Source organism: Quercus suber, unplaced genomic scaffold (genome assembly GCF_002906115.3).
Source record: "Quercus suber isolate HL8 unplaced genomic scaffold, Cork oak 2.0 scaffold_73, whole genome shotgun sequence".
Lineage (NCBI taxonomy): Eukaryota > Viridiplantae > Streptophyta > Magnoliopsida > Fagales > Fagaceae > Quercus > Quercus suber.
Genome location: NW_027069538.1, coordinates 1,180,143 through 1,251,682, shown reverse-complemented (window position 1 = coordinate 1,251,682; position 71,540 = coordinate 1,180,143). Strand labels below are relative to the sequence as shown.

The window sequence follows — 71,540 nt, the reverse complement described above, 5'->3', positions numbered from 1 at the left end:
GATTTGGTCAAGTTTCTAAATTGGAAAGAGATTTGGTGATTTGGTCAAGTTTTCAAATTGGAAAATTCATATTACATTTCCTATATGAGTTGGGCCTTATCATTACAGAATTTGATGCCAAAAGATTTTCTCTTAAAAGTTAAATTTTTGAAGTTGAATAAAATTTGGCAAGTGATAATAGTGTCGTAAATATAGTTGTCAAAATGTGAATCGTATTGTGAATCAATTTTTTATTTTTCTGTATCGTGTATCATATGATATCGTATATTGTAAAATACACAAACACTTAATAAAATTTATAAAATATTATAGATATACATATATAAGTGGTATATTTATTATAAATATTAAATATATTCAACTAATGACTAATTTATTCATCACTTATGTAATATTTAACAAGCTAACTAAGTATATCAAACTAGCATGTGATTATAACATACACATTCAAATTGCTTAAATTCAAAAGTGATAATAATATATTACAAATGACCCAAAAATAATACTCCATCATATTGCCAAATAAACCCCATCTAAGTCAATGCTATCATCATGTTTATCATTTTGCAAACTTATTTCTTCATTAAAATTTTCTTTAACGTCATTAACATTTACAATTTCTTTTTGTTCTTTTTATTTTAGTAATTAAAAAAAAAAAATCTTCTTGGCATTTTAGTTTCTTGGACTTATAACAACAACAACAACAAAATAATAATAACAATTATATTGTCAATTGATACCTTATTCATAGTATAGAAAATAAATTTGCAAATATTAAAGTGAAGTGTAAGTGTGTATTATGTAGTCCAAATTTTATAAGAGAAAGAGGGGGGAAAAAACTTATGAATATGTTATTTTATTAGGCCAAATTAAGTAACTTAATAATTTTGTGTTAAAAACAAATCTAACAACTTGTTAGATTCAAATAAAAGTACAAATTTTAACAAAAAAATCTCATTTTAAAGCATTTGTCTAATATTGTACGATACATACGATTTTACGATACGATACGATACGATTCATACAATACGCATACTATATAATATTATTCATGAGCACTTATAATACACCGATACGATATAGAACTTTTTACACAAGAATACATGAAACCATACGTACGGTATGAGTGATTTGGTCAAGTTTTCAAATTGGAAACATATTTGGTATCAATGCCAACGTTAAAGAAAATAACTCAAAAATAACAAAAGACCCAAAAATAGCAAAAGACCCAACGGCCAAAGAAAACAAAGAAACCCAACCCGAAATTTCAGCAACCTTTTGGGTGGATCAATAAGATTCAGGTGAAGGAACCTCAGATTGATGTTGGCTGGACTGGTCCTCACACTCCTTGTCTTAAAATAAACATGGATGGTGCCGTTTTTGCAAGGCAGGGGCCGGTGGGAATTGGGGTGGTTGTTAGGGACCATCTTGGAGTGGCTCGTGCTGCATTGAGTATGAAGGTTCCTGGTTTGTTGGGACCTCTTGAAACTGAAGCCAAAGCAATGGAGGTGGAGTTGCGGTTTGCTTCGGAACAGGGTGTCAGTGCTGCTATCTTTGAAAGTGACTCCACAGTGGTTTTTAACTCCCTCACAGGTTCTATCAGTCCTCCTTCTTGCATCTGCAATTTGATTTCAGGTTCTTTGCATCTAGCATCACGGTTTGGGGAGTGTAAATTTTCTGTAGTGCCACGGTGTGGTAACAGAGTGGCTGATGGGTTAGCCCATTTTGCTAAAAATCTTTCTGGCTCTTGTACTTGGTTAGGAGATATGCCTCCTTTCCTAGAGCAGCTAGTATCCCAGGATGTATTGTCTTCTTCCTTTTCGTAATTAATTGAAGTAGTTTGCATCAAAAAAAAAAAAAAAAACAACCATGCAGGCTGGTGTGTGTTTTATCGGGTTGGGTCGCGGGTGACTCCAAACCTGACCCAGCTTGCAATTTGCTCAACCCTAGTCTTTCCCTCTTTCACAAGACAAATTTTTGCTCCTAACTGATCACACACAACAAAGCTACACCTTGAATAAGGGATGTCACACCTCCTGGTTACTTATTTTCTTTTCAATATGAAACTAACTCTTAGAATCAGACCATCCTTATCATTCTTCTAACCAATGAGTGGGATTTCAAAACCAATAAAGAATTCTCTAATCTTCTCTTCTCATGGGCTGAACTCAAATAAGAGAAATCATCATAATATGGAGCAAAAATCAAAGCGCCGAAATGGGGATTCTATGGGTTGATTGACACCTTACCGTTTGGTCAAAGTATTAGTCTGCATTTTCGTTCCACAGTTTTTTTAGACATGATGGCATTTCTCAATATAAGAAAAAGAAGCTAGCTTCTCACCTACTTTCAAAGAAATAAGTCGAAAACACAGAAGGGAGAACCAAAAGTTGCAGATACTAGCATGACTAATTGGATCAAAATGATTCAAAAGCAATTACATCAACAGCAAATTGTCCTTTTTCCCACTTCAAATTTTCATTTACATAGATTGGATCTCGCTTAGAGGGACAACCCGGACTCCTCGTCCTCTTCTAGAGTGGAAGTGTAGATAAAATAGAATGCCCAAGTTAAACCAAACATACCAAATAGTATCCACCCTAGAATGTTGTTGCTCAATCCAAAGGGAAGTCCTGTTCCTTCTGTGGTCAGTCTCTCATCCACCAAAGCCATGGCTGGGCCTGCGGTTGCAGTCACAACCGATGCTGCAGCCATCAATGATGCAACCATGCTAGTGTTTGAGATTGAGCCTTTGCCACTTGCTGATGATGTCTTCTCCACCATGCTGCACCTAACCCCTCCTCTTGTAACCATTCTTGGCAACCCTGTTAAACAATCAACCACTGTGACCAACATCCAAAAAATTAAAATATATATACTTCAATTTGCTTCTGTTTCTTTGCCTTGGGTATACACATGCAAGTAAAAGTTCTACGTGGATAAAAAGTAAGAGATTTCAAAAACATAGTTGGAAATTAAAAACCCATAAACTTTAAGTTTTTGGCTTAAATGAAAGTATGAAACTCATTATATGTTATATTAAAACTCTAATAGGAGGCTAACACCTCACCAACACCTTCATCCTAAAAAAAAAAATCTCCAAAATATTTTTTCGGGAGAGTTAATGAATCCTGTATCCTTGGCCATTATTCACGCAACTCTAACATGTTTTTCTTATCAATTAAAACATCAATTGTTAAAGTTACTATGAAATTAATTATGAAAGATTTCATTGCAACCAGGACCATGATAATAAATATATACTACAATGACTTCTAACTATCTTATAATTCCAGTACAATAGTTAATGCTCCACATAGTAGTAACCAAAATCATTTTAGCTACTCAGGAAGCATTTTTGACCTTGTCTCTATCTGAACTGTGATTGCACTTACTGAAGCAAGTAAAATTATGAGGGAAAATTCAAAAAATATATATAGATGGTACTGCAATAATGTATAGTGACCTATGAACCAAGAAATCTCACCAACGACAGGGCTTGACAGAACCCCACTTGACCCTTTGAGCACAAGACCAGTACCAGGTGACAACTTTGCAAAGTTAGCTGCTGTTATTGAAGCCATTTTTTTCAGAACAAACAAGAGAAATGAAGAAACTGGTTCAGACAAGAGAAGAAAATTATTCTGTCACATAAATTGGGAAAGCTTGGGGAATTATTGTTAGTGGCATATAGCTAGTGTGTGTATGCTACACATGAACCACTCAATATGGATGAAAGGATATCCTTGCTTTTTATATCCATGATCTTGAGGCACCAATCAGTGCTCTCCATGTGTCACTTTCCTAGTGGTAGGCTACCACGATTAATAATTGAAAATTTTCATTTTAAGTCAGAATTGTTAGGCTAAATATATATAGGTAAATTATAGAATCTGTTTGTACATGGGTTTGTTAATTCCTACTTTAGGACAGGAATGCCCAATCCATATATAGGGCGGCGGTGGCATAACCTGTGGCAAAGCATGATTTTTCTCCAATGAGTGCGAACTCTTCACTAATAAATAAACAAATAAATGGACTTGATGTTGATTTATAAATGAAAAAAAAAAAAAAAAAGTATTTGTTATAGTATATTACAATTAATATTTTACTCATTATCCTGAGCACCATTCAACTTACTTGAAAAGTATCTAATATTTCTTTGTGGAAAATAGTGATTATTATAAGATTGACTAGAACCATTTGATACTTTTCTAATATTATTATGATCATTTAAAATTTTGATGGTAATTTAATCGATCTGTAGTCCAAGACTAGTGGGGAAATTCTCGAAGTCAGCTTCAACATGGTTTTGATTTAAATAATTTTGTGCTGTACTATTACTAATAGTTTGTTGGATAAAGGGGTGTAGCTCTAATTTAGTTTTGTCTTGAGAAATTCATCAAAATCTGGTTTAAAAATGATAATTTAATCGATTTCAACGTCCTTTTTCTTTAACCAATTAAACACTTTTAATAACATAATTTCATATTTTTATTAATATATTAACAACTTACATGAATTTTATACAAACTAATAAAGAATTCAACTAAACTTACCAAAAGTTGAACCAATATGATATTAAATTAAGAAATTCATTATACAAAAACTATATATTAAACACCCTAATATAATCAATATCAATTCAAACAATCAAATAATTACAATATGTTAGAGCATAAAAGTGACGGGTGATCAGTGATCACACAATAATATGGTACACCCTCACTCATGCAATAACCTTTCACTTAGTAGAAGCCAGTGGTGTTCCACTAACATTTCAATAAAAGATTAATTTAAACATTTAAGTTAGTTGTTTACCATGTTTGATAGATAAGACACAACTATTAGTGAACAAACAAGCAAAAGAAGAAGAAGAAGCATATTTTCATTCTTTTTATATATTAATAATATCCCTAAAAAATTTATAGGATTTTTCAAAAACTTTCTCAGAATTGACCTAAGTTTTTTTTTTCTTTCGGTGAATGCAATTGTTAAGAAAAGAGAAGTGTCAAAACTCATTTATACTTACATATAACTTTTTATTTTTATTTTTACTTTTATCAAATTTCAGTGAATGCATGAAGTAAATGTGGGGCTCAGGCAGAACAGTTCATCTGTATCTGGGCTTATTATGGCAACATTGTTGGCGCTTTCTTCAAGCATGCCAATTGCCATATATAGGCTAGAATCAGCGAATTTAGCTGAGGGAAGCTGTAACAACCCGTTGAAGGAAATTGATTGCTGGTTTTTCTACCGTTAACAAAATAGAAAGATTCCCCCATGGAGATGCATTTGAATTAATGTGAAAATTCTTGAAAAAAGTATATGAAAATCCATATGATGACCACCGGCAAAGGTCATAACAAATCAAAATGTTGGGCGGATGCTTTATATTAAGAAAAGTAATAATTAAGTACAATAATTAAATCCTATTTTTTAGGTTCCATTTTTAAGATTCTACCATGTAGATTTTTTTCTCATGAAATGGAAGTATATGTTTTAATTAACTAGACACATGACTGAATTTTAAAAGGAAAACCTAAAGAATAGTACTTAAAGTACTGTACTTAAGTTTTGTCTTATTAAGAAATAGCAATTTCGTGTGTTCCGATTAGTTTAACTAATAAAATCTCTAATGGTTGAATAAGAGTTTAGGATTTAATTCCTACCTACACTAAAATCGATTAATGTCTTAATATGATGATAAATAGTATAATTATCAAAACTGAATGTTATAAGTTGAAACTCTATTATAAAAAATAAAAATCCAGAGAATAAGCAATCTAATTGTGGACTTTCAGATTGGTGGACAGTCACAATATGGGGATTACAACAAAGATATATTTAAATCTAATCTGTTCAATTTCAGGGGATTAATTCTAATAATAATCCATGAATTGATTCAGTATATATCTCATGAACAAGTTCTTCTTGAAATAGTAGGTAAATCCAACAGTTAATATTAAGTAGATAAAGTATCTCCAAAACAGACAAAGAGGCCCAATAATAGGCTTTCTTAAAGCTGGACTAATTACTAGGCCAAATTTTGAATATTTTAAGGCCTGCGGTGTTTTGTTCATAAAGAATTGTAAACTATTATACAAATTTAGTATAGAAAATTATATGGCGTAAAGTATCCTAACCTTATGTAACAGTTCTCAAGATGTTGTCTTGATTCAGGAGTCAGGGTTTAAAGAATACAGAAAGACTAGTCAACACTGCAGCCTACATTTCTATTTGATTAAAAGAAATACCCTCCCTTTTTTTCCCTACAAGGAATTAAGGAAAATTGACAAGTTTTATAAGGACCAAAATATCAAAAATGTACCACCACACATCCTTAGTACAATGGTCACTCCACAAGCATAAATGCTTGTAGGATATGGAAGGTAAAGACTGAGGTTTTGAGCTAATTAAAACAAATTGTAAATTACTTAAATTATTTTTTAGAAAAAATAAAATAAAGAAAAAATTATCAAGGAATATGATTCACATGCATGCATAAGATGTTTATTATGCTCTATTTCTAAAATAATTAAAAGCATATGTTCTTCAATATGTTCTATTATTGCATGACATTGAAGGCTTGTGGTGGGCCAAGTTGGCCGAAAGGGTTAATGTAGGACATCTTTCTTCGGTTTGACTTTGCAGCCCAGGCATTATGTGGTCTTTTGCTCAGGTGAGATTCTTTCAATACAGGCCTGCCTTGACATAATAACCAACCAACCCAGTTTAATCATTAATGACTACATGCTTGGGCAGATAGCTAATTGTCCTCGTGTTTTTTTTAAACCAATGTTGAATTGAATGTAATAAGTGTGACAAAAAAAGTCTTTATCATTGACACGGTCACACAGAAATCAAAATCACCCTGTTTTTGAAGTTTCTGAGTGCATTTGGTGTAGCATATTTTCATTTTAAATTATTTTGTTAAATTTTAAAATAACGAGGTAGAGCAAAATATAGGTATATAAGTTAGTAATTGTGTTTATCTTTGAGACCCACAAAAAAAATATATAACTGTACCCATTTAAAAAAAAATACAACTTTTAAAAAACTGTACTGTAAATAAGCCAGAGAAGTAATAACAAACAGCTTTTTAGTCATACAACCTATATGTTTAAAAGGAACCACACAAAAAAATAATAATAATAATTTGAGAACAAAATTTAAAAGAGTTTTGTTCGTTTCACCCTGTCCATGCTTCACTGCTCAATAAAAAGGACAAAAATTCAAATCCTTCTTCACGTGAAAAATACTTGTTACAGTTTTAAAGTCCCAAATTGTCTAGGAAGACGACCTTTGGCTGCATTTCAAGTCATTTCCAAATGACTATCAAATCCAAAAATTTCAATCCCTTTTGAGCAGTAACAAAATTTGGCATTCATTTTTAGATCGTTGAGAGAGTTACCGATGCTTTTTGTCTATCATGTTTAAAGATAAATCATGATGACGTTTTGTGTAATACTAATGAATTTATTTTTTATTTTGTTTCTCATAAAGCTAACTAAAGAGTAGGTTTTTTTTTTTTTTTTTTTTTTTTTTTTTTTTTTTTTTTTTTTTTTTTTCAACTTATGATGTCCGTATCTATGATTTTTACTCTTTATCATCAAACCAAAACATTAATCGGTTTTTAGTGTAAGCGGAAATTGTACCTTAGATCTCTTATTCAATCATAATAAATTTTACTAGTTGAACTAACTAGAATTCACGATTAAAGAGTTGTTTAAGTCTTTAAGGTTGAAATATTCTGAAAATAGCAAACTGTCATGAATTTTTTTAATAAAAAAAATCGATAATTACAATGGGGGAGAGGGGGATTTGAAAATTGAATACCTCTGTTGAAAATACTAATAAATTTCTATTCAGCTACAAGGTTATTTGCTATATATGTCATGAAATTTGTTTGATTAACTCAAAAATGTTTATTAGTATGATTATTTATTTACACTACCACTCCCATAGCCCATCTCAACTTTTCTTTATCTATAATTCTCTCTCTTTTGGTAAAGTTTTTTCGTTCTTGCATTGAATAAGAGATCTGGAGTTCAAACCCATCTACAATAAAAACTAATTAGTATTTTAACCTGATGATAATGAGCAAATTGAAATACTATTATAATAATTATTCCTCCTCTTAAAAAATAACTACCGCTTTTTTTTTCTTTTCTTTTTTTGAAAGAATATAAAAAGAAGCCTTTCAATATCGATTTTGATTTTAAGTCGCATGAATAAAGTATGAAAAATATAAATTTTATATATTAAAATATAAAAGGAAACATTTCAATATCAATTTTTATTTTAGTAAAATTTATGAACGGATTGAATCCATGTTATGGTATTGATTTAAAAATGATTATGTATAAAATGTTATTTCCATTCATAACACAAATTTTTGTTAGATTAAATTACCCTATTGTTAAATGGGTTATGTGAATTGTATCATGTCAACTTGTTTAAAAAATATGTCGTGTTAAGATCGAGCCTTGACACGATTAGTAAATGTGTCATGTTTTTGTCAATGTATATGGTTAAATACTCATGAGTCGACACAACACATAAATACGAATTGCCACTCCTACCTCTAACCCAACATAGTGCCCCTAAACATAAAAAGCAAGTTATAGTAGATAATTTGAAAGCTCCTTCCTTTGAGAACCTCAACACTCCACTAAATTTCATTTTTGTAACAGTAATTAGGATTGTGTACCATCTCATGACCACCTTCCACCCCTTCTTAGGAACAGTCAAAATATTAGATAATCTCTGCTCTTTATATTTTTGATGTGGTAAATACATTGGATTTAGCTCCATTTTTATCAACTTGTCTTGAGTTGCTAACGTATTTCTCACATTTAGGATTTAGCCAACCTAGGAAAGAATTTTTGGGTATTGCAAAAGAGAACCACATTAATCTCCACCAATAATCAATAGGATAAATGGATTCTGACCTCATCCTTAGCTGATACGCAAGAAAAGTCCCCTAACTTTAATTGAAGCCATTGAATTGAGTCCTTTGATTCTATCTTCACCTTATAAATTTTGCTTTAGATCCTAACTAGATCATTTGATTTGGCCAGTACCGACTGCCACAGACTTTTTTTTTTTTTTTTTTTTTGGGGGTACAAAATAGTTGATAACTTTGCAGTCAACGGCCTGGCATCATCATATATGACTTCAAAACCATAGTATATGCATCATCTAGATGCCAATTATCTTACCATTGAAATATACTGTTGCATTTCCCAGGCTTATGCTTTGTGAGAGGCCTAATTTTACTCAGCTTTAGCAGCCTCTTCCATCCTCAAGAGCTATTATTAGAAATTGGGTCGTGTTAACGGCTCCATGACTCAATTTAAGAAAAGTTATCTTAATGGATACCCTTAAAAAAAAATTTTAATACCACTTTTATGAAAAATATAAAAAAATTGTCAAAAAAGTCAATTGTTTTTTCTTTTCCCTAAAAAATTTCTCAAAATATTTTTAAATCAGTGTTCTTAGGACATTCGTTAACATTTCCCTTAAAACATTTTACTAACAAAAGCTCCTCCCTTTTAACAAGTACTCATGCACCCAAGCTACTCAAATGGAGCATGCTAGAGTAAATAAATTGTAGATATGTTCAGTTGCAACTTTATTCCCACCACAAATCTCTTTTTAAATATAAACCCCATTCCTTAGGAGCACATACCCAAGCTACCTTGGCTTGTCATTCATCTCTCTTATATAGAAAATTCAAAATTATTACTCCTGCTCAATTATTTTGATAGCCTTCTTTGGAAGGATAGAAGTATGAACACAAATCTTCTATCATAGGGATAATAATGCTCCCCGTCCATGTCACCGGGTCCTAATTAAGCCACTTGTCCTTTTTAAATTTTACATTAAAGATTTGTAGTTTGTTACTTTTTTGCCATTATGCAAATCAAATTATTGCTTGTATTATACAAAATAGACCGGCTCATCTTTTAGCTAAACATACTAAGGGCATAGTTGATTTTTCTACTTGGTTGGAAGAGAGTCATTGTTTCTTAAAACAAGTTCTTTCAAATGATGTGCTTTCTTTTGCTAGTACTTAATAAAGTTATTGGTTTCACATCAAAAAAAAAAAAAAAATTATTGCTTGTATTATACAAAATTATTTTTATGCCACCAGACTTGCTTCCAAAACAATTGAAACTTAAATTGGCTAAAAGTCTTGTAATTTAAATAGTTAGCACCTTTTAATATTTCTAATGTAAAAATCTAAATTTAAATTCCTTTATTTCTTTTTTTTTGAAACTAAATTCCTTTATTTCCTGTTGTAAGTATCGAATTAAAAAATAAAAACTAAGAGCGCATAAAGGGCAATGTGTCAAACTATGGACCCGCTATGAGCCTATGACAGAGTAGTCTCAAATTTTCAATGCTGTCGACATATAAGACTTTGGTTCAAAAATTTTGGTCCAATACACATTATATTTCTATAAAGTATTGCGTATAGAAACTAAACATTTATTCAAGAAAAGTGCTACCTTTATAATATTTTCACAACAAATCATAAATGGTAAGTTATTAGTAGTTCTAATTTGAATCAATAACTTAAATTATTTTTTGGTCCACCTATAACAACTAATGACAACATACTACTTAGAATTTGTTATAAAAATGTTGTAAACATAACATTTCTTTTTATTCTAGCTAAAATCTTATTTATCAGAAGTTTACGTTAACCATTAGTCCATTACCCTTCAAATTTTTTGATTTTAAATCCTCCATGTTTAAATAAAAGCTTGACAATAAACAGTTAAAAATATTGTTTTCATTTCAGCGTGTGAGATACGAATATACAATAATGCATCATTATCTCATTTCTACGTCAGCGTGTGCAATACGAAAGAAAAGGTAAAAAAACACAAAAAGACAAACAAGCAGAAAAAACGAAGGAACAGAAAAATGTAAAAAAAAAAACGCGGAATAAGGTAAGGTTTGAAGATTTAAAACACCAGTTTGCTTGGATATTGTTTATTATTGAAAATTAAAAATTTATTATTAAAAATATTGTAGTAAAATAATTTTTAAATGTGTGAATAGTATTGTAGGACTCAAATTTACTTAAAAATATATATTTTGCTGAGTTTGGTGGTCTATGAACAGTGCCATTGGACCCCAAAAAAAAAGGCAAAACACAACTTAAGTATAATTTCAGTCTTAGGCAAACACACACTGAGTGTTTGTTTGGCCAAAATTATTTTTACTAACTTATTTTACTATTTAGTTTATTTTTGCTACTATTCATAAGTCTTATTGTACTTTTTGGTGCTATTCATAGGTCTCATTGTACTATTTCATCTAACTTTTACCTTTATTTACAGTACTTTCAGCAAAAAAATTTCAATTTCAGCAAAATAAACAGATTCTAAACAGACTCTAAACTAGAACATGTGGGTTCCAAATTTTTTATCATCAAAAAAGAAATTTGAGATTCAAATCCGTCTACACAAAAAATTATAGTAAATTATAACTTACCCACCTATGGAAGGTTAGCTCAGTTAAATTTATGTAACTCACATCGGTTAAAAATATGGCTAAATATGTAATTTTGCTCAACTTTTATATCTCTCTCTTCCAAAAACACAAAAAACATTTAAATACAAGATCAAATAAGATTAAAAACAATCCAGCATAACATTTACATCATGGGATTTCAAACTTATGTAACTCACATCGGTTAAAAATATGGCTAAATATGTAATTTTGCTCAACTTTTATATCTCTCTCTTCCAAAAACACAAAAAACATTTAAATACAAGATCAAATAAGATTAAAAACAATCCAGCATAACATTTACATCATGGGATTTCAAACTACAAGTAGACAACTTAAATTTTAGTCAAACATCAAGTAAGTAAAGTGTTAGATTTTAAACCATAGGTAGACAATTTAAATTTCAGCCAAATCACAGGTGAGTAAGTTATAATGTTTCCTCAAAAAATTAATTAGTGTTTTATTTTTTTATAAAAAGAATAAGAATTTTATTTAATACTAGAAACTGTAATTACATTCCCTGAAGTATATTTTGCTAACAAATAAGAATTTCTGTTACTTTATCTTCGAACATAAAAAAACTCAACTTTACGAAAATCATGGATGAAAGACAACACACTATAGAAAATCAGTACTACGGAAGAAGGAAGTGGGATTTATTCAGTTATAGCCTGAGAGATAATCCATGAATCGCCCTCTAGGATCAATTCACTTATAAGAGTTTGAAATTCGAACTTGCTTATACTAATAATTAATTAGTTTTTTAACTTGATGAGTTTAAGATTTTAACCTTTTTACCCAAAATAAAAAAACAAAAAAAACGGAACAGTGTGTGAACGGCGCAGTTTATCCACAACATTGTAGTATGGAGTAAATTTCAAGTTTAAACTTTAAACTCCCAACTCTCCAACTCAAAGACTCACAACACACTTCACGCAACACACGCACTCAAAAGTCGTCTTTTTATTACACACATACGCACTTCTTCTTCATAGTACCATTGTATATTTTATGCATTTTCTTACATGCTCTTTCATCCAAACTCAAAGCCAACAAAAAAACTAAAAAGACAACAAACCTTAAACAAACGCCTCCAAAATCCCAACAAACCAAACCTCCCCCAACGTAATTTTGCCGCAAAACAATGAAAAAATCCAAACCCCATCTCGTAATCTAACCCCAAAAACCCGTCACTTTGTTCACACACACCCAGATCCACAAAACTCCTTACACGTCCAGTTATTCAATGACACCAAAACTTCTTCTTCTTCTTCTTCTTCTTCTTCTAGAGAGAGAGAGAAAGAGAGAGAAAGAGAAAGAGAGGGCGTGTGATGGCGAGTCAGGTGGTGAAAGTGAAGAGGGAGACCGTAGAGGCATGCATGACGTGCCCTCTTTGTAACAAGCTCTTGAAGGAAGCTACAACCATATCTTTGTGCCTTCACACGTGTGAGTATCTTTGGTCTGTCTGTGTTTTGGGCTTAAATTTGTTCAATTTTTGATCTGGGTTTGTGCTTGTATTGCATATTTGTGATCTGGGTTCTTCATGCTTTGTGTCAATTCTTGAAATATCCTGTGGGGAAATGGGTTTTTTTCTGTTCTTGATTAGTGATTTGCATATTATGGATTTTGCTCTTAGTACGTCAAGTTTGTGTGGCTGTGGCTATTTGTGGATTTTGCAATTACATAATTGCAATTTCAAATTTCTTACGTGTGGATTTTTCAATTGCGTTCTAATGTTATTCACTCTTTTCCAAAAAAAAAATTCTTGATTTGGTTCGGGATATTCTTGTATTGCAATTTGTGAACTTTATTTGTCATACAGGTATTGTTGTTTATTTGTTTACTTTCTCTGCCTTGCTAGTTTAGATTTCTTAAATAATTGGTATACTTATTGATTAAAATCATAAATCCTGGTCGAAATGTTGTGAATTAATAATGAATACGGCTTCTCTGGCCTGTCTAGAAAAACATGCATTGTTGTTTATTTGTTTACTTTTCTGCCTAGCTTGTTTAAAATTGTGATCTAGATCTTGTTTACTTGATAGGGTATGGGCTAAAGTCATAATCCTGGGTGAAATATGGTGAATTAATGACTACGGTTTCCCTACCCTGACTAAAAAACTATATGTTGTTAACTTGTTTACTTTCTCGAGGTGGTTTAAAATTATGATTTAGGTCTTATTTATTTGGTATATTATTGATTAACATAATCCTGGTTGAAATTTCCCGAATTAATAGTGACTATGGTTTCCATAGCCTGACTAGAAAACTTTACGTTGTTTATTTGCTTACTTTCTCTGCCTAGGAGATTCTAGGTCCTATTTATTTGGTATATTATTGACTAAAATCATAGTCTTGGTTTAAATTCTGCCAATTAATAATGATTTATATGTTTAATTTTCTTCCGAGCTAGTTTAAACGTATGATCTACGACTTATTTATTTGGTATGTTATTGATTAAAATCATATTCCTTGTTGGAATTCCATGACCATCTTTGGGGAAGGTCATTTATGTGAAATATGGAGAAGAATGTGGGATGGATGATTAAGAGGATTAAAGGTTTCATAGAGTTTTTTTTTTGGAGAAAATTATAAGTGAGGGATTTTGGAATCCTTCTATAATTACTTAAAGTTCGATTTAAGAGAAACTAGAGTGAGGTCTTGGACAAATATATGTTGTGGTGATCATTCTTTTAAAGCTTTCTTTATGGATTTCTATGCTTTATCTTTGGATAGGACGCTTCAGTGGCCTCTTATCTAGTCAACCTATCTAAAGGTGGGGTTAGGCTTTGGAACCCTCAGTTCATTCATTCTTTCCAAGATTGAGAGTCGGAGTCAGTGGGAAATCTATTTGAGCTGCTCTATAAAACATTCCCTTGTATTTGGGTGGGGAACGATGTTTGTGGAAGTTAACAAAGAATGGGATATTTGACGTTTGTTCATATTATAATGCCCTCATGGATTCCACAGCTTACTCTTATCCTTAGAAGAGCATATGGGGTGCTAAGGTCCCATGAAAGGTTGCATTTTTACTTGAACAACAGCTTTGGGAAAAATCTTGACAGTTGAAATCTTTGTAAGAGGCATTTATTGATAGTTGATTGGTTTTGTATGTATAGAAGGAATGGAGCATCTATTAACCATCTGTTGTTTCATTGCTCAATCACTACAAATATTTGATCATTTTTTTTTTTTTGGCTTTGTTTGGGATAGTTTTGGTGATGCCAAAATCTGTGATTGATTTCCTAGAATGTTGGCAAGGACACTTCCGTCATCATAAGGTTGCTAAAGTTTGACAAGTTATTCTATTATGTATATTGTGGACGCTTTGGCACAAAAGTTGTAGGTGGAAATTTGATGGTGTTGAGCGACCAACTTTTGAAATCGAAGAGTTTCTGTTGAGGTCCTTGTATGATTGGATGGCTGCCTTGGGTAGCATCCCCTTGATGTCATGTTTTGATTTTATGCATTTTGACTTTGTGTATATATGATTGTATTCTTTACGATGGGGTAGACACACACCTCTTGTATGTGATTTTCCGTTCTTTTTAAATAAATACTTATATAAAATTTCATGAATTACTAGTGAATATGGTGATCTTATATTTACATGTTTTCCCTTGCTCGACTAGAATATTATATGTTGAAAAATTTTAGAATGTACTACACAATAACTAATACAAGATCAATGTTTAATATGGATCCCTTCTCAATCAAAGTTTTTGGGGTTGATTAGTTGAGCCCTTGGACAGGCTTCTAAGTTCTTTTTTGGGTCTGAAAACTCAAGTCTGAAGTCATATTTATTCATCTCCTGTTTGAGGAATATCTGACTGCAATAATTGTGTCTGCAAATTGACGATGATATGTCTTTGTAATTTCTTTGAGGCTTTTATTTTCTCTTTCTCATCAGAGCTGTTATACTACCCAATCTATGTAGTGCTTATTTACATGTAAAACGATGTATCAATCCATTGCTTCATGTCTTGATGAGAGTTATCATTCTAAATAGGATTGTGTTATCTTCTCATCAACTGAGAGTTCAGAAGTCCTACTTTTTTTTCTTTTAAATTATAGAAAAGGTCATTATTAATTGTAAGTTTGATACTCTTATGAATCCTTTGACAATTAGATAGAGATTCAGATATGATGCACCCTTTCACTAGACTTGATAATTTGATATATTCTTGCACGTTGTCTATTTTTTGGTCAATCTTGTTAGTTGATTCAGGATACATCCCAATCAGTACTTGTGGAGTCAATTCTTATGCATAATGATATTTCTTATTCTACAAAGCTCCAGTGGATGTGACTTTGCCCATTAAGAGGTCAACTACAATGATCTTGATTATAGGTCTAGGATTGCTACTGGATTGTTGTATCATTCACTAGGATCAGTTTTTTTTATGGTTGTTGTACTCTGTTATCTGTTTAATATGTTACCCTTAATTTTAGTGATCCACTGTTGGCCATCCATACTACATTCCTGTCTTTGTAATGAGTTATTGATCTGATTTGCCTGGCTCAGTTCATTTGTTTTTTTGCTTATGAAAACCATGGTGTAAGGCCCATCCATAGGACATATGAGGATCTTAAGCTTATGCTATATGTCTGGGAATCTATAGCTCATCCTCAATATGTATGTCTAAAGTTTAAAGATACTAACCAAGGCTGTTCAAGGCCATCCTTTTCAAACATGAGAACGTTAAAGTGACGTAGGATCTTTAGAAATTCAGAACAAACTTAGGATTCTTGATTATATCTCAAAGGGTTCTTGAATAGGGTTTGATATAAAGGGTTTAGGTAGGATTAAGTAATAAAAGGATTGGATCTTGAATGAATTTGATGGCTATTTGGTGTTAAAAATGGTGAATAGAACAAGAAACAAAGAGAGATAAGCCCTAGGCAATCACACCTAGGTTTCCTAAATAATCACACTTAGGAAGAAGACAATCACACCCTCAAAACATAAAATAAGTTGCTGGAATTTTTTTAAATTTAATCTCTCTATGAATGTTATTGACTACAATCAAACTTTTATATAGGCTTTTGCTAGAGATTGTCATAGAAAGAATAGGACTCCTATATAGTCTATTCCTATAAAGACTAGGACTCTTAGTAAAAATGAAAAGTAATGAAGAACTTATAAACTAAACACTAAAGGGACTCAGAACATACAATAAGACTGATGGGCCTCAAGTACAGCCTATCACAGCCCAGTCTTGAAAACATGGAAATTAAAATAGTAGTCAATAACAATGTAAAGAAGCTTAAAATGTAATTAAAACTGAACCAGCAACTTTCTTACCTAAAGAAACTTAATGCTAGGATTCAATAATAACTAAAGTTATCTATGAAAGGTGCCAGGGAGGCCCCACATCGAAACTAGACCACAATTCTTGAATCTTTTGGTATTTAATCCTGTTCTTCCTCAAACTCTTTGCTGGCTGCACTGTAAAGTTCCCAATGCCAGCTTTTGTGAATATTTCAGTAAAATTGTTATGGTTTGTAGCAGGGACTGCCTGCTATGGCAGTCATCACCACCAATGTTAGAACTTAGAAGGAAGTCATCATTTTCTCCAATCATTATGCATTGGCTGTGAGCTATATGGTTCTGTTGTAACTGTTAAGCTGCTTTTGAAAATTATAAAGATATCTTTCATAGGATAATTATGTTCTTATGAATTGCTTGTACATAAGAGATTATTTTCTGATTAGAAAGGATAATCTTATCTCTACTTATCAAAAAATTAAAAATAAAAACAAGCTCATCATTCATCTCAACATGGTCTTTCTATTCTGGTTGGCTTGACAGTGTTGAAGTACTTTTTATTTCTTCTTCATTTTCTTAGTATGTGTTAGATTAAATTCAACACTATACATTGTCACAGTATTGAAAAAATTAAATGCTAAAATTTTTTATCTCCTGGAATGTTTTTGGCTCTGTCTACAATCATTTCTGACACTTATAATTTCAAACTTCAAACCAGTTTGCAGGAAGTGCATATATGAGAAGCTCTCAGATGAGGAGATGGATTGCTGTCCTGTATGCAACATTGATCTGGGTTGTCTTCCGGTGGAGAAACTCAGGTTAGTCCTTTTGTATATTTTATGATCCCTCTCTCTCTCTCTCTCTCTCTCTCTTTTTTTTTTTTTTTTTTTTTTTTGGCTTTGTTTGGGATAGTTTTGGTGATGCTAAAATCTGTGATTGATTTCCTAGAATGTTGGCAAGGACACTTCCGTCATCATAAGGTTGCTAAAGTTTGACAAGTTATTCCATTATGTATATTGTGGACGCTTTGGCACAAAAGTTGTAGGAGGAAATTTGATGGTGTTGAGCGACCAACTTTTGTAATCAAAGAGTTTCTGTTGAGGTCCTTGTATGATTGGATGGCTGCCTTGGGTAGCATCCCCTTGATGTCATGTTTTTATTTTATACATTTTGACTTTGTGTATATATGATTGTATTCTTTACGATGGGGTAGACACACACCTCTTGTATGTGATTTTCCGTTCTTTTTAAATAAAATACTTACATAAAATTTCATGAATTTCTAGTGAATATGGTGATCTTATACTTACATGTTTTCCCTAGCTCAACTAGAATATTATATGTTGAAAAATTTTAGAATGTACTACACAATAACTAATACAAGATCAATGATTAATATGGATCCCTTCTCAATCAAAGTTTTTGGGGTTGATTAGTTGAGCCCTTGGACAGGCTTCTAAGTTCTTTTTTGGGTCTGAAAACTCAAGTCTGAAGTCATATTTATTCATCTCCTGTTTGAGGAATATCTGACTGCAATAATTGTGTCTGCAAATTGACGATGATATGTCTTTGTAATTTCTTTGAGGCTTTTATCTTCTCTTTCTCATCAGAGCTGTTATACTACCCAGTCTATGTAGTGTTTATTTACATGTAAAATGATGTATCAATCCATTGCTTCATATCTTGATCAGAGTTATCATTCTAAATAGGATTGTGTTATCTTCTCATCAACCGAGAGTTCAGAAGTCCTACTTTTTTTTTCTTTTAAATTATAGAAAAGGTCATTATTAATTGTAAGTTTGATACTCTTATGAATCCTTTGACAATTAGATAGAGATTCAGATATGATGCACCCTTTCACTAGACTTGATAATTTGATATATTCTTGCACGTTGTCTATTTTTTGGTCAATCTTGTTAGTTGATTCAGGATACATCCCAATCAGTACTTGTGGAGTCAATTCTTATGCATAATGATATTTCTTATTCTACAAAGCTCCAGTGGATGTGACTTTGCCCTTTAAGAGGTCAACTACAATGATCTTGCTTATAGGTCTAGGATTGCTACTGGATTGTTGTATCATTCACTAGGATCAGTTTTTTTTATGGTTGTTGTACTCTGTTATCTGTTTAATATGTTACCCTTAAATTTTAGTGATCCACTGTTGGCCATCCATACTACGTTCCTGTCTTTGTAATGAGTTATTGATCTGATTTGCCTGGCTCAGTTCATTTGTTTTTTTGCTTATGAAAACCATGGTGTAAGGCCCATCCATAGGACATATGAGGATCTTAAGCTTATGCTATATGTCTGGGAATCTATAGCTCATCCTCAATATGTATGTCTAAAGTTTAAAGATACTAACCAAGGCTGTTCAAGGCCATCCTTTTCAAACATGAGAATGTTAAAGTGATGTAGGATCTTTAGAAATTCAGAACAAACTTAGGATTCTTGATTATATCTCAAAGGGTTCTTGAATAGGGTTTGATATAAAGGGTTTAGGTAGGATTAAGTAATAAAAGGATTGGATCTTGAATGAATTTGATGGCTATTTGGTGTTAAAAATGGTGAATAGAACAAGAAACAAAGAGAGATAAGCCCTAGGCAATCACACCTAGGTTTCCTAAATAATCACACTTAGGAAGAAGACAATCACACCCTCAAAACATAAAATAAGTTGCTGGAATTTTTTTAAATTTAATCTCTCTATGAATGTTATTGACTACAATCAAACTTTTATATAGGCTTTTGCTAGAGATTGTCATAGAAAGAATAGGACTCCTATATAGTCTATTCCTATAAAGACTAGGACTCTTAGTAACAATGAAAAGTAATGAAGAACTTATAAACTAAACACTAAAGGGACTCAGAACATACGATAAGACTGATGGGCCTCTAGTACAGCCTATCACAGCCCAGTCTTGAAAACATGGAAATTAAAATAGTAGTCAATAACAATGTAAAGAAGCTTAAAATGTAATTAAACCTGAACCAGCAACTTTCTTACCTAAAGAAACTTAATGCTAGGATTCAATAATAACTAAAGTTATCTATGAAAGGTGCCAGGGAGGCCCCACATCGAAACTAGACCACAATTCTTGATTCTTTTGGTATTTAATCCTGTTCTTCCTCAAACTGTTTGCTGGCTGCACTGTAAAGTTCCCAATGCCAGCTTTTGTGAATATTTCAGTAAAATTGTTATGGTTTGTGGCGGGGACTGCCTGCTATGGCAGTCATCACCACCAATGTTAGAACTTAGAAGGAAGTCGTCATTTTCTCCAATCATTATGCATTGGCTGTGAGCTATATGGTTCTGTTGTAACTGTTAAGCTGCTTTTGAAAATTATAAAGATATCTTTCATAGGATAATTATGTTCTTATGAATTGCTTGTACATAAGAGATTATTTTCTGATTAGAAAGGATAATCTTATCTCTACTTATCAAAAAATTAAAAATAAAAACAAGCTCATCATTCATCTCAACATGGTCTTTGTATTCTGGTTGGCTTGACCGTGTTGAATTACTTTTTATTTCTTCTTCATTTTCTTAGTATGTGTTAGATTAAATTCAACACTATACATTGTCACAGTATTGAAAAAATTAAATGCTAAAATTTTTTATCTCCTGGAATGTTTTTGGCTCTGTCTACAATCATTTCTGACACTTATAATTTCAAACTTCAAACCAGTTTGCAGGAAGTGCATATATGAGAAGCTCTCAGATGAGGAGATGGATTGCTGTCCTGTATGCAACATTGATCTGGGTTGTCTTCCGGTGGAGAAACTCAGGTTAGTCCTTTTGTATATTTTATGATCCCTCTCTCTCTCTCTCTCTCTCTCTCTCGATTCTGAGCATCAAGTAATTGTTGAATTCCTTGTATGTTTTTCAAGACTATAAGTATGGGTAAATGCATAGAATTGATGCAAAATATCTATCAGATTGGGCTCCATCTTATTTTTAAGAATTTTTTTGAGAATGAAAGGTTTGCTGGATAAATCACAATCACATAATTAATCTAGGTTTGCCCTTGCTGTTTAGCAATTTATATCAAATTATTTCCTTAAAGGACAAAGATGACACTTATAACATTACTGTCAGCTCTAGATCATGGTCTACTTCTAGTTGTTCTCCCCAACTTTTATAGTTTCATTTTTATGATATACTGGTTCTGCCATTTTATCTCTGCCTATTATAGACACAGCTAGAAATTCCTGCTAGCATATCATTTCATAGAGGCTGCATGTTCATCTGGAAATGGTTCTAAAAAAAATTGTGATTGTATGATGTTTGAACTGTTTAGAAAATTAGTGCTTTTTCAATACCATAATTTATGTTATTCTTGTTTCTTCTTTGTTTCAAGTTAGTATAACTTTTTAGATAGGCCCACATAGTTCTAGATACCGTTTTTCAATTGTAATGTTATGTGTATGCCAAAATAGATATAAAGATGTCTGTATGTGCTGACGCTTTGTGTTGTCATGTGTTCACACTAGAGGCTTTTCATTGATCATATGCAGGCCAGACCACAACCTGCAAGATATAAGGGCCAAAATTTTCCCTCTGAAGAGAAGAAAAGTTGAAGCCCCTGAAGTTACACCTACAAATTCACTGCCAGTTAAAAGGAAAGAGAGATCACTATCTTCATTGGTGGTCAGCACTCCCAAAGTGCCGATGCAGACTGGTTTGACTGGAAGGAGAACAAAAGCTGCAAGAAAAGCTGCTATACGAGGTGGTTTTTCTGTTGAGGAACATACCAAGAAAGAAGATTCTGCAGAGGATCATCCTTTGAGCTCCAGCTCACATGATTCTCAAAACAAAATTACTCGAAATAAAAGGCAGGTAAAGTAAGACATATGTTTGATCCTTTGTACTTGTGTGACTTAAAATTTGATTTTGTTTCTACTTTTAAACTTTCCTCTACTGCAATTACATACTTGTACTGTAATTATAGTTCTAAAACATTATGAAATGTTGCAGAATTTTTCAGTTGCTGAGCCTTCTAATGAGAAAAAGCATAATGAAGACACAGAGAATGATGTGGAAATAATTGAAGGAAAAGCCGATCTGTGGACACCCTTGAACTGTCTGGTTGAAGCTGCGAACAGAACCAAGTCCTCTAAGTCAAATTCACAAGGGCCATCCCTTGCCAAATCAGAGCAAGCCAGTGCCCATGATAGTGAAGTATATATGTCTGAAACCAAAGCCAGAGCAGAATCACCCAGTGTTCTTGACAATGAAGTATATATGTCTAAAAGCAAAACAAAGGAGAATGGACAAAATATGAAAGCACAGGATGAAAATAATGGAACAACCTTACTTCCAGGGCCAGTGAAGCGTAGAAGGTTGCGTGCAGCCAGTCGAAAAAGCACAGCGGCATCTGGGAAGCTTCACCCCTCGGCACAAGCCATGCTAGATGTTGCAGGTTCTAAGCGCAACAGAAAAAATAGTCCAATTTGGTTCTCATTGGTTGCTTCTGAAGACCGGTAAAATTCTATATTACTATGTCATTTTATGGTTTTCCATTCTTCGGGGATTTTATTTATGGTTATATCATTAATGTTTTTCAAATACATTTATATAGGAAAGGAGATGTTTCCTTGCCACAGATATCTGCATGTTACTTGAGGATAAAGTGAGTATCTTTGGTCCCATTTCATGCTTTGAGGTTCTACCATGTCAACGTTTTTAGTATTTGAACATGTGTAAATGTGTGACTAGCTGATACAAAATGCAGGTTTGTATTACATCTGTTTAGTGATAATATGGATTAGGTTGAGGCCTATACCTGAGAAAAGAAATATTCAGCGATTAGCATTCTGGAAAGTATCCACAAATGTGTTCTATCTGGTAGTTTGAGGAAATATGATTCCACACCACAGGTGTAAGAATAATATGAAATGCTAGAAATACCTAGTTTTGTTATCACGAGATTCATGGTAATATCATAACCTTTTTTATACTCCAATACCTGCAAATCAATCTATCACACATGTTATATGAGCCTTTTTTTGGGTGTGGTTTTTTGGGGTGGTGGGTGATTGACATTCACTTTTTCTTTTAATAGAATCCTGTAACATGGAGTGAACTGTAATGTCCCAAAAAAAAAAAAAAAAAGATGGCTGTATTTTCTCCTAGGTCCAAGGGAATTTGGAATGTGTTTACCCTTAATTTTGATATGATAAATAAGATGATCTTTAGGTTATATATTCTCAAACTTCATATATCTTGATTACAAGTATTGTGAATGTAATATATGCAAGCAAGTAGCTTTTCTTTTCATTTACTTCCATGTATCACTGGTCTTGTGTTATTTTGCCATTATTGGACACAATGTTGAATATTGTGACCATGCTGTCAGTTTGCATGACTTGGTTAGAATAAAGGGTGGTATCAAGATTATGTTTTATCCGCTGAATAAAAGAAATTTTATTTTTATAATAAATAACTGAATCCCACCCCTCCCCCACCCCCCACCCCCGGCCCACCCCCCCCCAAAAAAAAAAAAAAAAAAAAAAAACCCATTGGATACATGTAGAGGGATTGAGCATCATGGTTTAGATTTTGGAAAAGCTTTTTGTGTTTAGGTTGGGAAGCTAGGAATGAAGTAGAATGAATGACTGTCTTGCCCTCTACCTTGCTTTTACAAGGAATGAGGTGCCATTTGAACTAGAACTCATTGGCTGTAGCATATTCGTTATGAGTTATGACTGTCTTCATGTGTGTTTCCTTTTTTTCTTGAGTACTCTCTGTCTTACCTAGCTTGCTGTATTAAAACTTGAACCATTACATAATTGTTAAGCAATGGTCTAATGTTTGATAGTGTCAAAGTTATATGGTGTAATTTTTGCAAAATTGTTTGTTCAAAGAAGAATGATGAAGTCGGCAATTCTCTTGGAGATTGCTTTGCTTCATCAGTAAAATGTCTTATGTTTTGTTGACTCTCTATTTTTCTTTAACAGGATGGCAAAATGCCTGTATCATTTATCCAAAAGTATCTTATGAAGAAACTTGATCTTACAAGTGAAGCTGAAGTGTGTACATCTTCCTTGCCTTGCCAGAAACCTGAGGATGTCTGGATGTTTTTTTCTATGTGATTTTTATTAAATATATTTTTGGTTTCTATCAAGTGTTGCTACTTGCTACATATGACATGTCTTCATTATTTTTTGCTGAAATCATGGAAAATAAAAATGAAAGCAAAAATTTGCTCAAGAAATATTCAGCTTGTGTCTTCCCTGGGGNTTTGATAGTGTCAAATTTTTTTTTTTTTTTTGAGAAAGGATAGTGTCAAAGTTAATGTTGTAATTTTTGCAAAATTGTTTGTTCAAAGAAGAATGATGAAGTCGGCAATTCTCTTGGGGATTGCTTTGCTTATCAGTAAAATGTCTTATGTTTTGTTGACTCTCTATTTTTCTTTAACAGGATGGAAAATGCCTGTATCATTTATCCAAAAGTATCTTATGAAGAAACTTGATCTTACAAGTGAAGCTGAGGTGTGTACATCTTCCTTGCCTTGCCAGAAACCTGAGGATGTCTGGATGTTTTTTTTCTATGTGATTTTTATTAAATATATTTTTGGTTTCTATCAAGTGTTGCTACTTGCTACATATGACATGTCTTCATTATTTTTTGCTGAAATCATGGAAATAAAAATGAAAGCAAAAATTTGCTCAAGAAATATTCAGCTTGTGTCTTCCCTGGGGCTTTACTTTACACCAACTGTTTTAAGTATTGATTTATGTTGGTATGATAATGCATCTTTTGGGCCTAATATATTCCTCCTGAAGACAATAATAACAATAACAATTTAATGTTTTCTATTGAACTGCCACATATATGTATTAAGAGAAAATGTGAAAGATGTCCTTTGTAGTCACTTGTTAGCTTGTGGTTCTTTACATTCTACAGTTGTTGTTGTCAAGTTTTCCTTACTGCAAGTTGTTTAAAGCCCACCATGTTTCATGGTACTCATAGGAAAATAATGATTGAAACTATTAAATATTTGAAGTTAATAAGTTAATATCAACTTAATATAGTGCTAATTATTTGGATTGACCATGAATCCTTTTTTGCCATTTAGCTCTATCTAGCACATGTTTTCAATTTTATCCCTAATGATTATGCCTTTCCTCTCTCTTCTAAATTGTGTTCTATTTGCACTTTCCTATGTCCTTGTAGTGTTTCCATTTAAAAACAAATCATTCCTCCATACTGGTGCATTTATTGGTCTCGAAGGGCATGTACAAAACATTTTGACTAGCCAGTCTTACCCGTATCTTTGCTGCCCTTAACCTCTAGAAGTTGCTTCCTCCACCCGCCAGCCCCTAAATATTTCTCTCTAGGCTGGAGGCCTATTTAGCTTAGTCTAAGTCTGTTGTGCCAGGGACGAATAATAGGTTGGGAGTGCAGGCGTGAACGCCCCCACGGTTTTTTTTTTTTTTTTGGGAGTATACATATGCTGTGAACCCTATTTGTTGGTGATAATGAAGAATTTGCACCATTCCTGTGAATGTAGGCACGCTAAAATTCTTTCCGTTGATTTCCTCTCCCTTTCTCTTTATTTCTCACTATAATGCTTAGATTGACAATCATCAACAAACTAGTTGTTCCCTAAAATATAAGAATGTTTGTGGTGTGGATGCTACCTGATTAGGATGTCTGATTCAGCTGTATTCCAAGGATTTATGGGATGTTGAAAAAAAACTACCCACACTTGATCTTGTAACAAATTCAAGAAGTATATTGATAAATGAAAACCTAATCATAGAAGAATAACTGTTTTAACCATATAAAAGATCAAACTTAATTGCTCCTCTTAGGTTTGTTGTCCTTGGTTGCTATATCTAGTCATAGGCAAATTACTATTTTATACTGCACCAACATTAGCCTTGAGCATTGTTAATAAATCACAAAGACATGTAAAAGTCTCAATTGTTGTCATAGCCAGAAGACTAATACTTTGTTTTAGGGTCTTAGTGATGGAATGTGTGATTTCTACCAGTCCCCTGGCAGTTGCGCTATGATGTTTGTGTAAATTTCAATCTTGCTTGAGTAAAAGACATGTTTTGTAGGCAAGTCACCTAGCAAATGTCATTCGTCTTCGGGTAAGGTAATCATTAGTAGGAAAGGCGCCTAAATGACTACTTATTTGTATGTGTACAGTGTGTTAGATGAATGTTCACCACTTGACAAGGAAGCAATGAGTAATGATACTTGTGATAATTCAGGGATATATTGTCACTTATATTTTAGTTTTTATTTCTTTGATTGTAGGTGGAGATAATGTGCCGGGGTCAGCCAGTGGTTCCATCGTTGCAACTACAGAACTTAGTAGATCTGTGGTTTAGGACAGCATCAACTTCGAAAAAAGTACCGGCATCTGTTGGCTCTTCTGCCAAGGACTTTGTGATGGTCCTTTCATATTGCCGAAAAGTCCAAACCCCTTGAGAGAGAATTTTTTTCCTTTGTCTTGGCAATATACATCTTTAGTTATCCAAGTTGTTTGGATCTTTATAGCTGCATTGACTGCAAGGTCATTTGATCCATCATGTATGTTTGTACCATGCATGTTTTTATATGAATAAAGATTTAATTAATTTTGTTACATTAGTTTGCTGCATCACCTACATTGTTGACCCTCTAATGGTCACTCTATGGCCCTCGTTGGTTTAGTTTATTTTAATTTTATAAAGGGAATATACAGTTACTCATGAAGAGTCTGAATTTGATAAGGATAAGGTATAAAACTCATGTTTTACATCATCCAATAAGAAATTGTCTTTACAAATGTATTTTTTTTGAACAATATGAAAATAAGCTTATCAAAACACACTAATGTCTCGTTTGGTTACTTCCGTCAGCTGATCTTATTTCCAACCTCATCATACTTGATAACATGCTTGCCTAGAGGAGCCTTTCTACTGTTTTTAACGGTAGATTATTTTGATTTAAAACGCTTCAGGATGATATCAGTGGCAGTGTGCTCGCATAGGCCTTAAAGCTTTAGCATGCACAGCTTGCATGCCTCAAATGTTGCCCTTGCCATATCAGTTCCCACAGATGTTTGTGATTCGAATCCAACCTGCCACTTCCCCTCCCACACTATTTATTGCACAAGTATTACAACATTTTACATGTATTGCACAAGTTAGATAAAAATATTTTGCATTTTTTAAAATAAATTTTATGAACTTTTTTCCTTTTTAAAACAAATCAACTTTTATTTATTTGATTAAAAAAAAAAAAGCAACTTTGATAATAAAGAAAAGCGCAAATTACACTCCCCCTTTTAAAGAATTATTTTGCTAAGTAATCGTGATTTTTCAAGTTTTACCGAAAAGCAGTTTGAATATTTTTTAGTCATTGACTCACTGCTGTATAAACTACTGTAGCATCCAAATTTCTGGATATTAAGCGTATAATTAAACTATATTTATTATTATTATTTTAATACATTAAAGTAAAGGATTTGGACCCTCACTATCATTTATTATTATTGTGGGGTCATGAGCCCAGATCATACAACTGGATTTTGGGCTTAAGGCCAAGCCGAGGATAAGGGACCGTCCAAAGATGGGTAAGTATAGCCAAGGAAACCCATGCTAGTGGATAAGAAAGACAATATTGAACATAATGGCTTAGGAGTTTTTGCTAAGGATGAGCTTGTCCTCGGCTAGCCAAGGCTGAGGTCCGTAAAGGATGCTTGCCATCTAGAGGTGCGGTCCATGAAGTTTTGGAAATATAATAAGCATTACAGGCACAAAAGACAGAAGAATCCCAAAATATCTTAGAAAAATTGCTGTCACGCATTGAATGCACCCCAGCTAACTCCCTAGCTGCATTAATGAGGAAGTGACATTTGCACAGTATTATTGTAGCCTTACAACCACCCAGAAGACTTCTAGAGGGGCTAATGGGACAAGTATCAGTATAAACCATCAATTGTCCACGTGTTGGGTAAAGGTGAAGGAATAGATATAGTATAAATAAGGAGAGAATTAGAGAAAAAGGGGCCGGCAATTGAGAGAGAAGCAGATGTAGCATCTCAAGAATCTTGTAACCATTCTTATCCAATTTTACTAGAAACAAGCCCCTCTGATTGTGTCGAGGACAAACTTTCTTTGATAAATTCAGTTCATTTCTGTTTGATTGTCATAAACACCATATTAACTGTTATCTATGCACTAAAGCCTAGCTCTTTGATTCATTCTCTACAAATTCATTGCACTGAGCTCACTGGGGCCAAGATCTCATACATTTTGGGCCTGGTCTGAAAATCATGTCTCTACATTACTATATATTTTTTTGGGTAGAAATTTATTATTATTATTATTATTATTATTATTATTATTATTATATATATATAAAGTGTTTGATAAACTCTTTCATGCACAAATTCATGANTAATAATGTAAAAATAAATAAATAAATAAAAGGTAGCTTATCTTCAAAAAGTTGAGAGTTCAATATTTGAAATAAAGCTGAGATAAAAAGTAATGTGGACCTATAAACAGTATAAAATATAAGTAAAAAAGCTAACTTTTAATCGGTTGTCAAACGCACTTTATTAATCTTTACGACGAAAGAAATATGATTTATATAAAATAAATTATAAATGGAGTGTGTGTATATATTGTGAAGGTAATGAAGTATATTTACAAGTCTTGAACTTCATATGTGATGCAGAGTACAATGATAGTTTGGAAGTTGTATGTTGGAACGGAAATTTATTGTATACTCCTAAAGCATGACAACGTGGTGCTCTTTCCTTTGACATTCACGGTGAATCATACCATGAACTTAATTAATAAAATTCATTATGAATGTGAGAGGAGAGACCATCATGTCAGCTGCTCAGTGAGCATTACTTGTAAGTGAAATTGTTGAACATGACTTAAAGTTCATTGACCAATCCAGACTCAAATAACAAAAGGATGCCACACAACAACATTTTTTACATTGATTAGAGTGATAGTGCATTGATAATTGTATCATTTGTTATGTCAGATGTTTGTGATTCGAATCCAACCTGCCACTTCCCTCCCACACTATTTATTGCACAAGTATTACAACATTTTACATGTATTGCACAAGTTAGATAAAAATATTTTGCATTTTTTAAAATAAATTTTATGAACTTTTTTCCTTTTTTAAAACAAATCAACTTTTATTTATTTGATTAAAAAAAAAAAAAGCAACTTTGATAATAAAGAAAAGCGCAAATTACACTCCCCCTTTTAAAGAATTATTTTGCTAAGTAATCGTGATTTTTCAAGTTTTACCGAAAAGCAGTTTGAATATTTTTTAGTCATTGACTCACTGCTGTATAAACTACTGTAGCATCCAAATTTCTGGATATTAAGCGTATAATTAAACTATATTTATTATTATTATTTTAATACATTAAAGTAAAGGATTTGGACCCTCACTATCATTTATTATTATTGTGGGGTCATGAGCCCAGATCATACAACTGGATTTTGGCTTAAGGCCCAAGCCGAGGATAAGGGACCGTCCAAAGATGGGTAAGTATAGCCAAGGAAACCCATGCTAGTGGATAAGAAAGACAATATTGAACATAATGGCTTAGGAGTTTTTGCTAAGGATGAGCTTGTCCTCGGCTAGCCAAGGCTGAGGTCCGTAAAGGATGCTTGCCATCTAGAGGTGCGGTCCATGAAGTTTTGGAAATATAATAAGCATTACAGGCACAAAAGACAGAAGAATCCCAAAATATCTTAGAAAAATTGCTGTCACCGCATTGAATGCACCCCAGCTAACTCCCTAGCTGCATTAATGAGGAAGTGACATTTGCACAGTATTATTGTAGCCTTACAACACCCCAGAAGACTTCTAGAGGGGCTAATGGGACAAGTATATTTATTTATTTATTTTTACATTATTATACAAATAAGCTACTTAAAAAAAAAAAAAGCAATTTTAAGCCCAAAAAAACTTAGCCGAAGGTGAAGCAACCTGTTTTGGGCCTAAACCCAAAAATTGCCCAAAACATTTTGTTGAGAGACAAAAACGAAAAAGCCTAAAACCCCATCTATCTGTGTCTCTGATCCCCAAAAACTATTAACACTACACTTGCACTGCGCTTCCAGCTTCTGTAGTGAAAACAAACATGCAGCAGGTAATAGAATTATTACATTAGTATCACTGTTCTTCATCTTATTATTTGTTCCTTTTAATTTATAGTTAATCGTGTTTATTTGTTTGTTGTGCTGTTGGTCTAAATTTGATTTGAAATTGTTGATTTACAAAGGGTGGAGGATCTGAAACAGAGGTGACTTGGGAGGACCAGCAGAACATTAACAAGTTTGGAAGATTAAACAACCGCTTTCACGAGCTTGAGGTTGAAATCAAAGTTGCCAAGGTATTGTTATGATATGGGTTTTGCTTCATTTTCTTATTTATTTATGATTTTAGCATACAAGGTTGTTAAAATATTAAATAGGTTTGGATTAAACTTGATGTGCTTTCATTTTGTTTTTTTTTTTTTTTAATATGGTTTGGACTGTCTTTATTTTTACTTTTTTTGGGAATAGAACATTGTCACTTTCTATTTGGAAATGTTTAGTCACTGACTTTGTTGCATAATTTGAGGTGGGTTTCGAGAAATATTTAAAACCCAACTCTAAATTTTGGTTTAATCTTGATGGGTACTGGTTTTACTTTTAATTGTGATCTGGGATTTGAGTTGTTGAGATTTTTGTGTCATTTTAGCTGGGTTTTGGATATTAAGATAAGTCAAGCTTTAATTTTCCCTTGAATTTAGTAGGACGATGGTTTTGGATTAATTGTGTTTGAAACTTAAAATTTTGTTATTTTAATTTGTTGCTTTGATTTGATATCAGACTGAAATATAAGAGGATTTGAGATCAGATTGTGAAAGTTGGAGGAATTCCAGCTTTAATTTTTCCATGGATTTGTGTTGATTGCGTTTTTCAATATAAATGGATAAAATATTGATTGGAGGTAGAAGTTAGTTCATGCTTTGATTGAGACTTTATACGGTAACCAGAAAAGATAAAAACTTGGTGTGAAAGAAGGTTTTAATTTTGAAGTGTTTTGTGAGAGAATGTGGGCCATGGGGTGGAAGTTTTACACAAACGCTGCAATTAGAGTTTTTGTGTTCTGAATAAGATTTGTTTTATTAGATTCCAGATGGACCACGTATTGAGTGAAGTCTATGCGTTTAGTTAAATGATTTTTCGTTTTGAAAGAATTGTGATATGTTGTCCTTCATTTTGTCAATTTCCTCTCTAAGAAGAACTTAACAACTTCGCAAATTTCTAAAACACTAGAAATGTTTGTTCTTTTTTATTTTATTTAGTTTTATAGGAAGGTATGGGAGGGGGAGTTGGGGTTTGAACCACAGACATGGGACCACAAAAGATGCCATTTCATTGGGCTATCTCTTGAATCCCAGTTTATCACATAGGGCATGCTATGTTTTTCATAAAAGGAAATGAAGTTCACATAAAGGATGTTTTCTTTTTCATTGTCAAGCTGCATATTCTTTTCTATGTTTTTTGATTCTTAGTGCATGCCACTCTTTCCTCACAGAGCGAATAAAAATTCCATCAGAATGATTATTTCAATTTTTGTTCAATGCCTTAACCTAAAACATCTCTCTCTCTCTCTCTAAATGTTTCCTTCTTTATTTCTCAAAGGAGCAATGCTTTCTGAAAGTGGCTAATAAAACATTATTATCTTAAACAATTTAAAGTAGGGGGCTACTGTTTGATTCTTTTTTGCTAATTGTGTTATTAGTGAATCTTTGTGGTACCAATTCAACCAACAATTTAGTCATTTCTTGTTTGATTATCTAATTCATGTATGGAATGTTGTCAATAGATGAAAATGAATAGGAATTGTCATTTTCTTAAATCAATGTTGTATATGTGAACATATTTAAACAATAACAATTGCTGCAATTTTGCAGCCATGAGTGCTTTAGCCTTTCTAGATGAAATCAAATTATATAAACTTGTTGATGTAGATGAGTTCTTAAGCTATGTGCCTCAACATCAGAGATGGCTATTGGTTGAGTTTGGAAGGTTGATCACTTCTTCCATCCTTCCAATAACCAGTGTACTATATAGATGCGGGGAAATGTAAACTAAAACTTAATTATTGAAAATGTAAAATTTAACAGGATTGGTAGGATTTAGTGAATTAGAACAATCATTTGGCTGCAAATGTCTGTATTGCCCATGTAAGTTTCCTATCTTCTTCCCATGATGCTGGTACATGCAGCATTCATTGCAGTTATAGTACATGCTCATAGATTTGAATAGTAGCTGTCATGCGTAAACAGAATCTCTAAAGATACCATGGAATATTTCCATGCATTTGCTTTCTTGAATATATATTACAAGATGATCTAGAATTATGAATGGTAATTCCAATCTCTCTTACTAATTTCTTGTCTTTCAGAAGATATTTCTAGCAATAGGGCCAACATGGAATCAACATGTGCATTAGATGAAAATGTTAGGTGGGGTCTATGAACAAGATCAACTTGCAAACCAACTTCATTTGGAGATTGTTTAACCATCACTTGAAATCTGTCTTGATTCTAGTTAAACTGAAATTTTGAAATACGAGCAGATCAATTGAGTCTACTAGGGTATGTTTAGGATTTTTTTTTTTTTTTTTTTTTCTTCTGTCTTCAAAATTTTGTCTTACGAGATGATAATAAAACACAATTTTAGTTGGTTTTCAAGTGAAAATTTGTTTGTCACGTGAAAAACATATGTTTTAGAATAGGAACTAGAAAATTTGTTTGGATGTTGCACTGCCACCTGTGATTCACTCCAAAACACATCCACCTTTAACCCACATATATTCATTAACCATTGCACCACCGCTGGCACCAGAGATTCACACCACTTTCAATTCTCCTAAAACTGGCTGAGATTCATCCTCTCCAACACTAGCCACTAACTGAACACCCATTCCTCATACGCAAATCAGTGGCTACCCGATTGACTTACAAAATCAAGCTCATCCCAAACTGCCACAAACACCCATTGCTGACATCCAAAGCCACCCACACTCCTAGCTACCATTAGCCTATCAAACTAAGCTACCATCTTTGCTTCACATATTGCTGCCACTACAACTGAAACTCATCAAGCCCATGCAGCTGGACAAACTGATCAAGAAGCCCATCCAAGCCAAAATCAGCCCGACACCAAAAGCCACTTGTTGGTCCTATGAAGCCAGGATGGTGAGCAGACAAAGGTGATTTTGTCACCTAGATCAGTGACGTCTAACATGCCCAAACCATTCAAATCTTCCCCAAATTGTTCAAGCCACACATGACCCAAACCATTATACATTAATCCCTAATAGCTGAAGCTACCAACATGTTGTACGGCCAAACAATACTCAACTAAGCCCCCATTCATCAATAAGACTTCACAACTGAAATTCATGACGCCCAACACTATGATTGATGGCTTGCTGAAATTGACCCAAACCATTGCAACACCACCACCCACAGATCGAATTCATTACAGATTTCGCACATGTGACTAATTGATGGCTTTGTAAGATCTGACAAGCTCTTTGTCCAAATTTCCGTGAGAGAGAGAGAGTAAAAGTACAGGCTATATACCAGTTACTGTGCATTCTTCATGAAGGCAAAGTCACGCGTCTTCTCCCCTCAAGATACAAGGAAATGGAAATTCCATTTCTTCTAGATTTCGAGATGATTTTCCGAAAATTGTTCTTTGTTTTAATTCTGAACCAAAGAGTTTCTTAGGTTAGAAAACCAAAAAAAAGAAAAAAAAGAAACCTGTTTTAGAGCTAGAAAACTGAGGAAAAACACTATCCAAACAGGCACTTTAGTTTTCTGTTCTAGCTTAGTTATATTTTTGCTTAAAATGTTGATTCAACTTTTTAGAATTTGGTCCTTGGTGTGATGGCAAGTGTGCCTTTCACCAAAAGCGACAAGTCATGGGTTTGAGTTCAAGAATTAGCCTCTCAAAAAAAATATTTGGGATAAGGCCACCAACCAATCATCTCTCCTAGACCCCGCAAAAGTGGGAACTTTGTACACTAGGTATGGCACTTTATGTTTATTCAAATTTTATTGATTTGATCTTGTGCCAAGCTAGAGTAACTTGGTTCATTTTAGAGCCCTAGCAAATGCCAACTATGTTGGTATGCGTGAGAACAGCACAGAAATTACAAAAGAAGTTTTTTTGCCCATTACAATGGGCAAAGTATTGATGAAGGAACAACAACAAAAATTGAGAGAGAGAGAGAGAGAGAGAGAGAGAGAGAGGGAGAGAGAGACAAAATGATCATTGTGGAAAGATAATTTAAGTAGCTCATACTAGCTAAATTTAACTCTAGCTAACCCCATGTGGTTGTTGTGCGACTTCAAACCTTATCTAAATTGACACTATCATGTAGCTCAACTTCCTAAAACATACTTTTACCAAATACTATAGATCAATCACCACAGAACAACCTTCCCCTCCCCCTCCAAGCACCCAGCGCCTTATTCACCTTTTTCTGCATGATCCCAGAGACTCCAAGATTGTCAAAAAATAATCAGCAGTGCTACACTAAATTAGGGTCTTCAAGATGGAATAATAGCAAACAAACCTTTCCGAAAATTAATTATTTGGCAATAAGGTCCTTTCGCTTGAACCACATATCTTGTTTCTAATTTTGTTGCATTTTATTGCGTATTATCAAGGGGCAAGGATTGCCTCCCTTTTCTGCATTTTACAGTTGGACTTCCCATTGTGACATACGTGGTATTGAGAGGAAAGTGAAACTATAATCATTATTAGATGAAAAAGTAAAGTGGAATGATTTGGCTACAGATGTGTAGTAAATCAGTTTATAGTTATCATTATTTGTTGCTCTGTCACGTTCAGATTTTATCTCCCCGTTTGTTTCAAACCTTAATGCTCTTTGCAGCATGAAATATTTGTTTTTCTAAATGCAGTGATCATATGTTGGTGAAAAATGTATATTTATTCAACCTGCATTTATTTATGATTACAACATGCTGAAAATTTGACTTGTCCTGTTCTTTTTAATATTATGATTCCCTTCTAAATAAATGGTCTTTTTTTTTTCCCTAAGGAATCAAATGAAAATCTGGAGGATGCTAGCAACGAACTGATTCTCACTGATGAGGATGTGGTTCGGTTCCAAATAGGGGAAGTCTTTGCCCATGTGTCAAAGGATGAAGTGGAGGCCAGGATAGAACAGATGAAAGAGGTGACCACCAAGAACTTGGAAAAACTTGAGGAAGAGAAGGATTCTGTAGTTGCACAGATGGCCGAATTGAAAAAGATTTTGTATGGGAAGTTCAATGACTCCATCAATCTAGAGGAGGATTGATATGGATAAGTTGTAATTTTCCTATAGTTTGGTTGCTTGTTCATGTTGGTGACATGATTACCCTTGTTGCTATGTAATTAGGGAAAATGACTAGCTGAAAATTCTATTGCCCCGGTTGTCATCACCATTGTCTTTAGATAGTTCAATTAATTTGTGAATGTTTATCAGTCTTTTTGTCATGTAAAATGACTTGGTTTCTTATGCTTAAATTTTAAACGTATTTTGTTTCATGAAAGTTTTTTATTAATAGTTTTTATTTTTGATTTATGTATTAATTATTTTGATTTAGTTTATTTATTTATATTTGGGGTGTTTTTTTTTTTTTGGGGGTAATTTTTTTTTTTTTTTGGGAGAAAAAGCATAATATCATTGCCATAAGAAAAGGAGTACAACAAGGCCTCAGCCAACAACATTCAACCCAAACTAGAATTTATCAGAAAATCTAAAAAAGGCGGAGAAACACCTTTCCAAATACAACTGACATTATTACATTTTGCATACTGGGCCAGTTCATGGGCAGCCTTGTTGGAGTCCCTTTTCACATGTCTGAAAGAGCAACTCAAGAAGTTTGATTTCACAAGCTGAATCCCTTGGATCAGGTGGCCAGATTCACCACCACAGAGGTCTAGAGAAATGGCTTGAATTACAGAGGAAGCATCGGATTCAAAGATGGCCAACTGGACAGCCATTTCCCGAGGTAAGAGAACACCTTGCTCCATAGCGAAGAGCTCAACCCATTCAGCCAGAAAGTGCACTGGTAAAGCTTTACTAAGGGCTGCAACCACGGCTCCATTAGCATTACGGATGATTACTCCCACTCCTGACACCCCGTGACCATCCAAAGACGACGCACCATCTACATTAATTTTGAAAAAACCTGAAGGAGGCGCCTCCCAGCCACCATTTGATGGTTGCTTCTTGGACAAGCACATCAAGTTGGCTTCCCTGAAGTCTTCAACAACCCCCTTTGCCATTTCCCAGACTTGCAGAGGGGAGAGACCACGCTCATAATGGACAATCTGATTTCAGTTATGCCATATAGACCAAGAAATCGCAAAAAAAATATTCCAATGAAATCCCATCAGAGTTTGAACTAATTTGATGCACTAGACCTACGAAGTCTTTCGCATTCAGCAGCAAGTTTAAAGGGCAATCTTGCCAAAGTGACCATACAGAAAGAGCAGAATCACATGAGACTAAAGCATGGAGGAGGCTCTCAGGAACTTCCCTACAAACAGGGCAATCAAAGTCAGTCTTAATACCTCTTTCCACCATCTTTACATACACCAGGAGCCCATCCACACAAGCTCTCCAGGAGAATATTTTGATTTTTGCAGGGAGTTTCTGCTTCCACAAAATTTTCCAAAGAAGAGCATTTGAGTCTCCAGAAGAGCATTCCTCAATATCAGTACCATCCTGGAGATTGGCAGCTATGTGATAAGCACTTTTGACAGTGAAGACACCCCTTTTGTTCCCAATCCAAATAAGATTGTCCTCCGGTAAATTCTGACTTAGAGGAATTTTCAGAATAGTGTCCACTTCAAAAGGCAAGAAGAGCGCCCTTACAACATTAGTTTTCCACCACTTAGTCTCTTGATCAATGAGAGAGGAGACCATGGGAAAGTCATCAAAGTCCCTGTGAGGGGTGATGACTTTGCAAGTAGAAGGGGTGGGGAGCCATTTATCCTCCTAAATGTGTATTAACCACCCATTTCCCACTCTCCAACGAGTTCCTTTCTTAAGGACTTCGAGACTATTAAAAATGCTTTGCCATGTATAAGAAGGGCTGCTGCCTAGACTTGCATTAAGGATGTCATCATAGGGGAAATACTTGGCTTTAAGCACACGTGTAGCTAGGGAAGAAGGGTTAGTAAGAATCCTCCAAGCCTGTTTTGCAAGTAAGGCAAGGTTAAAAGCCTGCAAGTTCCTAAATCCCATCCCTCCTCTAGATTTAGGCGTGCACATTTTCTTCCATCCAACCCAGGCTATCTTGGTCTCTTGTTGTTTTTGGCCCCACCAAAAGCTTCTCATCTCTCTTTCTAGGTCGTCACATAGACACTTAAGAAGAAGGAAACAATTCATCGTGTTAGATGGGATGGCTTGAGCCACTGCTTTAATAAGAATTTCCTTACCCCCCAAAGAGAGTAGCTTACCCTTCCAGCCCGCCAGCTTCTTACAAATCTTCTCCTTTATCTCCGCAAAAACAAGCTTTTTTGAACGACCAATGATGGAAGGGAGGCCAAGGTACTTTGTGTAGCGAGAATTAGTCATAGGTCCCAATATGTTTAGGATTTCATCTTTGAGCTCTTGAGAAGTGTTTAGGCTGAAAAAGATTGAAGATTTCTCAGTATTAATCTTTTGCCCTGACGCAGCTTCATAAGTTTTGAGAATTTCCTTCAACTTGTTGCATTCAGTACCATTGGCCCTACAAAAGAGAAGATTGTCGTCCGCGAAGAACAGGTGGTTGATTCGTGGGGATCCCCGATATATGGATATGCCATTTAGTTACTGGTTCTGAGTTGCTTCATTTATGAGAGCTGAGAAACCTTCAGCACACAACAGGAATAAATAAGGAGACAATGGGTCTCATTGCCTGAGTCCCCTGATAGGCACAATGCTTCCATGGACCGAGCCATTAATGATAACTGAGTAGGTTACCGAAGTTAGGCACTTTATCACCAGACCGATCCACGACTCATTAAAGCCCATCTTCCTCATTACCGTTTCAATGAAGGACCATTCAACCCTGTCAAATGCTTTGCTCATATCCAGCTTAGCCACCATAAGACAATCATTTCCATTCCTTTTGTGTTTTAGATAGTGCATAATTTCATAAGCAACCAAGATATTATCAGTGATGAGCCTATTAGCCACAAAAGCACTTTGATTTTCTGAAATGATAAATGGCAGAATTGCTTTGAGACGGTTAGCCAAAATTTTTGAAATCAACTTATATATCACATTGCAAAGGCTAATTGGCCTAAAATCAGTCATCCTTTAAGGATTCTTATTTTTTGGCACAAGGGCTATATTAGTTCTATTAATTTCAGAAATAGACATGCCATGATTAAGAACAATTAGAACTAAATTTGATACATTAGTGCCTACTATGCTTCAATACTTTTGAAAGAAAAGCGCGGACATACCGTCGGGGCCAGGAGACTTAGTTGGGTGCAACTGCTTTAGGGCAGCAACAACTTCATCTTTGGTAAAGCCTCTGGTTAGCTCCATGTTCATTTCTTCAGTCACCGTGACCGGGATGAGATTAGTCACCTTCTCAATATGGCTCGGCGAGGAAGTGGTGTATATTTCTTCAAAATAGGAGATAGCGGCTCTAGCAATACTATCTTGATCACCACACCAATTCTCAGACGTATCCCAGATACCCAAGATACTGTTTTGTTTCCTTCTTTCCAAGGCTCGGGCATGGAAAAATTTCGTATTCCTGTCTCCCTCTTTGAGCCAGTGAGCCTTTGACTGCTGACACTAGTAAGTTTCCTCATTGTCAAGAAGTTCATTAATTTCTCTCCTAGTCTGATTTATTTCATCACCCAACATACCATCCCTATCTGCTTGAACTAGAGAACTTAGACGTTTTCTTTTCCCTTGAATTTTCTTCGGAATTTGACCAAAAGTAGCAGAACTCCAAGCTTTAAGATCAGTAGCACAAGCATTTAAGGCAGCAACCATACCTTCCGATGTATTTACATTGCCCACACTACACCAGGCCCCCTCAATAATATCCTTACATTCTTCGTTTTTAGCCCACATGACCTCAAAATGAAAGTGTCTTGTGTGGGGTAGATTTGGAGCTCTGGGGTCAGCAATGTACAAAGCACAATGATCTGAAGAAGAATCGACCAATTGGTTAACTCTTACCTCACCAAACATATCAATCCAATCACTAGTTGCAAAAGCCCTGTCCAACCTCAAATACATTATGCTGTCACCAGACTGCATATTGCACCAGGTAAAATTTGTCCTTGAATAGCCCAAGTCCTTGAAGCCACAGAGATTAACAACTCCTCGAAATCTATCCATCTGACTTTGACATCTTGCTACACCACCAGATTTTTCTGCCATTGATAGTATTTCATTGAAATCTCCATAATAAAACCAGGGAAGTTGAGATTGATTTTTTAAATATGCAAGTAAATCTCAAGATTTCTGCCTCATGTGAGTTTGGGGGTGATCGTAAAAACCGGTGAGCCTCCATTTATAATTTGAGCTTTTCTCCGTAACAACTACATCAATGTGGTATCTGCCATAGCTTTTGATCTTCAAGTTTATCTCTCTTGACCATAAAAGAGCCAAGCCACCGCTACGCCCTTGACATGGAACAAATAGCCCATTCAAAAATCCAATTCTTTCCTTTATTCTCTCCATTCTCCTCTGCCTTACCTTAGTCTCCGACAGGAAGACTATTTTGGGATCCCAAAATCGCACCAAATCGTGCAATGCTCGAATTGACCGGGGTTTCCCAAGCCCCCGGCAGTTCCATCCTAAGGAATTCATGGCTCTCGACGGTGCTGCAATGCAGCCACCGCCGATAATTTTTCTTCCTCATTGACACTTCCAACAACGTCCATACATTTCCTTTTTCTGGTTGTGTTTTCTTCTGCTTCTGCCAAGAGCATGGCTAATTGACATTTTGAGCCTACATTTGGACCTTGGACTTGTTTTTCTTTACCTTGGGCCGAACCTTTTTCTCTTGCTACTTTCTTTATACGGTATTTCTTCTGTGGGCTTTTAATAGCGATTTGGGCTATTGCTTTTTTTTCATTTACTTTAGGAATTTCGACCCAACAGTTTGGCTTAAGTGGGCTGCTAACCTCAGCATAGCACTCCCTGTTGAAGTGGGGTAGCTTTTACTAAGTGTAACATTACATTCCTCAAACTGAGTCACAGAGTCTGACTTTTCCATTGGGATTGGATCAGATCCCTCTCCATTTAAACCTTCATTTTGTCCCAATACCATACCTTTAGTTACCTTTATGTCCCATCCAAGCCTAGCCTCAGTTGCCTAACACATATGAGTGTCTGTCACGCCACCATCCTGTCTCTGAGTGGGCTTGTTGGAAGTGTTTGAATTTTGAAAACTTCCATCATCATTGCTTCCTTCCACGTGATGCGCCGGAGAGAAAGAAGACCAGCCCATAGCAACACCACTTTCTCTATTTCCTCTGCCGTCAGTTTCATCATTTTGATTGCTGCTTGAAAAAAACTTTTGCCTTGCATTTCCTCCTTTGAAATTTACATTTCCTCTAAAACTTCCATTTGCTCTTAACCATTCCCCATATTGCTTTGAAGTACATTGTTGGTCTATAGGAGCCTAACAGTGTTTATCATCATGGCCAAGCATTCCACAAAAGAAGCAAAATGTTGGAAGTCTTTCATATCTAAATTGAATCTAGAATTTCTCACCATCTTTACTTACAACATTTCCACCTCTAAGGAGAGGTTTATCTATTGGAATATTCACTCTGATGCGCATGAATTTGGCTTTATCTGCTTGACATGCCCGTCTGTCTACTTTAATAAGGCGTCCCAAGCTTCTTCCAATATCTTGCCCAATCTCCTTTGACATAAGCTCAAATGGTAGTCCCCACAGCTGTACCCAAAAGGGAGAATGAGTGAAGACTATATTTTTAACAGTGAGGCCCTTCTTCCATCTACAAAGGAGAAGCAAATTGTTCTCAAAGTTCCATGGCCCACTATTTTCAACCCAATCTCTCTGATAACTAGAGCTAAACTTGAATTGTAAAATATTGCTTCCTACTTCAACTATTTGCAGCTCTGACCCCATCTTTCAAGCTGCTCTTAAAGTGCTTTTCAAAGCTCTTATGTTTTGCTATCTATCTGAAAGAAGTCTTCAAAACAAGCTTAACGAACACTCTTCCAGAAGGTCATCACGACTTCTTACTGTTATTTGTATTTCCTCATTTTCCTCTTTAGTGAGTCGAAGGTTTTGTAGCTCTTCAACCACTGCTTGCTCCATCGGGAAAGAAGTGCTTTGAGGGGGGTGAATAGCCCCACTAAGGGAAGCAGAGATCTCTTCCAAAAGGGAGAGAAGTGAAAGGCTCTTACAGGGTGAAAGAGAGAAAGGAGCTCCTACGAGGGAGAGAAAAATAAGTGACTTTTTTGGGGGTAATTAAGACAACAGGTTAAATATTCTTTATATTCTAGACAGTTGACTATTTGAGTAACAATTAAAAATTCAATACTTCCCTTTTTTGGCTCAAAATAAATTCACTACTTATTTTCGTTGGAAGTAAAGGTTATTTTTTTGGCTAATTTGTTCAACTTTTTTTTGCATGGTTAATCCATACATCTTCATTTTGTGAATGGAATATCTTTCTATTCTTATACAAGAAGAGCATAGAGTCAAAAGATGGAAAGGGAATGTGCGTCTAGGTCCAGCTCTATTATTATCAAAACCACATATTAGCCTAGTTCTTCTTATGGAAAATTATTAGGTATTCTTGGAGTATAGTAATATTGTACTTATTATTGCCAACTAGCCATGTCGAAATGCCATCCTTTTTGTCCTTAATAGATTTTTGTAGTGTTTCTTACCAAAAGATAAAACTCTAAGGAATCCAAAATTTTCCTATGTCCAAGTGTTTCTTCGAGCATTGATGATTGAACAAACTAGCTAGCGAGATTCTGAAAATATCTAGGGTTTCCTATTGTGGCAGATGATAGAAATACCAAGGTAATTATTGAGTACTTCCAGAATACTATAAATACGCACTCCCTCTTCTCACATAATTGTGGGCCCACTAATTAAATTTATGGTGAGATCCACAATTCATGTGAGAGGGGAGAGTACGCATTTATGATACTCTCGAAGTATTCAATAATTTTCCAAAATACCAAAGCCTTAAGAGTTCATTTTAGAAAAAATTAGGGCCATGCTTAACTGGTGGAAATGGAGACTACTTGCATTAGCTGGTAAGTCGACCCTGGTCAATATAGTTACTTTAGTTATCCCTCTATATCTGATGCAATATAAACTTTCATATGAGGAAAAGCGAAAGCCCATCCCATTAGTTAGAAAGTGGCTACTACCTAGTACCTACTAAGCCCAAAGATGAAAAAGGTCCTTTTTTTTTTCTTTTTTTTTTTTTTAACAAGATAGAATTTCTCCTGTAACTTAATTTAAGTGTATATGTGTGTGAAACTCTCTTCTAGAGACTTAAACTCCGGTCCTTATCTCTCACACCTCACAAATATTTATATTTGTAGAGTGATCATCGCACCAAGAGTGCATGGTGATGGAAGTCATGTTATTAAAAAATGTGAGAATAGGGGTAAAGTCCTCCTAGACAAACAAAATGGGCATATCCTCAATGAAAACAAAAAACTCAGCTCCATTTTTTTTTTTTTTTTCAGAGAAAAAGATAGAAATGAACTCCAATTCTGGAAGCCGAATACTTGCCCAAAAACAACTGGGCTAAACCAAAACGAAGACCTGAAGCCTTGATATCTTGCAAAAGAAAAGGGTCGGGTTGGATTGGGTTATAAGAAATGGATCCAAATTTTATTTTTATGGTTAGCTTGCCATGACAGTCTCAATGCCCATAGTAATTTTCATATTATGAAAGTGTTGACAGTGATACCTGCCCGCTTTGCCTTAGCCACACAACCATTCTCCATATCCTTAGGGATTGTAGTAGGGTGAGACTTATTTGGGAGCAAGCAGGACCTCCTCTTAAGCTTGGCATTTCACCAATAGCCTCACAGGGCCGGCCCTGGCCATGGCCTAGACCTAAGGCTCCCTACCATAAAAAGGCCCCCAAATATAGGGGCAGTAATGGTTTTTTATTTTAATTAAAGAAAAAATGTGAGTTAGGTGTACATTTTTTCCCTACTCTTAAGAAGGCCTAAAATATTAGAGTAATGTTTGTATATTACAAGTTTTATTACATAGGTCCTATAAATTAATGTGCTAGTAATTCAATACTCATTGATTCTTTTGTTAAAGGGCCACCTCAGTGTCACACCAATTTGTAAATTTTTTGTAGTAAAATTTTAGTAAGTTTAACATTCTCTCCACACACACAAAAAAATAATAATAGAAATACAACTCATTCACCATTAAATGAATGAAAAATGCTAAAGCTAATACAAATTTTACAACAAAAAAATTACAAATTAATATGACAAGAATATAATCGGTGTCACTTAAACAATATAATAAATAAATGTTTAAATAATATTTTTTTTTATTGATAATATGCCAGTTTGTAAAACACATATAGTAAGTACTATTAGCTCACTTTAGATGAATTAGTCATATTAATAAGTAAAAATTAATAATAAATTTGAAAAAATATATATAATATAAAAAGATAAACTAAATATTATTTAAGTGGTATTTAGATGTAAAGACTAAAGACACCCTTTAAAATTTTCACCCTAGGCCTTGCCCTGTAGGCTGTAGCCTCAAGTTAAAGAACTGGATCAAATCAAACACCTCACCCCTTTTGGTTTCAACTCTCACTGCTTTGGTCAATTGGAAACCGTTATTTACTGTGGTGTGTTGGAAAATAAACAAGCTTGTCATGGAAGGTGTACCATTCTATGCTGGGGAAAAATAAAAATCATTGAAGTCAGCAAGTCAGTGGCACTCGAAATTTCGCATTGGAGTTCGAATACCGACCACACTTGACTAGGGTAAGAAATATTTGTAATTTTTTTTATTACATGGATTTCTTAGCCATCGGGTATTTTCAAAGTCAATACTGATATTATTAGACATTGGATTGGCAGGACTTGGGGGGAGGCTAATACAGGATTTTGAAGGCAAATGGACATTAAGCCTGGCCTTTGAATCTTTGATCTTCGCATTTCCTGCCTCAAATGGGAGGTGGAAGCCTAGAATGTTCTCACTTTAGTCAAGAATGGTTCCAAACAAATTAAAAATTCTCGCATACATAATTGTCAGTTCCTGATGAATAAATTCACAATGTGCAACATCGTAGAGTGTCACGGAGATGATAGCCATTATGCACAGACTTCATAACAGTTTGACAGATCTGTAAGCTGAAAATATTGCATAGTATTTTGGTAGGAGTTGAAAATGTTGCTATGCCTATGGTAGGGACATTCCCAGTAGACTATGTCATGATTCAGAAACAACGTGAGATGATGAGTTCTAAAACTTAACTAAGAATTGCCACCATGATGTAATATTTTGCATTTCATAATAGAAGAATAGCTGGACAACACAGTCCTCTCCAACCTTTTTGGCTAAATCATTAGTCACCAGCTAATAATACTAAATAAAAGGCGTGAGGCAACTCATGAAAAGTGACCTGTTACTGTTAGCCAGCCTTTGTAAAGTCGACCACGCCCATAAAGGAATCCCTTTATCAAACATTTTGGCCTTTCTATTTTTTTAAGTACAAAGTTAGCTGACCATTTCAGATGAAGAAAAGCTAATCTTTTCACATTGGACTTCATTCCATAAGAAGCAAATAAACCAATCGGCAAGTAAACTTTCTCAGTTTGTTACTTCCGTAAGGCATTAACAAGGGTAGCTCAAAGTAGAGAATCAGAAACTGTGAAGGTACTGACTAAACAATTCAGGTATCATTATGAAATTAATGATTCAAATTCTCCGGGCCTGTCAAATCTCCATCTCCATTATACAACCAAATGCTTATGCCAGGCAAGAGTATGCATTTGCACACTCGTTCAGGAAAATTGGACAGATTAATGGTCAAATTAAAACTGTATGGTTATGTTAATCCAACATTCAGAAGTACTCCACGTCTCCCAATGGAGTAATGCATAAAATCACATTTGCTTAGAGCCACAAGCCCACTACACCATCTGAATTTGCTGATAACCTAAATGGCTAACTTACCTTTTTTTTAATAAGTAAAAATAGCTAACTCACATTAAATTGGAAAGAACAAAATATAAATCAGAACTGTTACAAACAGCATGGTCTATCAAGTCTGCTGCCTTAACCAGAAAGGCAGTGAAACAAGAATCTTACTAAGGATCAAACGATGTTATAGGGAAGGAAGAAACAAGTGCAATGAATATAGAATCTCCAAACTAGCAGAACAATCTCCTAATCCCTGACAAAAAGACCAAAAGAAATGCATACCTCATCAACTTATATGTAGTATTTTAAATACTCCTCTCAAATGCCCTAGTCTACCACATTCCTTAGACAATTCTTTGCACTTTTAAAACTCCTTAGATAATTCTTTGCAGTTTAATAATTCACACAAGAATATTCCTCCCCAACTCCCTCTGATCATTTGACATTCTAGCGCAGAACAAGCTGTTCGCTACTGAGCAATAAGCTTTTACAATTGGAGAAAGAAAAAAAAAACGAAGCTACAATTTCAAAATCTATGTAAAGAATAATACACCCCCTTTTAGCTAAAGCAAAATGCTCTAAAAATCATTTGATACAAATTGGAAACCAAAGTGAAAGAAATCAGTAACTGCATAACGACAAGGAGTAACCAATAGATAACCAGAGGTTCATTTTGCAACTACATATCACATAACAAGTCACAAGCATCCAAAAATTCAGTGAGTACAGCTCTCAAATTTTCAAACTCAAGAGGTCCTACAAAGAAAAGCAAGAGAATTCTGATAAGGAAAGAAAAAAGAAGAGTAAAAAAAAATAAAGGCATAGATTCAACAGACAGGAAATATCATCATTGGAGAGCAAAGCCAAGTACAATACAATATCATTGTGTGGAAATACCCAGGTCACTGAATTTCATATCAACACCTATGCTAAAGGGCCAATATACCGTTTGAAAGGAGGCCATTCATATTGGACTGAATGACCAGCAACCAGTACCCACAAAGCTGGCATCAAATTTCATATTAATTTGAATTGAACATGCTAAAGCAAGTAAATAACACAGACAACATGCAATAGAACAGTACTGTGCACAAGACTTTAAACTGGTTGCTTAATCACTTGATTGAAATTTCCCTAGTACTAGAGAGACACATTTTTCCCCCAGATAAGTATAACTAAAGAGAAACACAAAAATTTCCAGTTTCAAAATACATCACCACCCATATTCAACCTTAAATCACTTTACAAACTATTTTCCATATCAATGACTCCCAAAATAAAAAAGCAGAACAATCACCTGCGCTATGATGCTATAAACAAACACACTGGTACAGGAACTCGAAGATTCCACAGTCCCACTTTGCAGCATTAAACTTGCACCTTAATTCCCAAATGATCCCAGCTGAAAACTAACCAAAGAAATCAATACGAAAGATCCATCCCAACAGAGATAATACCATTGGCAACCAGTTTTCTTTGACAACCCACCTCCTCCCAACCCCCACCACCACCAAAATCACACAATAAGCACATTCAAATCAAACTCTTAAACACCAATAACTGCTAAAGAATCCTCAAATCCTACAATATCAATTTCAGACCAAGTCACCATAAAACCAGTTGCCAATGCTAAAATTCTGAAAATTTCAAAATATACCCATTTCAGATAAAACCCCAAAGACCTCAAATCCAATGAGAAATTGTCGAAATTCCAAAAAGACCCATTTCAAATCCCACGAGGAATCTTCAAAATTCCAAAAAACCCATTTCAGAACACACCCCCAAAAACCTCAAATCCAACAAATACCAGGTCAAAATTTCGTGAATCAAAAAGCATTCAACGAAGTCTCAAATCCGAGTATACGTAGTTCTGAGCGGCTGACTAACATGGCTCCCCACAACCGAGAGCAACCCACCTTCCACAGCGCTTTCCTCGTCGAGAAACAAGTCCTCGGTGCCACGAAACGCTGCGTGTAACCCAACAACAACAACCCCAACAATCAGAGCCACCAAAACATTCAATCCCACATCGGTCAACACCAAAGCTACGACAGTCACAACTCCCAGCACACCCAACACGACACGGTCGTCTAGCGGCTGACCGAAAACGACAACTGGGCTGGGTCTATCGAAGTAGAGGAAGAACCAGGCGACGAAGACGAGGAGGAAAACGATCATGGAAACTGGGTGCCACAGGAGGCTGAGGAAGAGGATGAAGAGAGCGACCATGGCGTAGTTCACGCGGAAGTGGTAGAAGTTCAGCTTGATGCGTGAAAGAGCATCTGAGTACGAGTAAGGGAGAGAGAAGGAGGAGAACGGTGTGAAGAGCTCCGCCCATGGGCGGCGCGTGGCTACCAGGGTTTGGGTGGCGCGCGTCGCGCGTGCGATGAAGGTTAAGGAGGTCGGCGAAGTGGGAGGTGGCTGTGTCGTGGTGGTGGTGGTGGTGGCGCCATAACCCGCGGATGATTTCAGAGACATTGCTGGAGATTTTGTGAGTACGAATGGGAAATTTTTTGTTTTTTTTGTTTTTTGGGCTTTTGGGATCTCAAAGTTTGAGTGAGAGGAATCCTTTTTAAGCAAAGGATTGTCTCAGGGAAAAGTGAAGAGTTGAAAGAGAGGGAAATGAAAATGGTTTATTTGGGGCTGCTTTTAAATGGTTTTTGCATTTCATGAAATGGACTTTTTGAATTTTTATTTATATTTATTGAATTTGAGATAATAATGTTTTTTTTTATAATAAAAATAATGTTTTGTATCCCAATATTATTGAAATCTAAAAACTTACAACTTACAAGGCTAAGGTCTTTTTTTTTTTTTTTTTTTAATTAGTTTAAGTAATAAAGTATTTAATGGTTGAATAAGAGATCTGAGATTTAATTCATTTCTAAATCAAAAACTGATTAGTATCTTAGTACGATGATAAAAAATTATTATTAGGTGTAGACACCATAAATTGAGTCTCTCAAAAAGGAAAAAAAAAAAAAAAACTTGCATTTTTTTTTTTAGCTTATCTGCATTGTGCATAGTATTTATTAAATGATATAAGTTTAAAAAAAAAGTGACAAAAAACTAAAAACAAATAATTATATTATTTGTAGGAAAAAAAAAAGTTAAGACAATTACCTAAACGGACATTAAACCAAAATTTAATAAAAAGTAATATTTTTAAAAAATAAAAATGATAATGCTACTACAACTTTTTTTTTTTTAATCTAAGATAAAATTTTACTTTGATATAATTTAAGTGTGTATATATGTGAAATTCTTTCTTACATTATTTTACAATTACCTAATAAATATGATTGGTCAGTGACACATCACTCTTATAAAAATAAAAAAAGATAGAAATTTCTTTTTTCTTCATTTAATGTACAGCTGATGGTTTGTTTTCTCTATGTTAAAGTTTTAGAGTGTTGTAGAATTCATAGTCTTCCCCACACGGAAGCTAGAAAATCACTCACTCTCTCTTTCTCTATCAACGAAACAAAACTGAAATTAGTAAGTGTCAAAACTCTCTTTTTTATTTTGCCTGATGCTTATTGCTGGAAATTTTGCCACTCTCTCCATTTAAAGCACATAAAGTAATTTAAAAAAAAAAAAACTTTTTTGTACTTGCGTTGGACCTTCTTCTCCGTTCCGTTCAGGTTTGGCTCCACTGTGGATTTGAGTTAAAAACCTCTCTTTCTCTCACTTTGCTTGTTTTTATAGGTGAAAAGTAGCTTTACCTTGAGTTTGTTTTACCCTTGGCAGGATAAAATGGAGTTATTCCATCACTCCTGTTTAGCTTAGATTTTAAGCTTTTACACAATCTATACTCATTATTTTGATTGTCATTCACTATTTTCATATAACTCATTATGTCATTCATATTTTGGGGAGGTGTAGCATGCGTTTTATGAAAGAAAAAAAAAAAATATATATATATATATATATATATAATAGAGGTGGTCACGTCTACAATTCTTTTTTTTTTATTAGATAAAACTTCACCTTTTTTTTTTTTTTTATTGATGGTAATATAGGTGTTGTTTTATATATATATATATATATAGCTGTTAACAAATTAAAAAAAAAATTTGTGAAAAAAAATTCAATTAACTATATATATAATTACTAGTTAATAAATATAACATGTTATGAAAGATTAAGTGAATTAACTATATTATTAATATAAAAGAGGTGTTAGATAACTTGAATAAAAAAAATTAATTAGTTGTTTTCATCTAAACAAGCATGTTGAATAAATTTTATATAAAAAAATTTATTATCTAATGGATATTTAGATATGTAAAAAGTTTTAATTTAGTTATTACCTTAGGCCTTAAAATTCATTGAGCTAGTCCTAAATGGAAAAGATCCGATCACATTGAAATGGAGGGGATTTGGATCTTTCATTTTCTTATTTTTTAATTATTCCTCTCTCTTTTCATATCATAATTGCAATCCACTTTATTCTTTTGTCCCTGGGATACGCAAATAATGAATAAAAATATGCATATACATAGCTACTGTATAGGCTCAAAAAGGTGTTGAGCTTGGATCAAAGTCCACAACAATTTATTTATAGAGGTGAGTTTCTTGACCAATAGTTGAATTTTGAACAATAATTCCCATCTAAGGATCTATATTAAACAAGTGATTGGGTAAGAATTGATAATGACATAAGTTTCGCTTTACTTCTTCTTCCTTGAAATAACCGAGGAGCCTTTACACTTGGCAAAAGGCAAGATTAAGCTCGATTCTCTCTTTTTCTTAGGATCCGATCCCTATTCATTGGGGATCTCTTCCCTTTTATAGTATCCCAACTTTGATCTTAGCCCTCCACTTGGATCATTGATGGTCTTTCATGAAAATACTAGTCTCATCCTTCTTTTCCCTCCTTTTGAGGCCTTGTTGAACAAGTAACAGACTATGAAGGCACTGTTCAAGTGTCATTCGGTCATTAATGTGGCATGCTTAATTGGTACAGTGCATTTAACACATAGGTGATGGTATATTTGGAAGTTTCTTTGCCACCTGATTAGGACAATTACTGTTACCTTCCTTGGGCTGAGAAATGCAACCTGACTTCGAACATTTCACCCTCCTCAGCTCGTCCATCTCCACAATCTTTCCTCAGACCTATTTCCTCCTTGGGCATCTTTCTTCGCGACAAGGCCTACACGACCATTTAAAACATTTAGTTGGGCTTATTTTATATTTGGGCTAAAGCCCAATTCTATTACGAGCCCTTTTGGTCCTCACAGCTACAATTTACGTACAAAGCTACTGTAGCTAACAATGAAAATGAACCATAGATACATAAATTTACATGCAAGGATGGGTGATTTTTAAAGTTGATTGGCCAAGATTTTGCATTTAGGTTATTTTGCATGAACTGGTGCAAGTGCTGTTACTAAGCCTAAGGCATTTTCCACCTACTAGGCTCTTGTAATTAGTAATCATGACTCATGGGTGGCCTATCCATTGTTCATTTTTTTTAGAGATAATTACAACATGGTACTTACCCCGCAACTCGAACCCTTTCCCCCTAGACCCCCAAGCACTTTGTGCATAGAGAGATGCCAATTCAGCTACAAGGCCTATCCATTGATCATTGTCATCCTCTCTCTTTGTCTCACAATCCTTTTCCATTTTCACCTATCTCCTTTAGTGCTACTATATAAGCCTAAATCCTCCTGCATTTACTTTGGTTTTGCCTATCTCCTTTGGTGTGTTACTATATAAGCCCAAATCCTCTTGCATTTACTCTGGTTTCCACTTTAGGAGTGCCTCCTATGAATTAAATAGTTGTCTCATTTATTGTGCCAACTATTCACCAACTCCTCATTAATCCTATTCCCTTTTAAAAGAGTAATGCTAGGGCTATACATGATGCAGTGCGGCCAGTTTTTTGGGGCATTTTTGCACCACACCTATGGGGACGGTTTTTCCTTATCCCTAACCACACCTCACCTGCAGAGGGGTGGGAACCGATCTACACAAGGTGTGGTGCAAAATACCGATTTGGTGCGGTTAGTTCGGTTAATTCCTCATTTTCTCAAGAACCAAACACAAGGCAATTAACAACCCAAACCACATCATACTCATGGAAAAAAAAAAAAAAATCACACACACACACACACATATTCACAATCTTTCTCTCAAAAATACCCATTTCAAATCACAAAAACCCAAATAAAAAAACTAAACCAAACCTATAAAATATCAAACAAAACGATTGAAAATAAATTACAGAAGCAAACGTTGTAGAAATAGAGATGATGGGTAAATAAACCTAGGGTTTTAAATTAAAAGGAAAAAAAAACGTTATTTTTTATTATAATCTTATGATAAAACTACGTCATTTTGGAGCTGTTATCAAAATTTAATATTAGGTCTTAAAACGACGTCGTTTTAGTGCTAGATACATTTTCTTCAATCTACTAAAACATAAAAATATAAAACTGTAAACATTGATACATATATGTTAAATTATAGTGTGTGTGTATATATATACATACATATATATATATATATATATGCCGGTACAATGTGGTTTCTCGTTGGAGTGCAAAATAGCCATTACTCACAACACCGGACGTCTTCGGTTTGTCCAGATCGCCGCCGACCACTGTACCGGACACCTACGGTGGGCTTATGAAGCGGTCAGATCAGCTCGGTGCCAGCCGGTTTCATTGGTGCCGGTCAGATCCTGAATAGGCCTGAGTAATGCTATGGAGTACGAACGCAAACTATTTTACAAACATTTTACAAACTGCTAATGTGACATACTTCACATCAATTTTTTAATGACTAAAATGCCACATAAGATATTAACAAACTCAAATTATAATAAAAAAATAAAAATAAAAAACCTCAAGCTTCTCTACCTCCCTCCCTATTGCCTCTCCCTCCCTCCAATCACAAATCTACAAAAATGTGATTATACAAACCCCAAAGCCACCGCTTCCTCTTGCCCATGCCTTCACTTTATCATACACTGACACACATCGTCCCCACACAAGTCATCGGATTTGTTGCTGGAGCCACCGTGAGCATAGTGTTGACAACGACAAGGATTATACTCTGTTTCAATATTGAAAATTTTTTTTATTTACTTAATTCATATGAAAATTTGGTGTAAAGTATTGCAATATCTATGGCCTTGAGGCAATTAATGGATTGTATAAAATTGTGGATGGAATGGATCGTAATAACTAATAACCAAAAAGATTTTTTATGTATTTTGAGCTTGTGATTAATCATTTGGAGATTTTTTGTGTTTACAAATGTAAATTAAATGTTTGCTCAAATTTGTTTAATTCATATTTTGAGTCTTGCAAGTGAGTTTTATATACCCAGGTGGATGGATTTGAAACAGAGGGCTACTATTGAGTAATTCATACCAGTTGGGAAGTATTTGCAATATAAATCTAATTTTGAGTAACATATTGCTGGACCTTTGTTCAATCCTATATATTCTAAAGTAAATTTTTGTACCTGCTGTTTGCATGAATAGCTTTTATACCCTCAGACTTTGGATTTTGGATTTTGTCATTTGTCATTTGTCATTTGTCTTATTACTGACTTGATTGTGCAACAAGATGTGGATGCTAGTGTGTTGAAGAAACTGATAGAACATGGTAGAAGATGGTTGTCCAGTTTATAGAAATCTTGAATGAAGAATTTATTCGATGGAGAGAACGTATTTTGAATGGGATTGTTTTTGGGCAAAATATACAAGATGACAAGTTTTGTTGTTAATTGCAAGTGTTCATTCCTAGAGGAAGAAGTTTAGTGATTCTGCACTTGTGTTCTACAATAGGTAGGGAAGGAGGCTGATGCTACATTGGAGCTGCATCAACCAAAGAGGAAGCTACTTTTGACTCTCACAAAGGTTTTTTTTTTTTTTTTGGGTAGTGTAAATGAAGTGAACACATTGTATGATTGTGCTTATGGATAGCTATCACTCTTTTGTTTTGTAGTTTAAATATGCTAGTAGCAGAATTTTAGAAGATGTATACGGATTAGTGGATGCTTTCTAAGGACTGCATTAGTGTAACTTGGCAAGGGGTATACCCTTTAATATTGAAAAGATATATAGATATATATAGAAGAAGAAGAATGGAGTACCTTGATTAAATATGCCAGTTGCAATTTTTTTTCCCAGTGTTTTTCCTTATCTTACTGATTTGGTATACTTATTTTCAGTTTAATGGTTTTAGCAATTTTTTGAATATGATAATGAGTTATCCTCTATTTAAGTAGAGGCTTTGTTGTATTATAGGGATGCCGCTTGATATTGTATTGTTGTATCTGTATCTAGTTCATGTTGAAGTAGGTTATGTAATGAACTCGAACACAATGAGTATCAAACATGCCCATCTCTTAATAACATAAGTAAAGACCAATGCTATCTATCCCTTTATTCGTAATTTGACAATATTTGAAAGAAATTTCCATGATTAAAGCTTGACAAATTAGGTTATACAGAAGCTATATTTGTAAAATTCAAATAAAATAAAATAAAAAAGAAGCTCTTGTTGTAAGTTGTGCTAAAAAAAAAAAAAAAAAGAACTTTTCCCCACATGTAATACCACAATATCCGTTGGGGAAGGGTGGTAATAACACAGTGAAGTGTACGGATGAATCCTCTCGTTCTCTCAAGGGAAGAACAAGAGGAATCGGTATAAAGCAATAAAAAAGTTAAAAATGTGAGGCATGCTGATTACAACGAAGGGCAAGGCTCTACTTCTCCATCTCTGAAGTAGGGCCAAAGCATTTGGAATGAGTTAGGGTCTTTCAAAAAGAGGCTTATGGGGGATATACCAGGTGCATATACTCAAACTTTTAGCTTCGAAGACACAATGGAGAAGGATGAAGAGTCTAATGAGAAGGTGGAAAATCTCTGTGAAGGGCTTGTTGCGGTTAGATTTTCCAAGGGGTTTAAGAAGCAAATTCAAACTCCATGGATGGGAGCTCTCATTGTGAAAGTCTCTGGCAGGTCAGTGACTTTAAACTTTCTGCATAATAGACTTCTGTTCATGTGGAAGCCTGTTGGGAAGTTAGACTGTGTTGATTTGGAGCATGGTTTTTTCATGATCAGTTTTACTTGAGGGATGATTATGAAGCTACACTGAAGAAAGGGCCTTGGTTCATTGGAGAGAATTTTCTCTCCATCAGACCATAGGAGCCAAACTTCCATCCTGAGTCGGCAAATGTTACATTGGTGACTATATGGATTAGGCTCAATGGTTTACTGATAGTTACTATAATCTTGAAGCTTTATTGCAAATAGGAAAAGCTATTGGGAATGTTTTAAGGGTTGATACCCACACTGCAAATGAAGTAAGAGGCAAGTTCGCAAGGTTGTGTATTCAGGTTGATGTGGATAAGCCATTGGTGACAGCAGTCTTGATTGGTAAATTCGAACAACCTGTGTGTTATGAGGGCATTCAAAAGTTACGCTTTTCTTGCAGCAAAATGGGTCATCGGAAGGAAGGATGTCCATTCATGGTTCGGTCAGACCTAGTGCTGAGAGGGGCAGAAGGGATGAACGGAAGGGACGCTGAAGGATGATCACCTCATTCACGCGAAAAGCATGCAACTGCAAGGACTACTGCAGGTGAGGGGCCCAACAGCATTGTGCATGGTAGTGCTCATGAAAAGGCTCAGGAAGGGCCATATGGCCCTTGGATTGTTGTGACATGAAAGAGGAATGTGACAAAACACCAAAAGAGTGGAGGGGCCCTTACTATACTAGACAATGGTCGGTTAAGAGAGGAGCAAAGGAAGACAGCATATGAGGCAAAACTTAAGCTTGATGTGGGGAAACAAATTTCAACTGATGGGCCAAGTAGGGAGGCTAAGAGAAAAAACACATTCTCTAAAAGTAGTTTGGAGGCCTAAATTGAGAGCTCTATTCAAAGTGTGAAGCAGGGAAATTCTCAGCAGGCCCAAGATGCATCTTTTAGGAATCAAGTGACCATGAAGATATTGCAAGTGGACCCATGGGCTGAGAGGGAGGGAAACAAGAGCCAACAAAAAAAATAATGTCTCAGTCAAGGGAAAAAGGGCAATTGCACGTGCAAAGGTCTCACTAGAAGCTTCAGCCAGTGTCGAAAAAGATAAGGCCATTTCTCCTTTATCTCAAAAGCATTTTAACATCCAAAAACTTCATTCCTTGAATATTCCACAAAGTGGAGTCCAAACAAGTAATGTTCAGCCAAGCCGAGATGGGGAATCAAAGCAAAGGGGTGAAGGAAGCTCAAGCCCTAGAGCCCTTGCTGAGTTTCAGTTTGCAAGTGTGTCTTGGGTAGAGATGGGTTTTAATTGAGTAAGGGATCGTGGAGATACCAGACATGGTGCTAGCGGAGAGTCTTGTGAACTCAGGTCAGGTGATGGGTTAGTTTAACAACAAGTTTTGGAAGGCGTGGGAAATACAGGTCTTCCATCCAATTGTGGTGTTCAATCTTCATGGGTTGTTGCAGGGAATGGAGAGGGAGTGATGTAGCACAGCATAACGTTGTGTCCAGGAGAAGGCCAGATGAAGGAGATGCAGAAGTGGATCGGATGGAGTTGGAGGGAGGAGGAGAAATCCTTACCACGGTTTGATGTATGTTCTACTCATAAACACTGTTTCCTAATGAATATCATAATATGGAGTTGTAGGGGCGATCTGAAGCCCACATTTCAGAATTATGTTAGGGAGTTGGTGCGTAACCATGATCCGGCAATTTTAGTTCTGATGGAAACCAAAATTGGGGGTGAAAAGCCAAAGAGATATCAAGCAGGCTTCCTTTTGATGGGGCAGCTCATACAGATACCATTAGTTACGCAAGTGGCCTTTGGATGCTGTGGAAATATGACAGGGTGGAGGTTTCTACTTTAGGTAGTACTGAGCAGGAAATTCATGTCGTTGTTAAGGTAACGAATTCTAACTCTAGCTGGTTATTTACTACAATTTATGCTAGCCCGAGGATTGCCGAAAGGCACATATTGTGGGATAATTTAAATAAAGTTGCAGAGCTTCATAATATGCCTTGGGTAGTAGCGGGTGATTTCAATGAACCTCTTTTAGATGAGGACAAATATGGTGGTAGGGCAATCAGTGTAAATAGATCCCTATTATTCAAAGAATGTCTAAATAATTGTGGCATGATTGATATTGGTTTTTCTGGTCCTCGTTTTACTTGAACTAACAAAAGGGAAGTGCAAGCCCTTATTCAGGAAAGGATTGATAGGTTTTTTTTGTCAATGCAAGTTGGCGCCTTTTATAACCGGATGCTAATTTGACAAGATGCAATTCAGATCATTGCCTGGTAATGCTTGATATGCTTCCAACGGGGCAAATGGGGAGAAAGAGACTTTTAAAGTTTCAAACCTACTGGTTGACAGATCCTACTTTCCCTAAGGTTGTGTCTCAAGCATGGAGAATGCCTAATGAGCTTGAGGAGGCCATAGATTACTTTATAAAGGAGGCTTTAGCTTGGAATAAGTTACATTTTGGAAATATCTTCTCCAAGAAGATAAATATAATGGCTAGATTGAATGGCATACAAAGGGTAGTTTTTGTCAAACCCTCAACGTTCCTTCTCAATCTTGAAAAACAATTGCTGGAGGAGCTTGATACGATTCTGAGGCAAGAAGAGGAATTTTGGGCTTTGAAATCCCAAATTAATTGGCTAATTCAAGGTGATCGTAATACCGCCTTCTACCATGTCTCCACTCTGGTTAAAAGGAAATGGAATAAGATTTCAGCAATCAAAGATGCAATGGAGGAATGGCTATATTAAGAAAATAGAATCAAGTAGTTTATTCGAGATGGGTTTAGCAAAGTTTATACAACCTCTCTCCCTAGTGCCTCTAGAGCATATCCTTCAATTTCTTAGTGGCAAGTCAGGTTATTGGAGGATGAAATGAGGAGCATTAGTGGTGGTGTGACAGAGGAAGAGATAAAAGCAGGCTTGTGGTCACTAAAAGCTTTCAAAGCTCCAGGTCCAGATGGGCTACAAAGTGGGTTCTTTCAAAGATTTTGGTTGGTTGTTGGTAACTTAGTCATGGAAGAGGTGAAGAGGGTCTTTGTAGAAAGGAAAGTTCCAAGCTACTTGAATAAAGCTCATATTGCTCTTATTCCTAAAATCCAAGGCCCTAAGACTTTGGGTAACTATAGGCCTATAAGCTTATGCAACACAGTCTATAAGATTATCACAAAGATCATAGTTAATAGATTGAGACCGTATTTGGATAAGCTCATATCTCCGCACCAGGTAGCCTTTGTTCCGGGGAGGAAGGGGATGGACAATGTAATTATAACCTAAGAAGTCATTCACTCTATTAGCAAGAAAAAAGGAAGAGTGGGGCATATGACTTTGAAGATTGATTTGGAGAAAGCTTATGACAAGCTTGAATGGAGTTTCATCAAGGATATGCTTATTAGAAATAATCTCCCAATGGATCTTATTGAAATTATTATGAGTTGTATTTCAATGGTCACAACATTTATTACAGTTAATGGAGATACCTTAGAGCCGACATACCCCTCAAGGGGAATAAAGCAAGGAGATCCGCTATCTCCATACTTGTTTATTATGTGTATGGACTATCTTGGGCAGCTCATTGAGGAGAAATGTATGATGAAGGTATGGCAGCCAGTTAAGGCCTCTCAGAGTGGACCAGACTTCTCCCATCTATTCTTTGCAGATGATCTTGTTCTCTTTGCCAAAGCAGATTATATCAATTGTTCAGCCATTAGGGATGCGCTTGATGAGTTTTGTTGCTTATCGGGCCAAACAGTCAGTGAAGCGAAATCAAGGGTTTACTTCTTACCAAATGTTGATAGGGACACTAGAGAATCGCTTTGTGACATCCTTGGATTTGCATCCACTCCAAATCTTGGTAAATATTTAGGGATCCCTATCAAACACTCAGGCGCCTTCTCCCAAGACTATAATTTCATTTTGGAAAGGGTTAAGCAAAAGCTTAAGGGTTGGAATGCGAATTTGTGGTCATTGGCTGGCTGAGCTACTTCCTTAGCAACTATTCCATCCTATGTGATGTAATGTGCTCATCTACTGGGGAAAATTCTTGATTGTTTAGATCGGGTTAATCGGAATTTCCTTTAGGGTTCCTTGGAGACAATCAAGAAGATCCATTAGATTGGATGGCAAAAGGTGATGAGAACTAAGGATGAAGGTGGTCTTGGGCTTCAAATGGCAAAGGGAAGAAATATTGCCCTTCTTGTAAAGCTAAATTGGCGATTAAACACTGAAAAAGAAGTCCCTTGGGCTAAAGTTTTAAGAGCCAAGTATGGCAATAGTGGAAGCGTAAATGCTCCTAAGGCTGATAGGCTTCCTTGCTCTCGTATTTAGGCAGCCATTAAAAAAGGTAGGGAGGTTTTCACCAAAGGAAGTATGTGGATGGTGGGAAGGGATAGCAAGCTGAATTTTTGGTATGGTAATTGGACAAAGTTAGGTCCGCTCTGGCAGCTCATTCAAGGCCCCCTTCCTAGAGAAGCTCCTAGTTGGGAAGTGAAGGATGTAATTCTTGACATAAGGTGGGATTGGAGCCGTATGCCATTTGATTTTCCACCAAAAATTAAATTGATGCTCCAAGCAACCCCAATGCCATTATTAGGAAGGGGCAGTGATAAGATAGAGTGGATGCACAATCCTAGAGGGGACTTTGACTTAAAGAGTGCTTATAAACTTGCCATGGGGGTTGATATGAATGTGGGTTTCAATGCTAGCTGGATTTGGAAGTTGATGATATTGCCACATATCAAAACCTTCTTATGGTAGTGTGCTCATGAGAGCATCGGGGTGAAGACTTGCCTTATGCGAAGGGGGAGTGATTAATGATGGTTGTTGCCCTATTTGTCATCTAGAAGTTGAAACAATATTGCATGCTCTAAGGGATTGTGCTTGGGCTAAGAATGTATGGAGGCAGCTGGGAGTGCAGTCTTCAAACCATGATTTTTGGCTGCCAAATTTGCAGGAGTGGCTGAACAATAATGCGAAGTCAAGGAACAATCATGCTAGTGCACATATTCTGTGGAAAACGATATTCTCCTTTGTTGTTTGGAATATATGGAAGGCAAGGAATAGTTGTGTCTTTGATAGGAAGAATCCAAACCCGAAGCTGGCCATAGAGATAGTGAATCAAGCGGTGGAGTTTGTGTTTTGCACTTCATCCCCTAGAGGCCTAACACACACCATCATAAAAAGGGTTAGATGGGAGAGACTACCGGAAGGATGGGTTAAACTCAACACGGATAGGGCTGCAAAGGGAAATCTAGGCCTAGCGGGTTGTGGTGGAGTGGTGAGGGATGAAAATGGCAAATGGCTTACTGGATTTTCAAAGCGGATAAGAATATCCACTAGTTTTGTAGCTGAATTATGAGGGCTTAGGGAGGGGCTTATATTATGCAGTGACTAAAATGCTCCTTTTCTTGTAGTGGAACTTGATGCCAAAGTTGTTGTGAAGTGCTTTCTCAACCCAAACTACCACAATAATGTTATTTCACCCATTTTGGATGACTGCAGATAGCTGATGCGCCGATTTCGTCGAATTCAAGTTAGGCATTGCTATCACCAAGCCAACCGGTGTGTGGATATGCTAGCCAGAATGAGCACTGGCCAAAAGGATGAATTTATTTCCTTTGATTGTCCGCATGTAGACATTAGAAACATTTTAGATGAGGACTCTGCTGGGGTATATGTAAACACAGCATGCTTTGTAACTAATGGTTTTGTTTAGTTTTTAATGAAGTTCGTTTCTAACAAAAAAAAAAAAAAAAATACCACAATATCCATTACAAATGAAGAACCCCACCACCCATTTCTAATATGTTGTGTTCACCACAAAAAGGAAAAACAAAACGTTTGTTATCTTGAGCAAGTCAAACTTAATTTTTACTAACTTTGACAGCCTCTATCCTTAAATTGATGCCCATGATGTTGAGCCTACATAAAGAACAAAAGAAAATGTATTAAATTATTTACAAATTCATGTGCTAATAATTGACATAACTAAATATACATTGTACTAACAATAATTGTAGCAGATCCAATAATTAAAGTTGTTTATATGATGTTGTTGTGTTCCATAAATACTAAGCTAGTCAATATTTGGCCCTAGACATCCACTTCCCCCAAAATTGATTTGGATGACCCTACAAATACAAATTTCATTAAACAAAACAAAAAATGTTAACTTAAAGACTCTCAACAAGTATAGCATTGAATAAAAGTTAAGGAATTACTGATACTTGGTGTACATTGCTTCCCGGAGTGCCTAAATATCTTGGGTTATTACTAGTTACCGGTCTTTGATTAGCCTGCAATCAAATTACATATATTGGCGGAAAACACAAATAAATAGTATAAAATGCTCCTTTTCTAAAATCCTTTCAATCTCTAACTTTTGCTCATTTTCTTCCTTAACAATGACAATTTCTTCATCTGAAGACGTGTTGTCTTCATTCTCTGACAATCACATAATTGTTTCCAATAAAAATACTATTCAATTATATAATAAATATATATATATATATATAAACTTTAAACTATGTATTGAATTTAGAAACATTAAAAATAAAATGACTAAACTATAAAATTAAAATTAAGTAATTTCTTTACAAAAAAAATACAAGTAGTCGAGGAATTACTAGAAGTAGAAGAATTAGAAGCGTCAGATAGCATTGCGGGAGCATCAGTCTCAGCCATGGTTCGAGCAGCTTTTGCATAGAATCCAGCAACTTGTGTGGTGGCGGCATGAGACAGAGTGTGGTGGGGTGGAGGCATGGACAAGAGGAAGCAAATTGTGGATTTGGGATTTGAGACTAAAGAGGTAATGAGGGAGGGAGGCAAAGAAGATTGAGAGTTTTAGATTTTTTTTTTTTTTTTTTTTTAATTTGAGTTTGTTAATATCTTATGGCAAAGAAGATTGAGAGTTTTAGATTTTTTTTTTTTTTTTTTTTTAATTTGAGTTTGTTAATATCTTATGTGGCATTTTAGTTTTTAAAAAGTTGACATGGAGCATGCCATAGTTTGTAAAATATTTGTAGAATAGTTTGTGTGTATTGTATTACTTATTTTGAATTATTCCATAAGTAGCATTCCAAATTTTTCGTTCATTCCTTATTTGATCCACTAAGTTAACTCCCAAAACTTTGACTTTATAAGGATAGAAAATAATAAAAGCGTAAACAAGTTTAAAAATTTTGTGCTTAGTAATTTTTTAAATTTAAAAAAAAAAAATTGTCTAAAATAAAATCATTTTTAACATAAATTAATAAATTGTATATTCACATATAAAAAGCATAATTCTTGAACCTCTAATAAAATTATCAAATAATATGAAAATTTGAAAAACTATGATCTTAAAATAAATAAAACATTTTCATTCAAGAGTGACACTTCAGGCTTTCGGATCCTAGGTTCCATTTCTCTTGCCTTCATTTCTTTGAATTATTTTATATTTAAAGTAACATAACATATTGAACTGATTCTATTTATTAAATAACTGGATTATCATCCGGTTCAAGGTTACCGGGTCGAACTGGCCGGTCTGGTAACGTAGCTCATTACCACCTTTTTTCTTCTAAATTGAATGGACTCAACTATGAAGCTGGTAGGGAGAACCATCTCACAAAAATATTTCAAACCTGGAAATTGCAACCCCATTACCATGGAAATTAGTTCAGCTTAGATTCGTTAAAAAAAAAATACTTGATCCAACATTGTCTCAGACTCCTATTTTACTAAAATGTACATTGTTACAACACCTAACGTTGTGTTTGTCCAAAACACCATAACAAAACCAAATGGATACCAATAAATGTCATAAGTTGTGTGGTTGCTTTATCCTTCTCAAAATTTAATAGATCTTGGTTTCCTCCAATTTCTCACATAATATACTTCTACTATGGCTACAACTTTTTTAATTTTAATTTTTTTTTTAATTTTTTGGGATTGTAGCTATATTGTCAACCAATTCATCCATTACTCTCACAATCAACTTTAATTGAATAACATTTTGAGAGGATTAGGCAGAGTGCTTTTATAGCTTATGACAATAAAAATTTCATGATTAGAATGGTGCTTTTCATCATCATTATGTGTTCCCCCATATAATGCGAGAATCACCACCCAACGACTCAAATGAGTCTCAAAGGAAAGAAAAAAAAAATCATTTTAAAAGAAAGATAAAAATAGATGATGTGATTGTACAAGTTAACTTCTGAACTCTAAAAAGATGAATCATTTTATATATAACATAGATATCATATATATCACAATTAAAAATAATAAAATAGTCTCTCCTTTTTAGTGTGAGATTAAATATTTTCACTAACTCCTTATCTTCTATATTCACTCCTATATCTTTACATTATATTGTAATATTTATTCATTTTAATTAATTAATATTAAAATGTACCAACACTTTTTTTACTTTTCAAATACCAAAAAGGATGACTAATAAACTCCAAAACTTCACATTCATAACTCAAACACTCGTATTATAACACATATTTTCGATTTCTGAAAATTGTTCACAAAATGAAAGTATCTTTGTAGACTCTAAAAGTTTTAACAACCTTAGACCGTGGGAACATGAAATTAAAGCCTTCAATCTAGGACATAATCTCCATGCTTGTTATAAATGGGACTCTTTGCTGCTCCAGCCGCTCTCTACTCCATGTTCTCGTGCCATCCTCAATAACCAAGCAAATCCAAAAACTAAAAGTTAAATCACAATGCCAAAACATAAAACACAAATAAACCCAATAAATAAAAGATGAAATTATACACTCAATTATTATACTCTTAATTCATAATTATTTAAATTGTCAATTTATAATAATAATTGACAATTTAACATGTAAGTTTAATTAAATAAAATTATTTAAATTTTCAATTTATAATAATTTTTTTTCTATTGGTTAAAGGGTAAGGAGAATTGGTAAAATTGTTAGTTTATACGAAATGTAACTTTATCAAAATAAGGAAATGTGAATACCTATTTTTTAAGAGGGAATCCACATTCCCACAAAAATGGTATTGAGTGAGAAATTAAGAATTCAAATACCTCTAACATTTGATTCATTGGAGTGATTTGTATTCAAAAGTGAGAATTTTTCAACATTCCTAGGAATTCTAAAAAATTATCCCATACCAAACGCCAAATTATCCGGAATTCTTAAAGAAACTCATACATAAAGAAAAGATAAATGATAATGGATTGATTCAATGTAACGCCAATTTTTTTTTTTTTAATTGAGAATAATAATCTGATAAATTTTAGTGGCAACTTACACAATCGAAAAGTTAGGAAGGCTAAAACCAACTTGGGCTACTGGGACTCTACTACAATTTGTTTTTTAATTTAAAAATGATGAGATACAACTAGACCAAAGCTAACGCTAACACAATGACAACTATTAACGTTCACATATAATAACCACCCAATATGAAATGGCAACTAACATTCGATATTTAAGGGATTGTGTGTAACATTCCAGTCCATCAAGTCCTCCGGGCTTTTTCTTAAAAAAAAATCCTCTGGGATTTTTTTTTTCTGTCAACATTAACCTTTTATTCAAATGGAAACTGAAGGTAGAAGACAGAACCACAAAATGATGTCAAACATGGACGTCCCAATCCTTGTTATCATGGAGATTTTACTGAGATTACCAATTAAGAGTCTAGTTCGAGTTAGGTACGTTTGTAAGACCTGGTACAACATTGTATCGGACCCCTATTTCACCAGAATGCACCTTGCTAGAGCACCTACAGCCAGCCTTGTCATCCAGACTCTTCTTTCATATAATCCTGGTTGCTATAGTAAATTCTATATGCTTGAGCATGGAGAATGGGACACTCGTGGTCACTCATTGTTTGCCCCATTGAAGAAATTGCCTCAAAAGTTTTATCTCCTGGGACAGAACATGATACTACTCACTTCCTGCAATGGATTGCTGTGCTTGAGTGCAGTTCGTCACAAAAAAGAGGTCACATGTGTCTGTAACATAGCTACAGGGGAGTACATGACTCTTCCAGGTGCCAAAACTAAGGATGATCGATTCTGGCAAACAATACGCGGATTTGGTTACAGTCCTAAAACAAATGAATACAAGTTGATTGCAGAGCTTGCACTTGATAAGGGATTTCGTCGTCCCGATTTTAATCCTGCCCCTCGGGTTGAGGTATACACACTTGGTGCAGATAGTTGGAGAATCATTGGAGATGCCCCATATTCATTTGTTGGACCATATTTTGGTACTTTCTTGAATGGTGCTCTTCACTGTTTGATTCAACCAATTGATACTACTGATTCCACTTCCACGTTCATTTGTAGTTTTGACATTGAGAAGGAAGAGTTTCAACCATTTCCAGGACCCCCAATTCAAGACTTGGGTCCAAATTGGGAGATTGAACACATCCATTTGGGTGCTTCAGGAGGTTTTCTCTACTTATGTGAGAACTATCCAACTTCTTCTTCTGTTGATATTTGGGTCATGAAGGAATATGGTAACGAGCAGTCTTGGATGAAAGAGTTTGTCATCTCTAATACTTCCTGGAAAAGAGGACCTGTATATTTTCTCAACTATGGTATGGGCGATGAAATATATGCGTTACGCAATTTTAATCAGCTATGTGCCTACAATGCAAAAAGCAAATGTTTCAGGGAAGTTCAGGTTTGTGGCATTTATCCAGAATTCCATGCAATTCCTTACACTCCTAGCCTTGTTTCACTCAAGGATGCTGTGGCTGGAGAAAATTCAAAGGTACTTTGTGCTTAACTAAATGTTATTTATTTATTATAATGGCATTATGATTGCATGAATTTCATTTTTTGCATCCCTTTGATCTTGTATTATGTGATTTGAAAACATGCAGAGATTATAACAAACATCAATATCCTGATAATGCTTTTGCTTCATCAACTGGCACACTTCTTTGAGAATTTAGTTTTGTTGAATGATAAAATCATGTCACAGTACAGATCCTTGCTTGGAGTTTTGAATTAGCAATTGCACTAGGATAAACAAAAAGAAAATTAGATGCAGTAGTAGTCCTAAATTTGTTTTTACTTTCCACACAATCTTGGTACTAAAATTGACTGTGCCATGTGAAATTTATGAGCTTCCTCCTAGGTTTCATATGACTGATTGTAGCAAATGAAAATTTGAATTTTATATTGGACACTTCTATTAAACCATGTTTTTGCTAACATGTAAAATTCACTGTTTTTCTAACTCAATAATCCTTTTTTTTTTTAAATAATAAAAAAAAAAATTAAAAATCCATTCTGAATCTTGTGTGTTTGAACATGCTAAGAAAAGATATCTAATCACGTTTAATGTACTCCAAAGCTGTTCTCATATAAAGTGCCATATTTTTTGTTCTTTCAAACCAGGGGCATATCAAGAGCATCCAATCTCTTCCAGAGAAAAAATGGGTGAAGAAATTGTATAACTTCTTATTATCAGCACCCTTCAAAGCTGAGGCACTATGTGAAATGATCCTTCCTCCACCTAAAGTTATGGGAATAAGATTGCCTGATCCTTTACTCAGGCAATTTGAGTGACTTGTTAAATTGAAAGAAGATTCCTGACATTTTGGGTAGCATGTGTGGCTTGTTGACATTGTTGCATCTAGTGAAAGTGTTTCTGCATGATTTTCTATAGGGAGAATTTGAGAACTACCATTCGTTTCTGAAATAAGTGTTGACTGTTATGTTTTGAATTACTGATTTTGTGTTGAATCACTCAACTAATGATGAAACACTATTGATGTTGATATTTTTATTTGGAAGTAAGAAAAATGCAAATTACAATACTAGTACTTAAGTTAAGAATGCAGTTTCCAATTACTGATTTTGTGTTGAATCATTCAACTAAGGATGAAACACTATTGATGTTGATATTTTTATTTGGCAGTAAGCAAAATGAAAATAATAATACTAGTACTTAAGAATGCCACCATCAGTAGAGATTGTTTTAATTTCCAAGCCAAAAATTTAAGTATCTTTATATACTCTAGTTATTGTGTATGTCAAATTTAGGTTGAGAGAACTATTCTTGCTAATAAATAATGCTAGTTGCACTTCTAGCTAGTAGGCAATATGATTGCATGTTTGCGAGAGATGCAGATATATACCTCAACTCACAAGACACCATATTCCCACTTGCCGAGATGTTTTCATGTTAAAGATTAATCTTAAAAGAAATGCTAATCCACAACATTTTCACAACAAATTCTAGATGACAAATTGTTAAGTAAGAAAGTGATATCAATGGTGAGTTTAAATGAGAACTAATAAAAAATTGCCACCTAAGATTTATTTAGAAAATGTTATAGATGTAGCATTTCTTTAAACCAAATGCTAATTGGATTCATACTTTTAGAGGCAAAGTTTAAAATGGAAAAAAAAAAATTAAATACATGAAAATTTGTGATTAATGGAATATAAAATGAAACACAAAAAGTGGTACTAAGTATTTGTATTCCTTTTGGAGAGCATTTGCTTATTTTGGTTGCTATCGATCAAACTTCAAAACTAAATTTGACCATTCCTTTGATACTCTTATAGTAGTATTACTTTTTTTCCTCCACAAAACCCTCAATTTTTGTTGCAAAGGCTGGATTTAAGTAAAGTCCTTTTTTCAACGACAAAAAACCATTTTTTCTTTTTGGTAAAACTTGGTTCTCCTAATAAAAATAATTAGGTAATAGTAATACAACTATGCTACATTTGACCCTCTACAATTGGAAATCCTCACCTCTTGAACTTGGACTAACACTCCGTTTGTCTTGATGGCAAACAATAATTTTCTGTGTTTTTCGTGTTTGGTGGTATAAAAAAATAGGTCAAATAAAAATTATTTTTAGTCAATAGAAAATTCTATTAAAAATAGGGCTTATTTTTTAGTTTTCTGATAAAATTTTTTGAAAAACAATCTTGCTAAAAGCCAGGAACACTAAAAGCCCACATTGCTCAAATGCTAAATTTAAGGACTCAAATACTGACTCAAGCTAAAATAAAGGACTCAGATACTCCCAAGTCTCAACTCTCAAGGACGTAACAACTCAAACTAAATTAACATTAAAAGTAACAATTGCAGATAAACTCAAAAACTAATAGCAGTAGCACCTATTATTTCTCACACCTTTAATTGTTGGATCCTATTATTTCTCACCATCCCAATCTTACTGCTACCCGTGTGGGATCAATCACACTTGCATTGCATGTCCCACCTATTTTTCATGCACATACCAAAAAACTTGTCCCCAGAATACAAAATTTATACATTTAAACCGAACCTTAATGATCTCATTTTAATAATCAAAACCATAGAAAGTTAAATGGAATAACTGAAAGCTTAGGAACTAAATTACAATAGGAGTAAACCTAAGGATTAATTGTACTATTTTTCTTTCCATATTTCAAATAAGACAATTTTGGCCTCCCTATTAATTTTTTCTCCAAAAAAAAAAATATATATATATTTTTTAATATTGTTTCCTCCCTATTTACTTTTTGTGTTAACCATAACTACTACTGCGACCTTTTTTTTTTTTGGTTGTAAGAACTTCTAATGCAACTTCAAAGTTCTTATGCCCTTCCCTTTACATTGAATACATCAATCAAACACTAGACCTCCCTCCACTGATTGTTTTGGATATTTTATTCAAACTTCCCATCAGAACCATATCCTTCAATCTAGCTTTGCTCGCATTTGATTTGTTCGTAGGACCTGGTTTGATATCCTCAAAAGACCTTATTTCATTAAAATGCACCTTGCAAGTACTATGAAACTTTGACCCTTCAGACGTTATATACAACATGAGGAGTTTTAAAAAGTTTAAAGGGGCTGAAATTAGTATGAAACCTCTACCAAAATTGCAGACAATTCTCACTCACAATTGTAAAACAATTACAGCTATCCATTTTTGCTAACTGCAGTTCTCTATGTATACCCCATCATTGCAGCAGGTGTATAAATAACAAAAGTGAAAATAAGCTTAAACAGTTAACGGTTCCTCACATGTGGGGACCCCCATTCCAGTCCCTCCCTCCCTCTTGTCACAACTTTGAGCTATCAGCAGGAGGCAAGCTATGGTTTTTCCTGATTAGTAACATGAAACTTCCTCCCAGCTTCAACAGCTTCCCTGTAAAGATGGAAGGTAATTAGAGTTTGCAACTAGTTCATAAAAATTGATAAATTACCGATTATCCTAAAAACTCAAACTATTAGGAAATAGTAAATTAATTATTTAATCTAACACTCCCCCTTCACATGTGGGTCTAGACTCCCCTTATTAAGTGGGCCCAACACATGGTTTTATTTATTTATTCTAGATGGGAGGTAGGTAAGTTATTAAAATATTGTGATTTAATCATTTAATCTAACAAAAACAAAATTTGCAGCCCCCTTGAAAGTCTAAGAAGTCCCATATAACTACAACACACTGTGACTCATTTCACAATTGGTATAGAACTGCAACCATAAAACATTGTTTATTTACTTTTTGGTAACTTAGTCATGAGCAACCTTAATCCAAGGCCTAAATAAATCCAAAGAGGGTGGTCGTAATCACTACCTGAAGGCATTTACAAGCTCCTTATTTTCAGGGTCAAGCTGCACTCCCTCATAAAATGAGTTGGCTGCTTCATCAAATCTCTACAATAATAAGAGCAAGACAAATAACATCAAACTACAAATATCACAATCGTTGTTTCAAATGTTAAGGGCCAGAAGGGAACACGAAAGCATGCCTGTAATAAACGTAGGGCTGCACCTTCCCGATAGCAAGCTTTTGGCCAACCCGGTCTTAATGCTCGGCAGGCCTTTGCATCATCTAAGGCATGCTCAGCTTGATCCAAACGTATCCAACAAAGGCTCCGATTGGAAAGCAAAGTAGCATCAGTGGGATCTAAATCAATTGCCTGTAAATGCATAACCAAACAATAAAGTCACAAATCACAAATCACAATGCCCAAAGCTCATGTGTTATGCTGGCAACATGTCCAATGTAGACAGTATTTCTATCTATATTAGTGTATAACCACAATGGAAGCAAAAGGAACACCTAAAAAGAGAGATCTAGACGTAACTTCCCTCACATGATATCTTTCTAATACAGATATGCTAGGATATGTAGCCAATAAGTATCTGTAAATAAGAAAATTAATTTTTGTTTTCTTTTCCATGGATAAACCATATGGCACAACTAATTCATGGATACTTCTGCAGGTAAAAGAATTTTCTTAAGAAAAAAGGGAGTTTAAATGTAAAATACAAAATCTATGGTCTTAGAAAGTTTGAAACCATCAAGACTTAAATATATATAACCATCTTACATGAATCATGGATCATGTTTTCTTTTAGTATTTATAGTTTAATCATATATACTTCTTTTAAGCCTTGTCATGTTTGTTATTTTTCTTTTAACCTAAAATCTAGCATCATTTAAATTTAAAATTATTTTTTAATATGACATATCCCTGCCTTATTGCATCCTAGATTTTCCAGAATTTATGTATAACCATGCCTGTATCGTATTGTATGCACATATGGGTGCCTCAAAGGTCTAGATATATTCTCTGTCCAAACCTTGACCTCATTCCTAAAATCCATTACCAACTATAACACAGCAAAAGTAACTTCTAAAACTTTTAACAATTAGCTCTTCACCAAAATGCATTTCTAGACACAGTAATTTAAAAAAAAAAAATTGTCTAAAATAAAATCATTTTTAACATAAATTAATAAATTGTATATTCACATATAAAAAGCATAATTCTTGAACCTCTAATAAAATTATCAAATAATATGAAAATTTGAAAAACTATGATCTTAAAATAAATAAAACATTTTCATTCAAGAGTGACACTTCAGGCTTTCGGATCCTAGGTTCCATTTCTCTTGCCTTCATTTCTTTGAATTATTTTATATTTAAAGTAACATAACATATTGAACTGATTCTATTTATTAAATAACTGGATTATCATCCGGTTCAAGGTTACCGGGTCGAACTGGCCGGTCTGGTAACGTAGCTCATTACCACCTTTTTTCTTCTAAATTGAATGGACTCAACTATGAAGCTGGTAGGGAGAACCATCTCACAAAAATATTTCAAACCTGGAAATTGCAACCCCATTACCATGGAAATTAGTTCAGCTTAGATTCGTTAAAAAAAAAATACTTGATCCAACATTGTCTCAGACTCCTATTTTACTAAAATGTACATTGTTACAACACCTAACGTTGTGTTTGTCCAAAACACCATAACAAAACCAAATGGATACCAATAAATGTCATAAGTTGTGTGGTTGCTTTATCCTTCTCAAAATTTAATAGATCTTGGTTTCCTCCAATTTCTCACATAATATACTTCTACTATGGCTACAACTTTTTTAATTTTAATTTTTTTTTTAATTTTTTGGGATTGTAGCTATATTGTCAACCAATTCATCCATTACTCTCACAATCAACTTTAATTGAATAACATTTTGAGAGGATTAGGCAGAGTGCTTTTATAGCTTATGACAATAAAAATTTCATGATTAGAATGGTGCTTTTCATCATCATTATGTGTTCCCCCATATAATGCGAGAATCACCACCCAACGACTCAAATGAGTCTCAAAGGAAAGAAAAAAAAAATCATTTTAAAAGAAAGATAAAAATAGATGATGTGATTGTACAAGTTAACTTCTGAACTCTAAAAAGATGAATCATTTTATATATAACATAGATATCATATATATCACAATTAAAAATAATAAAATAGTCTCTCCTTTTTAGTGTGAGATTAAATATTTTCACTAACTCCTTATCTTCTATATTCACTCCTATATCTTTACATTATATTGTAATATTTATTCATTTTAATTAATTAATATTAAAATGTACCAACACTTTTTTTACTTTTCAAATACCAAAAAGGATGACTAATAAACTCCAAAACTTCACATTCATAACTCAAACACTCGTATTATAACACATATTTTCGATTTCTGAAAATTGTTCACAAAATGAAAGTATCTTTGTAGACTCTAAAAGTTTTAACAACCTTAGACCGTGGGAACATGAAATTAAAGCCTTCAATCTAGGACATAATCTCCATGCTTGTTATAAATGGGACTCTTTGCTGCTCCAGCCGCTCTCTACTCCATGTTCTCGTGCCATCCTCAATAACCAAGCAAATCCAAAAACTAAAAGTTAAATCACAATGCCAAAACATAAAACACAAATAAACCCAATAAATAAAAGATGAAATTATACACTCAATTATTATACTCTTAATTCATAATTATTTAAATTGTCAATTTATAATAATAATTGACAATTTAACATGTAAGTTTAATTAAATAAAATTATTTAAATTTTCAATTTATAATAATTTTTTTTCTATTGGTTAAAGGGTAAGGAGAATTGGTAAAATTGTTAGTTTATACGAAATGTAACTTTATCAAAATAAGGAAATGTGAATACCTATTTTTTAAGAGGGAATCCACATTCCCACAAAA

General features: G+C 34.5%; 7 protein-coding genes across 8 annotated transcripts; 3 read left to right on the top strand and 4 right to left on the bottom strand.

Moving 5' to 3' along the window:
- Nucleotides 1-2,377: 2,377 nt before the first annotated feature.
- LOC112037377 (photosystem II reaction center W protein, chloroplastic-like) lies at nt 2,378-3,722 on the bottom strand. The gene is made up of 2 exons (XM_024070186.2): nt 3,488-3,722; nt 2,378-2,825 (listed from the first exon to the last, which is right to left on the bottom strand). Exons 1-2 carry the CDS (start codon nt 3,582-3,584, stop codon nt 2,503-2,505), a joined length of 420 nt encoding a protein of 139 aa, XP_023925954.2. The 5' UTR covers nt 3,585-3,722; the 3' UTR covers nt 2,378-2,502.
- A 9,089-nt stretch (nt 3,723-12,811) lies between these two features.
- LOC112037385 (E3 ubiquitin protein ligase DRIP2) lies at nt 12,812-26,408 on the top strand. 2 transcript variants are annotated; one of them, XM_065773330.1, is made up of 7 exons: nt 12,812-12,975; nt 17,517-17,616; nt 21,317-21,638; nt 21,777-22,282; nt 22,381-22,432; nt 23,759-23,830; nt 26,073-26,408. In XM_065773330.1, exons 1-7 carry the CDS (start codon nt 12,861-12,863, stop codon nt 26,244-26,246), a joined length of 1,341 nt encoding a protein of 446 aa, XP_065629402.1. In that variant the 5' UTR covers nt 12,812-12,860; the 3' UTR covers nt 26,247-26,408. The 2 variants fall into 2 exon arrangements, with proteins under 2 accessions (XP_065629402.1, XP_065629401.1); XM_065773329.1 differs by lacking the exons at nt 12,812-12,975; nt 17,517-17,616 and adding an exon at nt 20,458-20,587.
- Nucleotides 26,409-29,807: 3,399 nt separating this feature from the next.
- Nucleotides 29,808-35,412, top strand: LOC112037383 (probable prefoldin subunit 4). The gene is made up of 3 exons (XM_024070195.2): nt 29,808-29,934; nt 30,067-30,177; nt 34,917-35,412. The coding sequence occupies exons 1-3, from the start codon at nt 29,926-29,928 to the stop codon at nt 35,175-35,177; spliced, it is 381 nt and encodes a 126-aa protein (XP_023925963.1). The 5' UTR covers nt 29,808-29,925; the 3' UTR covers nt 35,178-35,412.
- Nucleotides 35,413-36,866: 1,454 nt separating this feature from the next.
- Nucleotides 36,867-39,260, bottom strand: LOC112037354 (uncharacterized). The gene is made up of 4 exons (XM_024070165.1): nt 38,738-39,260; nt 38,324-38,524; nt 37,771-38,068; nt 36,867-37,602 (listed from the first exon to the last, which is right to left on the bottom strand). The coding sequence occupies exons 1-4, from the start codon at nt 39,258-39,260 to the stop codon at nt 36,867-36,869; spliced, it is 1,758 nt and encodes a 585-aa protein (XP_023925933.1).
- Nucleotides 39,261-45,626: 6,366 nt separating this feature from the next.
- On the bottom strand, nt 45,627-47,663 carry LOC112037325 (PRA1 family protein E). The gene is made up of 2 exons (XM_024070137.2): nt 46,316-47,663; nt 45,627-45,774 (listed from the first exon to the last, which is right to left on the bottom strand). The coding sequence occupies exon 1, from the start codon at nt 47,494-47,496 to the stop codon at nt 46,867-46,869; it is 630 nt and encodes a 209-aa protein (XP_023925905.1). The 5' UTR covers nt 47,497-47,663; the 3' UTR covers nt 45,627-45,774; nt 46,316-46,866.
- Nucleotides 47,664-63,649: 15,986 nt separating this feature from the next.
- Nucleotides 63,650-64,536, top strand: LOC136067453 (F-box protein At3g07870-like). The gene is made up of 2 exons (XM_065773354.1): nt 63,650-64,463; nt 64,526-64,536. The coding sequence occupies exons 1-2, from the start codon at nt 63,650-63,652 to the stop codon at nt 64,534-64,536; spliced, it is 825 nt and encodes a 274-aa protein (XP_065629426.1).
- Nucleotides 64,537-67,859: 3,323 nt separating this feature from the next.
- Nucleotides 67,860-68,982, bottom strand: LOC136067462 (uncharacterized). Its single transcript, XM_065773365.1, has 3 exons — nt 68,785-68,982; nt 68,610-68,689; nt 67,860-68,177 (listed from the first exon to the last, which is right to left on the bottom strand). The coding sequence occupies exons 1-3, from the start codon at nt 68,965-68,967 to the stop codon at nt 68,123-68,125; spliced, it is 318 nt and encodes a 105-aa protein (XP_065629437.1). The 5' UTR covers nt 68,968-68,982; the 3' UTR covers nt 67,860-68,122.
- Between the last annotated feature and the right edge of the window lie 2,558 nt (nt 68,983-71,540).

Coding starts and splice junctions, on each gene's coding strand:
- LOC112037377 (XM_024070186.2), bottom strand. CDS start 3,584: ATGGCTTCAATAACAGCAGCTAACTTTGCAAAGTTGTCACCTGGTACT. Junction 2,826..3,487: donor TCTGTCAAGCCCTGTCGTTG/GTGAGATTTCTT, acceptor ATTGTTTAACAG/GGTTGCCAAGAATGGTTACA.
- LOC112037385 (XM_065773330.1), top strand. CDS start 12,861: ATGGCGAGTCAGGTGGTGAAAGTGAAGAGGGAGACCGTAGAGGCATGC. Junction 21,639..21,776: donor TTACTCGAAATAAAAGGCAG/GTAAAGTAAGAC, acceptor GAAATGTTGCAG/AATTTTTCAGTTGCTGAGCC. Junction 22,283..22,380: donor TTGGTTGCTTCTGAAGACCG/GTAAAATTCTAT, acceptor ACATTTATATAG/GAAAGGAGATGTTTCCTTGC.
- LOC112037383 (XM_024070195.2), top strand. Junction 30,178..34,916: donor TTGAAATCAAAGTTGCCAAG/GTATTGTTATGA, acceptor TTTTTCCCTAAG/GAATCAAATGAAAATCTGGA.
- LOC112037354 (XM_024070165.1), bottom strand. CDS start 39,260: ATGGCAGAAAAATCTGGTGGTGTAGCAAGATGTCAAAGTCAGATGGAT. Junction 38,525..38,737: donor AGTTCAAGCAGATAGGGATG/GTATGTTGGGTG, acceptor GTGGTGATCAAG/ATAGTATTGCTAGAGCCGCT. Junction 37,603..37,770: donor GTGCCTATCAGGGGACTCAG/GCAATGAGACCC, acceptor TCTCTTTTGTAG/GGCCAATGGTACTGAATGCA.
- LOC112037325 (XM_024070137.2), bottom strand. CDS start 47,496: ATGTCTCTGAAATCATCCGCGGGTTATGGCGCCACCACCACCACCACC.
- LOC136067453 (XM_065773354.1), top strand. CDS start 63,650: ATGGACGTCCCAATCCTTGTTATCATGGAGATTTTACTGAGATTACCA.
- LOC136067462 (XM_065773365.1), bottom strand. CDS start 68,967: ATGCATTTACAGGCAATTGATTTAGATCCCACTGATGCTACTTTGCTT. Junction 68,690..68,784: donor CAGCCCTACGTTTATTACAG/GCATGCTTTCGT, acceptor TTATTATTGTAG/AGATTTGATGAAGCAGCCAA. Junction 68,178..68,609: donor GAGCTTGTAAATGCCTTCAG/GTAGTGATTACG, acceptor CCATCTTTACAG/GGAAGCTGTTGAAGCTGGGA.